This window comes from Tiliqua scincoides, chromosome 3 (genome assembly GCF_035046505.1).
Source record: "Tiliqua scincoides isolate rTilSci1 chromosome 3, rTilSci1.hap2, whole genome shotgun sequence".
NCBI lineage: Eukaryota > Metazoa > Chordata > Lepidosauria > Squamata > Scincidae > Tiliqua > Tiliqua scincoides.
The window spans coordinates 213,543,840-213,615,928 of NC_089823.1; the positions used below are offsets into that span (position 1 = coordinate 213,543,840).

Genomic DNA, 72,089 nt, shown 5'->3' on the forward strand with positions numbered 1-72,089 from the left:
CCTCCTGTATTCATTTAGCCAAACCACAATGTGTATGTGCATAGACTCAACTCAGTCAGGAACCTGCATTGCACATATACAGCCTAGGTGCATCCAAGCTGTATATGTATAAGACATGGTTCAATTCCATTCAAACACACAGGCAGATCCTACTACAGTCAATTCTCTTTATACACAAATTCGCCACCTACAAATTCTCTTATCCACAAAGGGCAGAATTGCCACCTACATCTCATTATCTGTGACTCTGTTCTCCTTATCGGCAAATACTGTGCCAGTGCACTTAGAACGGGGAGGCAGTGCAGCTATGACCAAGCAGGCAGAGGCAAGAGAGGTTGTGGGAGAAGGAAGAGAGACAGTGGCCTCCCCAAGAGCAGAAGGGAGCACCAATGATGTGCACTAGTTGGAAACCTTCAGTCTCGAAAGACTATGGTATAAGCCTACAGCACCCAGTATTCCCAGGTGGTCACCCATTCAAGTACTAACCAGGCCTGACCCTGCTTAGCTTCCAAGAGCAGATGAGATCGGGCATCTGCAGGGTAACAGTTGCTACAGGGGGAGAGGAAAAGATGCCTATATACAGCTGATGGGGGAGGGGATTGAGGTATACTATACTTATTTTTTTTAAAGTTACCTGGATTTGGTTCATCAAATGAGCATTGGTATTGGTCCGTGGAGAACCTTGGACACATTTGTGTTGCTTCCACAGTTGCCCCATCATCATCAAGCTGAGCCGACTTATTCCACCTGCTCTTTGGTGTGAGCGAAGAAGCGTCTTGGCTGCCCTCCATGTGAGAGATGAAGGAGCTGCTTGTCAGCTTGTGTGGGAGGAAACAGGAGGCCAGAATGTGATACCACATCAGAAAGATCCATCTGAAATGTATTGGTTCTTGAAAGATAGAACCTTTCTTCAACTGTAAAAATCCCTACGGGGATTTAGAACAGCCTGCCTTTGTAAACCAGCTTGAATAAAGTCTGAGGATAAATCTGATGACCAAGAAAGGTGGTATATAAATACCTGTATTATTATTATCTTGGGCACCATCTTGGGGACTCCAGTTGAACCTTCACAACCCTAGTGATGATGAGAGGCCGATGATGAGAGGACTCTGGAAGGCTACCTGAGGACTACTCTAGGAAGCCCAAAGAAGGAACCAAGAGACAAGTAGAGGAGGGGGACAACTGAAGCAATCCCCACCCCACTGCTGAACTCTGAGGTGTTGTTGGGCCAGCAACCTTCAACAATATCCCGTGCGGAGGAGGAAGCATTGGATGTTGGAGATGTTGATGAGCCCTCGCTATTACCCATCCCCATATGCTTCAAATTAATTTTCAGGTTCATAAAATTCATGAAGTATATGGTGAAGAGGGTCACCTGGAATTTAACCCTATTTTTCCCATAGGCTCAGTGATTTGCTATCTACTAGGTTTTCCAGGAACCAAAGCCTAGCAGATAACTAGAATTGAACAGTATTTCGCAACTGTTAGCACCACTGAGAAACCAGCAAGTAACCATTCTACACTATTTAGCAAAACAATAGTTAACCAAAAGCCACATCACACCACTTCTCATGCTTGAATATGGACGTTCATTTTAGCTTTTGGATATAATAGCTGTTGACGGATCCATCCTTCAGGAAAGGATATAGTAGGTATTATACTACTATATAATATCTACTATAAAGAGCAGGAGGTCTAGTCTAGAGGGTAGAGCCTCCATTAGCCCGAAGATAACATCTGAAGATCGCCAGTTTGAGGCCATCAGCAGCTCTGCGAATGGTGAGACCTTGAAGCAGCTGACAAGCTGAGCTGAGTTATTCCACCTGCTCTTTAGTGTGAGTGACGAAGCATCTTGGCTGCCCTTCAAGTGAGAGATGAAGGAGCTGCTTGTCAGTCAGTGTGGGAGGCAACAAGGGGCCAGAAGTGATACTAGACTGTGAAAGATCCATCTAAAATGTTGTGCGGTTCTTGAAAAATAGAACCTTTCTGTTATTATCAGGGCAGGAGGTCTGGTCTAGAGGGTAGAGCCTCCATTTGCCTGAAGATAACATCCACAGGTCGCCAGTTCGAGGCCACCGGCACTGTGCAACCTTGAAGCAGCTGACAAGCTGAACCGAGTTATTCCATCTGCTCTGAGCATGGGAGGATGGAGGCCAGAATGTGAAACCAGATCAGAGTGAAACTTCTGGACTGTTGTGGTTCTTGAAAGATAGAACCTTCTTTCAATTGTAAAAATCCCTACGGGGATTTAATCAGCCTGCCTATGTAAACCGCCTTGAATAAAGTCTGAGGAGAAATCTGACGACCAAGAAAGGCGGTATATAAATACCTGTATTTATTATTATTATTATTATTATTATTATTATTATTATTATTATTATTATTGTAAAAATCCCCTTGGGGGTTTAGAGATAGCCTGCCTATGTGAACAGCCTTGAATAAAGTCAGAGGAGTAATCCAATGACCAGAAAGGCGGTATATAAATACCAGTATTATTATTATTATTATTATTATTATTATTATTATTATACACTTATTTTTCATCATTTATTTTTCCTTCAAATTCCATATATACCTGTACACAAGTTGTAATGCAGCCATGGCAATAAGGAACTACAGTATCTACCACACTCTGCAAAATGAAATAACTCAGCAAATGAGACTGTATATATACTTTGCTGTTATTGTTATATGCTGATCCTGGCAATTCTGGTCCCTATTATTCTACTTGGTACTAAAAGCCAAATGCAATATACTGCACAATTTACGCTCGTCAATATTTCAGACTAAAAACAAAGTGCAAAGATAGCATCCATTCAAGAAAACATGGAAGCATCTTTAATAGGCACATAAAGGATAATACGCTCTCATAGCCCATCTTCAGCCCCACTGTTTTCCCATTTATATAAATAAATGGCTCCAAATTATCATTTCATTTTCAGAAACAAGTCTACTAATGAGTAGCATAATAGAAACATTAGAAGCAGATATTTACCAAGTGTAAATTGGTACATCTCCATTAACATCAATGGAACTGGGCAGGCAAACTCCTTCAGCAAGGCAGCTACGCTTCAATCCTTCATTCAGCTGTGTGTGAATGCTGAGATCAACAGTCTTAAGTATATGCAATTAGCTAGGATTGCTGCCCTAATGTATAAGAATACTACAGAAAAAAATTGCAATGCTATTCATCTTGAAAGTAGCAAATTTCCCTTTCTCAGCTTGCAATCATTAGGCTTAATGTAAAGGATAAGTGGAAGATAATTTCTTCAGCAGATCTAGAGTAAGGAAAATATTGGCAGATCAATTCATTCATAATGCTTGCCCCAATGTCAGTTTATTTACCCTGGTAGTGCTTAAAGACAGAGTTGTAAACAAATGTGTACACTTCATACAGAGGGAATTCCTTTGATAGTGCTCTCTTGTTAGGGTAATGAATCAGATCCACAGAATGGCCCTTTGCTGACAGGTCAATTGAACTGCAAAAATAAGTAGGGCAGAATGCAGTAGAGCATGTCAAAATAGTGTATGAGTATCAGAGAGGACATGTAACTAATGATTAGCAGTCCATTCCTATCTAACCCCTCCCCCCAGATGCAGCCATGCCATTAGAGCTCATATTGTATCCTGTAGGGAGGTAAACCCAGACGACTTCCCCAGGTAAGGGAATTTTTGTCCTTCCATAGTGAAACCGCACCCCCAGCTCAAGGGTAGAGCACATACTTTCATCTAAATGTTCCTAGAATTAGTAGTCCCTTTAATTTCTAGGTTGGGCTGGAAGAGGCCCACATCTAAGATCATGGGGAACTGCTGTACTGACAGTCACTGCAGCTAACACAGAGGGTCCAATATGAACAGCCCCTCCTGACTAAGGAATTAACAGCCCAATCCTAAATTATAATGCCATTGTACAAATCAATTGAAAGGTCACAGCTGGAGTATCGCATACAGTTCTGGTCACCATATTTCAAAAAGGACATAGTGAAACTAGAAAAGGTGCAGAAGAGACCAACTAAAATGATTACTGGGCTGGGGCTCCTTCCTTATGAGGAAAGGCTACAGCGTTCGGGGCTCTTCAATCTAGAAAAGAGACATGTGAGGTAGGACATGACTAAGGACGCAATCCTAACCCCTTATGTCAGTGCTTTCCAGCACTGGCATAGTGGTGCCAATGGGACATGTGCTTCATCCTGCAGTTGGCTGTCACCCACAGAGTCCTCCTCAAAGTAAGGGAATGTTTGTTCCCTTACCTTAAAGCTGCATTGCCCTTATGTCAGTGCTGGAAAGCACTGACATAAGGGGTTAGGATTGCACCCTAAAATGTACAAAATTATGCAGGGATTGGATAGAGGGACGCTCTTTTCCTTCTCACGCAACACCAGAACTAGGGGACATCCACCAAACTGAGTGTCAGGAAAGTTAGAACAGACAAAAGAAAATATTTCTTTACCCAGTATTTTATTAGTCTGTGGAACTCCTTGCCACAAGATGTTGTGATGGTATCTGGCCTAGATGCCTTTAAAAGGGGATTGGACAGATTTTTAGGAAAAAAAAACTCCATCACAGGTTACAAATCATGATGTGTATGTACAGTCTGAGATTAGCTGGTTGCTCATCATGAGGGCTGTCATCCGAATTGGCCGTGGATGGCAGTTTTTTGCCTACCCCAGACTAGTGAAGGAAGGACGGTGTGTTCAGTAGGCTTCATGTTTTAAAAATCGGTAATTTGTGATTAATAAAGTGGCCCAAGTTAAACCCAAGCTGTAGTCTGGTGTGAGGATAAACAGAATGCCAGATGCTGGGGAGTGGCAGCAAGATGCAAGTGTCTTGTGTGCTTCCTGAAGCACCTGGGGTGCCACTGTGAGATACAGGAAGCTGGACTAGGTTGGGCCTTTGGCCTGATCCAGCAGGGCTCTTCTTATTATGTATTTTGTTCTTTTCTGCCACACAGTTTTCCCCTAATGAAAATCACAGCCCTGAAGAGGTTGTTTAACCCTTCAAGTGCCATTTTAGCAAATGGCACTTGAAAATATAAATTGGGGGGGCATGATTTTGGGCAGAAAAATGGCATGGACTTAAAGGGTGAAATATCCTCTCTCTCTCTCTCTCTCTCTCTCTCTCTCTCTCTCTCTCTCTCTCTGTAGTGTAGGTCTAACCCAAAAGTTGGCCTCAGGTGGCTGTTCCATGCAAGTAAAGGTAAGTTTTAAAGCACGTTGTCAAGTGGTAAATATAATGTGTAGGTTGGTCTGAACCTCTTCCCAGTTTCTCCTTCACTGAAAACTCCTCCACTTTCTGATCATTCAAGCAGTGCTCTTTTAGCTGCCCAAATGGCCTTCCTGAATATAAGCCATACTGGCATTAAGTGCTTAATACAGTACAGACTGGCATCTCTGCTCTCTTAACAGGTCTAATACAGTCATTAACATTTCATGAAACAATTTTAACATTATCCCTAAGTGTTTGCTGCCTGGCTTTTCAAAATACAGATTTTTCAGCATGGGGGAGCGGGAGAAGCAGCAAAGTCCAGGATTTCCCAAGAAGGCTGCCTGACTTCAAGATATATTATCGTATTGACTTTGCTTGAGTACCTTATTAGTAAACCTGGTTCAAGGTCTTTACAAACACCATCAGTTCAGGGCATCTGCACACTTAGAAAGATTAAGTGTGCTCAAGACTGGGGACCATTATTTTTAATGGGGCTGAAGCTGGTACAAGACAAACACTGCTGTTGCAGAGTACATTCCCATTTGTTTTGGCCCATTAGGACTCTTGTTACATTAATCTCCCCCTGTTTGTGGAATGAGAGGAGAGTGGGTGGAACTGCCCTTTGGCCCCAGTTCTGATGCATTCTCCTGCATATGCACCCATAGTGACTGTGCATTCGGCTTTCATGAGAAAGGGGCCCTGCCAGTAGACTCCATACAACTGGGAAACTAGGGTGAGTGGGGTCTCACATCTGGAAGAAAATGCAGAGCTGTCAAATCCCAGTGTACATGTCAATGTCAGGCAGGGCCAGGGGGGTTATTTATTTTAATAAATATTAATAATAACGTTCTAATAAAAAAAATTTATTTAAAGTACTTCTATTCCACCTTTCCTTCCAAATAAATTGAGCACTCAAGGTGTATGCAAACGAAATATAATTAGAACAAAATATAAAGTACGATAATCGTAAAAGGCTCATAGGGGACTGTGCAAAAAAAACATGGAAACAAAATACAAAGTGCAGAAAAGCAACTAACTAGGAAAGGAAAGCCAGGTGGAAAAGGAAAGTTTTCAGCCTTTGCGAGAAGGCTGACAGGGCAGGGGCAGTTCTTAATCCCACTGGGAGAAAGTTCCATAATAAAGACACAGCCACATAGAAGGACCTGCTCCTTGTTGATATCAACCTGGCCTCTTCCAGAGAGGGCCCACACAGCAGGTCTCTCTCTACTGGCTTTACAGGATGAGTCAGTTCACATGGAAGAAGGCAGTTTCTCCAACATCCTGGTGTCAAGTTGTATAGAGCAGTGGTTCTCAAACTTTTGAGCCTTGGGACCCACTTTTTAGAATGACAATCTGTTGGGACCCACCAGAAGTGATGACATTAACCTGGAAGTGATGTTATGAGCAGAAGTGACATCATCAAGCAGGAAAAATTTTTAATACCCCTCATATGGCAAAATCAAATCTAATTAAAGGCACAATCCTAAAAAAAACCTTCCAGCGTTGACATAGCTGTGCCAATGTGGCGTGCACTGCATCCTGCAATGAGGAGACAGTCAAAGGAGCCTCCTCAAGGTAAGGGCATGTTTGTTACCTTCCCTTGGGACTGCACTGTGGCTAGGTCAGTGCAGGAAAGTTGATTAGGATTGCACCCTAGGTAAATTAAAACTTAACAATAAGTTTAAAAATTTATTTAAAATAAAGAGCAACCCTCTTAACCCAAGCAGTTGCTGATCTGTTTTGAAAAACTAGCCCCAAACAACCCAAAGGCTGCAATCCTATCCATACTTACCCAGGAGTAAGCCCCATTGACTATCATTGTTAAAAGCATATACATAGCAGCCTGTTCAAAGTACAGATCTATAACATTTCCTCAAATGCTGTCATATACCATGGTAGCAACAAGTCTAATGCAATTAAAAATAAAATACACATTTAAGTGAATGAGGACCCACCTAAAATTGGCTTGCAACCCACCTAGTGGGTTGCAACCCACAGTTTGAGAAACACACTGTATCTATACTATAGACCTTTAAAGGTCAAAACCAGCACCTTGAATTGGTCCTGGAAACAGATCAGCAGGCAGTGTAGCTTACAGGACCAGCAGGCTAGGTTTAGTCCCACTCCCCTTTCCTCCCCATGCTCATAAATGTGCAGGGAGACCACCACAAGAAAACAATTACTGCCATCACTGGTCAAACAGGTTTCTTGGGTTTCTGAAGCATTATGTAAATCTATAGGGAAGCCCCACCCAGTGAATATGAGTTCAGGAGTAGAGCACATACTTTACATCTAGAAGTTTCCAGGTTCACTCCCTTTAATCTCTAGGTGGGGCTGGGAAAGACCCACATCTGAAATCCTGGAGAACTGGTGCCAGTCACTGTAGACAGTATAGAGCTGGGTTGACTAATGGTCTGACTTGATATAAGAAAGCTTCATACACTCAATCTGCAAAACTTTTGAACAGAGATGACAGGAGATGAGTGCACATGCCACATTCAGTGCCTCTATCAAACCACCTTCAGCTCTCTGGAAGGAATGGGATCTGATTCCACTAAGATGTAGATCCTATTTTACCCAATGTAAACAGAGCAGAAGAACAAGCAGTATGATTGTTGGCAAAAGATCTACATTGTATTTACATGACATGCAGGAATGATCCAATAAGTTGCTCCATGTTGCAAAATTGCACAAGATTTGATACAGGCTTTCAGGGGATTATGCAGGGGATGGACAGAGTGGATAGGGAGATGCTCTTTACACTCTCACATAATACCAGAACCAGGGGACATCCACTAAAAAATGAGTGTTGGGCGGGTTAGGACAGACAAAAGAAAATATTTCTTTACTCAGCGTGTGGTTGGTCTGTGGAACTCCTTGCCACAGGATGTGGTGCTGGCATCTAGCCTAGATGCCTTTAAAAGGGGATTGGACAAGTTTCTGGAGGAAAAATCCATTATGGGGTACAAGCCATGATGTGTATGCGCAACCTCCTGATTTTAGAAATGGGTTATGTCAGAATGCCAGATGCAAGGGAGGGCACCAGGATGAGGTCCCTTCTTATCTTGTGTGCTCCCTGGGGCATTTGGTGGGCCGCTGTGAGATACAGGAAGCTGGACTAGATGGGCCTATGGCCTGATCCAGTGGGGCTGTTCTTATGTTCTTATGTTCAGGCTCCTATTTCTGACATTGCTATGCAAAGTTTTCCTTCATTAAAAATAGGCCCTAGAATGATGTCCAGGCAGGTTCAAACAAAGCTTGGTCCACCATCTCCAAAATGGAACTAATTCGTCCATAGGCGATTGACACATGTAGCTTCCTTACTCATCTCTGTGTAATATATGCACATTTATTTGGAATTATGCTCCATTGAAAACAGCGGGACTTATATAGGGTCACACTGCAGGTTACACTACATACTATAGTGTGTATAGTATAGTATAGACAGTATAGAGGCTGTGAAGGGCAAGGAAGCTTCCTTCCGTAAATGGAAGTCTTGCCCTAATGAAGAGAATAAAAAGGAACATAAACTGTGGCAAAAGAAATGTAAGAAGGTGATAGGGGAGGCCAAGCGAGACTATGAGGAACGCATGGCCAGCAACATTAAGGGGAATAATAAAAGCTTCTTCAAATATGTTAGAAGCAGGAAACCCGCCAGAGAAGCGGTTGGCCCTCTGGATGGTGAGGGAGGGAAAGGGGAGATAAAAGGAGACTTAGAGATGGCAGAGAAATTAAATGAGTTCTTTGCATCTGTCTTCACGGCAGAAGACCTCGGGCAGATACCGCTGCCCAAACGGCCCCTCCTAACCGAGGAGTTAAGTCAGATAGAGGTTAAAAGAGAAGATGTTTCAGACCTCATTGATAAATTAAAGATCAATAAGTCACCGGGCCCTGATGGCATACACCCAAGGGTTATTAAGGAATTGAAGAATGAAGTTGCAGATCTCTTGACTAAGGTATGCAACTTGTCCCTCAAAACAGCCACGGTACCAGAAGATTGGAGGAGAGCAAATGTCACGCCTATTTTTAAAAAGGGAAAGAGGGGGGACCCGGGAAACTATAGGCCGGTCAGCCTAACATCCATACCGGGTAAGATGGTGGAATGCCTCATCAAAGATAGGATCTCAAAACACATAGACAAACAGGCCTTGCTGAGGGAGAGTCAGCATGGCTTCTGTAAGGGTAAGTCTTGCCTCACGAACCTTATAGAATTCTTTGAAAAGGTCAACAGGCATGTGGATGCGGGAGAACCCGTGGACATTATATATCTGGACTTTCAGAAGGCGTTTGACACGGTCCCTCACCAAAGGCTACTGAAAAAACTCCACAGTCAGGGAATTAGAGGACAGGTCCTCTCCTGGATTGAGAACTGGTTGGAGGCCAGGAAGCAGAGAGTGGGTGTCAATGGGCAATTTTCACAATGGAGAGAGGTGAAAAGCGGTGTGCCCCAAGGATCTGTCCTGGGACCGGTGCTTTTCAACCTCTTCATAAATGACCTGGAGACAGGGTTGAGCAGTGAAGTGGCTAAGTTTGCAGACGACACCAAACTTTTCCGAGTGGTAAAGACCAGAAGTGATTGTGAGGAGCTCCAGAAGGATCTCTCCAGACTGGCAGAATGGGCAGCAAAATGGCAGATGCGCTTCAATGTCAGTAAGTGTAAAGTCATGCACATTGGGGCAAAAAATCAAAACTTTAGATATAGGCTGATGGGTTCTGAGCTGTCTGTGACAGATCAGGAGAGAGATCTTGGGGTGGTGGTGGACAGGTCGATGAAAGTGTCGACCCAATGTGCGGCGGCAGTGAAGAAGGCCAATTCTATGCTTGGGATCATTAGGAAGGGTATTGAGAACAAAACGGCTAATATTATAATGCCGTTGTACAAATCGATGGTAAGGCCACACCTGGAGTATTGTGTCCAGTTCTGGTCGCCGCATCTCAAAAAAGACATAGTGGAAATGGAAAAGGTGCAAAAGAGAGCGACTAAGCTGATTACGGGGCTGGGGCACCTTCCTTATGAGGAAAGGCTACGGCGTTTGGGCCTCTTCAGCCTAGAAAAGAGACGCTTGAGGGGGGACATGATTGAGACATACAAAATTATGCAGGGGATGGACAGAGTGGATAGGGAGATGCTCTTTACACTCTCACATAATACCAGAACCAGGGGACATCCACTAAAATTGAGTGTTGGGCGGGTTAGGACAGACAAAAGAAAATATTTCTTTACTCAGCGCGTGGTCGGTCTGTGGAACTCCTTGCCACAGGATGTGGTGCTGGCGTCTAGCCTAGACGCCTTTAAAAGGGGATTGGACGAGTTTCTGGAGGAAAAATCCATTATGGGGTACAAGCCATGATGTGTATGTGCAACCTCCTGATTTTAGGAATGGGTTAAGTCAGAATGCCAGATGTAGGGGAGAGCACCAGGACGAGGTCTCTTGTTATCTGGTGTGGTCCCTGGGGCATTTGGTGGGCCGCTGTGAGATACAGGAAGCTGGACTAGATGGGCCTATGGCCTGATCCAGTGGGGCTGTTCTTATGTTCTTATGTTCTTATATTGTTGCAGATCTACTTAGGGCCAAAACCTATCCAGTTTTCCAGCACTGGGGCAGCCACACCAAGCACTGCAGAGGCAAACGATGCATCCTGCAGTAGGGGAGGCCCAAGTAAGGGAACATGGCTGCATTGTGGCTGCGCTAGCTTAATCACATCTACCTCTGAGATAAGAAGTGGACATGTTTAAGTTCTATGTAGTGTTGATTTAATACACATTTTACCTGTATTAAACTCACCGGGCACAAATGCCAATCAGCAAAGCTGCTAAGCTGAAAATTGTCCTGGACTGAAGGAAAATAACTTTGCTGTGATTGGCTGGTAACTTTTGCAAAAGGAAGGGATGATTAGGCAACACAGTTGATAGCAGAAATAGCAGAGACGCAAGTGATAATCCTGAGTAGTCAGAAGAGTGGGGGAGAAACATGAAACAGATGCAGCATCAATGCATGATGACATGGAATTCCCCCCTTTACTTTGGGGGGGTGTACATACTGTGAAAGAAGTTCCAGTTGGGTATCTGGCTGTAGAGTCTGCCTGGGGCAAAATATCTGCAATCAGAATTCTTGCCATACACACACTGGTGTTGCTAGGGGGGTGTGCGGGGTTTGGGCGGGTGGGGGGTGACGCGCCCTGGGGGGAGGACACGCTAACTTGGCAGCTTTCAGAGCCACCCCATCGTGTCATACACCGTTGGATGAGGAATGTCCAGCGGAATGCAACGCAAAACACCAGAGTGAAATCGCTCCTTTCTTTCAAAAGTTATGGCCAAAAAACCGGAAAGAAAAAATGCCTGGAGCCCTATGGAAAGTGAAAGTGAGCTGTATGGCGCATTTACTCGCGAGTAGGCGAACTTGCCATAGCATAGTCCATCGGAAAGGGCAGGCTGAGAAGAATCCAACTACACCAGAATGGTCCCAATCCAATTAATGCAGTCCCCCCAAACACGAGAAGGAGGTCCCTGCCTTTCTCCCAGCTGCCTCGATTGAACCCGAAACGAAACCACGTGGCTGCGTTTACTCGCGAGTAGGCGAACTTGCCTTAGTCCAGGCAAGGACTGAGAGGACTCAGGGCAGGCTGAGAGGACTCCAAGGTCGTCAGAATGGTCCTGATGCAATGAATGCAGCCCCCAAAAACACAAAAGGGAGAAGGAGGTGTCTCCCGGCCCTACGGAAAGCGAAGCAGCCTCATGGTCACGTTTACTCGTGAGTAGATAGACGAGCCTTGGCTGGTGGTCAGGCCAGGCAAAAGGGAATGTGAGGACACCAGAATGGTTCCGATCCGATGGAACTGAAGCTCAAAATATGTTCCAGAAGGCAGCTTCTCTCCCCCACTAAAAAGGACAAAAAAGTGGCTTGAACTGGTAAGGGGAAAGTTTTCTATTTTGCACTTGCAAAGCCAGGAGGGTCTTTATCTGGATTTGCCTGAAATAGAAGAACTTTAAACTGGGCACTGGGGAGGACTGGAAATCTCACTGATTCTTTTGGGGGGGTTATTACTGCAGGCAGACCACAGAGTAAGCTCCATTGACCACTATGGGACTTACTTCAGAGTAGACATGCATAGCATTGGGCTCACAGGCTGCAATCCTACCCACACTTTCCTGAGAGTAAGCCCCCATAATAGGACTTACTTCAGAGTAGATTCACTTGGTGGAACATGACTGGCTCCCCCTTATTTAATTATTTTATTTTATAATTAATTTTATTAATTAATTTTATTAATTATTTTAATGTAATTATTTATAATTATTTATTTTAATTTGCTTGATGTTGTCACTTCTGGCCATGACATCACTTCCAATGGGTCCTGGACAGACTGTCATTCTAAAAAGTGGGTCCCAGTGCTAGAAGTTTGAGAACTGCTGCAATAAGGTGTTAGTAAGTTGACACGGGGTGTGTGTGTGTGTCTGAGACTCTACAAGTTTTCAAAATCACTAAAATCAGAATTTGGAGGAATAATCCCATCATGTTATGTATCAATCAATGCGTAATTTCATGCAGAATGCAATGAAACAAACCACATTGAAATATCTGTGCTCTAACAAAAGGTACAGCCAAAAAACCACTGGGGGTGGGGCGATGGCACATCACCATGCCCACCACCTGGGGCATTGCTCCGCCCACTGCATGGGGTGACACGCACCCTCCCGCACCAGGTGATGCGAATCCTAGTTATGCCACTGCATACACACAGTGAGAAACAAGAGGTTGTTTGTGCAAAGTGCTCCATTTGTGCACCAAGTGCCCTTTCACTATGGTTCCTATCACCAAAATTCCCCTTTGAGAGACCAGAGGGGTATCATCCCCCCCCCCCGTCACTTTTTATCTGAGCTCATTTGAGCTCCCTGGCAGGGGCTTTTGTATGGGGTTGGTGTGCTGTGATTGGCTGCCATACGTAGTCTGTTTCCTACACTCCACTGTAGGAAAGTGGGTAACAGGAAGTTCAGTTCTGCAGCTTTTCCCTTCTCTGTTGTTCTTTATGAAGCTCCTCCTACCTACACCAGTTTTGTCATTGGCATAGTACTTTTCCAGTATGGAGGTCATGTCCACTGTCTGAAGGGAGATTTAAAATATTGTGTACTTGACTTCTTCTTGTCCCTCCCACATCCCTCCCCAATCTCCTCCCTGATTTGGCCTCACACCAACAGAGTTGTGCCAAAGACCAAGTGACATCCAAATTATGCCAGTGGTGCATTTTTCCAACATTGCACCAGTGCCCATGGCACATCCACCAGTGGCCAACAGTGCCCATGGCACATCCATCAGTGGCCAAATGTCAGTACTAGCGGCATACATAGCAATGTGCCATAATAACTCAAGGATAAAATTGGGCCTTTAGTCTTCAATCATATCAAGAAATAAAACATTGGTGTTTATACTTCCATATTCAACACTCACATGAACACAAACTCACTTGCACCATTGATGGGTTTTTTTTTTTGTCCTGTGTTTACTTTTAGATCATAAACTCAAAACACTGGGAAGGCTTCTGTCATCCAGGGTATAAAAGCTGGTTGTATAAACAGGCTCAAATTCACATTGCTCTGCCAGGGCTATGGTGGTGACAACAAGGATTCCTCTTCTTTCCAGTCATCAGCTATGATTAACAGCTTCTGTTCCATGTAGTCACACAGACCTACTCTGTCTCACTTCTGGAAAAGCTAACTGAAAACACACAGAAGATATAGAAGCTGAGAAGAAGTCAATGGTGCAGGGATCTGCCCACACTTTGAAAGGAATTGGCATGGGTTATGCACAGTCTGCTGAGCTACAGTTACTGTGGGGGCCCATAGCCAAGGTGCCCATCTTGTCCAGAACTACCGTAATTCATATACTCTTGGTACTGTGCATCGGTCTTCTGGATGAACCCAAAGAAGTCACAGTAATGTTCCCTTCCCTCCACTTTTGATAGCTTTTCCATTAAAGCAGTATACAAAAGCATGCTACAGATGGGATGCTTTCCCACATGAGCTCTTCCAGCACATTTTTAAGAAGAGAGCACATTCCATTAGGCTCATCTATAAATGAGTACAACCCTGGTCAAGTACACATTCTTAAATTCCAGTTCTGGGTGTGTCACTGTCCGGCTCTCTACATTGAACGGGATCAATGCTGCATTAGTCTAAGGCTGGAGTAATGCCCTTGGAGTAAAGTAACACTGGCCAGGATCCAAAGGCCCATGTAATTAGTTCTCAGCGCCCAAGCAAGTCTGGAAGCTGTGCTACTTGAGCGGTAGTCACCTTTCCTACCTTTCCTAAACATCTGTGATAAGGGTACTGGGGGTCTGTTCTTAAATTAAAAAAAAAAAAAATCTTACTGGGTATGCCTAACCCACAATAATGAGCATTTAGTAAATTTTATTTTTATTTTGCATTTTTATACCTCCCTTCCTCCTAGGAGCTCAGGGTGGTGTACATGGTTCCTTCCCTCCTTCTGTCCTCATAACAACCTTGTGGTGTAGGTTAATCTGAGAGATAGTGACAGGCCCAAGGTCACCCAGGAAGCTTCATGGCTGAGTGGAGATTTGAACCTTCCAGGTTCTTCCAGGTCTAAGTCCAACACCAGAACCATTTACGAGTGGCAGATGCTAAAGAGGGTTCTGTTAAATGGTTTTCGCCCCTTTTCACCTGCCTGCCTTCTCCTTATAAACACAGAAGATGAAACAGTTGGTATTTTTGAATTAGTAACAGAGATAAGAAAGGTGTCATAGAGGAGAAAAATTGTCTATACAAAGTCTATAAAGAAATCACATTATAAACAATTGAATGCAGCCCATAACAGCCCTGCAAGGTAGGTCACACTAACAGGTCATGATCGGCCAAAGGTTCACAGCTAAGCAGGGGTTTGAACCTAGGTATTCCGAGTCCTCGTCTGGCACTCTACCATGCTGTCTATAGAATGAGTATGCTAGTGTTACACATACTGTAAAACGGCTACAAAAATGCTGAATTGTAAGATGCTGTAGAGAAGGGAAGAATTTTTTACCCATTTTCCAGATTGCTGGCTGTGTTAGCCTGTTCAGCATAAAGACCAAAAGTCTCATAGCACCCTAAAAAAATTACTGATTTATTTCAGCATAGTTTTGGGGGTCTACAGTCCACTTCATCAGATGCAGGAAGAGGAATCAGACATCTACCTCATTTTGTGCATCTAATTAAGTCCATTGTGATCAATGAAAGCTTATGCTGAAATAAACTGGTTAGTCTTTAAGGTGCTGCAAGATTCTTCAATATTTATGGAATTTGGTGGCACAATCATGCATTGTGAAAGAATGCTGACACTGCAAGTAACACAGGAATCAAATGTGACACACCTTTACGTACACCTAGGGCTCTTTCCAGATCATCAGTTTTCATGATGCTGAATGAACCATTATTACTCATTTGTAATGAGCAGACCTCACATGTTTCCCCTCAAACTGGCAAATTTTGAGATTTTTGTTGCAGTTTGTGGTGATTGTCCCCCAGCCCCAGCCCGAGAAATTTCCTTGATAGCTGGGGTCTAGCCTAGACTCACCCCATCCTCCAGGCCAAGGTTTTCCCTGGGAGTAGGGCCCAAGTTCTCATGGGATCTAGGGCTGGTCACATGACTGGAAGGGATGGGGTTGGCTGGGCCAGCTGCTGGGCTCATAAGAGGCCCAGCAGCCACAGGGGAAGGTGGCTTCAGCATGAGGAGGGGAATAATATGAGACACAAGCCTCAGCCTTTCCTTGCCTGTAAGAGGCCCTGGACATTGGGAACTACCCTCAGGAGCAACCCAGGGTTGGACCCTCTTGGGTTTTGAGCAGGCCAAGACAAGCCTGCCAGGAGCCCCCTCCACCTGGTGAGCCCTGCCACTTCAGAGCCTAAGGGGACTGACGACTGGGCAGCAAGATCCCCCTGGGGAAGCACCTACAAATGGCGTGGCTATCCTGAGCTGAGGATGAGGGGCTTCAAGGTGGTACCTGGACTGGACCACCAGCAACCTGCCAGACCTTGGGCTGGGGTGCCATTTGCAGACTTGGGGGGGGGGGGTTTGTTGGGGCAAGGGATCCTCTAGTGAGGAGGAGCAGGAGGCATTCCTGCTAGGGGTACCCTGTGATGTAATGGGGTTCCCCCATGAATGTAAAAGCTTTAGTACAAGTAAACTGTCTCTGCAGAACCATCAACTCTCTGTCTTTGGCGATCCAGGCCCTCTGACACGTGGGTAAGAGCCCTCTACCCCTGGGGAGAGTGCAGCCTTGTGCCATGACTGATATCACAAGGGTCTGATCTCAATACACTCAGGAGAAAACAGGGTTGCTGCATTTTTCAGGCCAACCATGTTTCACCACAATTTTATTTTAAGGCAACTCCCTGGATTTTGTGGTTCCTTGTTAACCTAGGAGAAAGGAAGTCTTCTTCTGTCTGGACTCTCTAACTTTGGGTGGTGGCAACAAGAACTGCCTTTTCCCAGTACATTTGCAGTATACCCTCAAAAAAATGTGAAGTGGGGAGCAGGGAAGTAGGTGCTGGTCACTAACTGTTAACCTTAAGGAGCTAGCAGCGGAAGAGGGACCGACAATTCCTTACTACAGTTGCCCAATAAACAGAACTGCAGAATCCAGAGAGTCTCCCAGAAGCTGGAAGTGACAACACAAGAGGCAAAGGCCACAGAGATCAGCTTGCCGTGTTGGTCTAGATAATGTATGGGGATAATCTGCAGCACAATCTCTGACGTGTTCAGAGCATGTAAATAATGGCACAAAGTAGTACAGCTGTGGTGAGCTGGAGAGCCCAAACTGAAGGAAGCTGCATGGAGGAAATCTCCCATCCAAGCTTAACAGGGAGCCCCCAAATCTGGGGAGTCCCTTGAAAATCAAATACTGATGGAATATGGGTGGTCTCAGACACAGTTCCTTTCTGAGTGAACTGAAACTAGGCAGGTAAAATAGTGTGTTGGCAACCTTCAGTCTCAAAAGACTATGGTATCGCGCTCTGAATGGTAGTTCTGGAACAGCGTCCAGTATGGCTATAAAGGCCGATTCGGGAGTGACAATCCCTTCCACACTGGGAGCAAGTGTAGTCTGTCCCTGGTCTGTCTCCCTGGCTATAGGCCTTCCTTCTTTGCCTCTTAGCCTCAGACTGTTGGCACAACTGCTTGCAATACTTTCCCTATCCGACTTACTCACACTGTTCTATGTATTTGGTCCTTTAAGTCACTCTTTAATTGGATGGGCAGCAAGACCCCATGAAGCATCAGATGCTCAGAACTGGTTGCCTCTCCCAATGTACTGCCTGACACAAGTTATCAGCTTAAGTCAGGAGTGGGTCACTCCTGTGGGGGGACATACTGGTTGGTGTGTTCAGGACGTCTCAACTGCCCATCCCTACCTTTTTGCACTGTTTCTTTTGGGAGAAAATTAGCCTCTTGCATTCCAAAGAGCATAGATGTAGCCGCCCTGGGTCCCTTTGGGGAGAAGGGTGGGATAAAAATAAAGTTTATTATTATTATTATTATTATGGGCCCCATTAACCTCATTCACATTATTTCTAATTCAGTGGTTCCCAAACCTTTTAGCACCAGGACCCACTTTTTAAAATAACACTCTCTCAGGACCCACTTAAATTTACCAGATTTTTTTAAAAAAGAGATTGAGAAAGATTCTATTTCTAAAATGGAAATATCTTATTTATTTATTTATTTGTTTGTTTGTTTGTAATAATAACCAGCAAAAAAGACCTTCAAATATTTATCACCTATATTTACACCTGCTTGCAAACTGCAGGAGCTGAGCTTTTTGCAGGATAATCAGCAGCAACAGTATCTAATTTTTGAACAGGCTCAGGGCTTGAGGCAATCAGTTATCTAACCTTTCCATCAACTTTGAAGATCCACCAATAACACAGACCGACAAAACTGAAAAGTTTTTCGGAAACTTTATGGTGGTTTGAGAGAACAATGGTACCTACTCCAGTGAAACGTGATGTGTTTCATCATGTGATCACATGCTTTGTATGCCCACCTCATTAATATAAAGATGGAACTTGCACTAATCACCATGACCATCTAGACAGGTCAACTTTACACCTGCATGCCAGGCAGGGAGGGGTGTCAGTGCCTCTGCATGGACCCTGTTCATTACACAGGGCCCTAATCCTATCCAACTTTCCAGTGTGGGGGTGCAGTCACAGAGGCCTCCTTAAGTCGAGGGAAGGTTTGTTTCCTTACCTTGGGGCTGCATTGTAGCTACATCAGTGCTGGAAATTTGGAGAGGCCCACAGCTATCAATCAATCAATCAGTGATGCTGCCTTTACATTTCCACACACCTTACAACTAGTTTGTCACTATTGCTGGCCTCAGTCTGCCTGCCTGGAGCAAGTTCATTCTTGGGGGGTGGGTGGAACATCACTGTCTCTGCTTGTTAAGAACATAAGAACTGCCCCGCTGGATCAGGCCATAGGCCCCTCTAGTCCAGCTTCCTGTATCTCACAGAGGCCTACCAAACGCCCCAGACAGCACCAGGCATTCTGTGGTAACCCACCTCTAAAATCAGGAGGTTGCACATACATATCATGGCTTGTAACCTGTGATGGCCTTTTCCTCCAGCAAATTGTCCAATCCACTTTCAGTCCTATCCGATTTTCCAGTGCTGGTGCAGTTGTGTCAATGGGGGTGTGCACTGCCTCCTGTGGTGGAGGGGCAGTAACTGTGGTCTTCTTAAGGTATGAGAGCATACATTGCCTTACCACAGGCCTGCATTGTGGAAAGTTGGATAGGATTGGGCCCACAGGCACCTAGGCCAAATGCCATCACCATATCCTGTGGCAAGGAGTTCCACAGGCGAACTGCACGCTGCGCAAAGAAAGAGATTGCTGGCGATGCTAAACGCAGCACTTGCACGGGAGCACCATGTGCCCCCCCCTCCGCCACAGAACTCCCCCTGGCACTGAAGGAGGCAGGCTGCGTGGGGCGCTGCGGAGACCCTCCTCTCCGGCCAGCCCCCGCACTGGTCATCCCTCTAGCGCCGCCCCTGCGCGCGGGCCCCGCCTCTCCCTATATAAGGGGCCAGCGAGCGAGCCTAGTTGTCACAGCAGCATCGGTGCTGGAGCTCTGTTGGCAGCGCACCATGGCAGGTAAGCGCGAATGGCGCTGCTCTCCACGCGCTCCGCCCGCGGGCCCCAGGCTTCCCTCTCCAGCGGCGGGCTGGCTGGCCGGCTGGCTTTCCTCGGGCCGCCGGACGTTGCTTTGCAGCGGGGGTGGCCGCCTGAGCGTCGCAGCAGCCTCTTCCGCGTTGTGGGCGCTGCAGCTGCTCCAGTTTTCCGGGTGCCCAAAGCGCAAGCGGCGCTGGGCGGCCCAGCCAGGGCGCGCGCTCCGTCTGTCTGGGGAGACCCCAGCTGCTCCCTGGCTCATGGCGGCACCTATTTTTAGCCTGGTTCGCCGGCGGAGGAGCTGCTTGGGGAGGGGGGCTGCGCGCTGCCTGCCTCCTGGCGCGCCCCTCGCCCCTCTTCTCCCCCAGGGGGCTCTGAGTGGGGGAAGGTCACCGTGCGGAAAACGATACCCTAAGAACTCAACCCTGTGCCTGTCTACTCAGAAGCAAGTCCCATGAGAGTCAGTGGAGCTTACTGCCAGGAAAGTGTGGGTTGGAGTGAGGCTTAGAGCCCATCCTATGCCTACCTACTCAGAAGTAAGTCCCATTGTGGTCAACGGAGCTTATTCCCAGGAAAGTGTGGATAGGATTGTAACCTTAGAACCCACTCCTAGGCCTGTCTACTCAGAAGTAAGTCCCATTGTAATCAATGGAGCTCACTCCTGGGAAAGTGTGGCTTGCAGCCTTACAGCCCACTCCTATGCACTTCTACTCAGAAATAAGTCCAATTGGACTCAATGGGGCTTACTCCCAGGAAAGTGTGGCTGGGATTGGGCTGTTTCTCTCTCTCCCCCCCCTCCCCATTAGCAGTTGGTACTGGCTTACCTTGTCCCCTTTCTTGCTCATTCCAAAAGGAAGAAATGGGGGGGGGTCTCCTTGCTTGTGTAACCCCTCACCCCCTTGTGTAACCCTCTTAGGAACTGGACTTTGGCAGTCTGGATGGCATGATGTTTGCCATCCATACCTGGTAGCATCAGTTGGCTTGCCCTGCATTGCCAAATGTTATTGATTAGAAATGTGGTACCCATCTAGATCTGGTAGCCATTTCTGCCCAATGTTGCATATATGTGACAAGGACCAAACGCCTACACCTGTGTGGGATTCACTTGGTGGGTCACAAGCCAATAACAGGTGGGTCCCCATTCATTTCAGTATTTTATTTTTAATATATTAGACCTGATGCTACACTGGTATGCGACTGTGTTTGGGGAAATGTTACAGATCTGTACTTTTAACAAGCTATTATGTATATGCTTTTAACAATAATAGTCAATGGGATTTACTCCTGGGTAATTGTGGATAGGATTGCAGTTTTGGGATGTTTGGGGAATTTTTTTTAAAACACAGCAGCAACTGCTTGGGAGGGTTAAGACTATAAATTTTTAAACATACTTATCGTAAACTTTTGATTTATTTATTTACGTACTTGATTTGATTATTATCATACGTCTCTCTGTATAACTGGTAGCATAGGGAGGAAGATGTAGTCTTTCTCGTGTATTGATCACTGAGATTTACAGCATTTAAGATTACTAGCTTAACATGGGGGGGAAAAAGAGTACATTATATATCTTGTACAGTACACAATTTAATGCACAGGAAAGCTAATGGTGCACCTGAGATTTTAAATATGTGAGATTGGAGGGGAAAGTCACCAGTAGCTGTTGACAAGGATTGCCAGGTGCTTACTGCAAGCATGGTTGCTTACTGCAAGAAGCTTTCAATGAGAACATGAGAGAGCAAGTGAGCTGTAATTTCTTATGTATCAAAATTATGGGCTGAGCTGCATCACTTGTTAGAAAGGCCACAAATTTTGGAGCTTATCAGTGTAGAAAATGCCTGAGGAGGAACATGATTCAGACATATGGAATTATGCATGAGGTGGATAGAGGGAAGTTCTTTACCTTGAACATTACCAGAACATCCACTACAATTGACTGAGTTGGAACAAACGAAAGGAAGTATTTCTTCACCCAGTGTGTAACTTAAACTGCAGAACTCCTTACCATAGGATGTGGTGACAGCATCTGGCTTAGATGCCTTAAAAGGGAAATGGGATGAATATATGGAGGAAAAGTCCTTCACAGGTAAGAAGTCAAGAGACCTTATGCAACCTCTGGGTTTTAGAGGTAGCCTATCTCTGAATGCCAAATGCAAGGGTGTGGCAACAGGATACAGATCTCTTGTCATGTGCTCCCTGTGGCATCTGGTAGGCCACTGGGAGATACAGGAAGCTGGACGAGATGAGCCCCCTAGCCAGATCCAGCAGGGTAGCTTTTATGCTCTTGCTGTTTCCATGAATAGTGAGGTGTCCTTGCATTTTGAAATAGTTTCCTTTATTTACACTATTTCTATATGGGCACAATCCTAACCCCTTATGTCAGTGCTTTCCAGCAGTGACATAAGGGCAGTGCAGCTCTGAGGTAAGGGAACAAACATTCCCTTACTTTGAGGAGGCCTCCATGAGTGACACGCAACTGCAGGATGCAGCCTATGTCCCTTTGGCACTGCTATGCCAGTGCTTTAAAGCACTGACACAAGGGGTTAGGATTGCACCCTATGTTGATGTGTGTTGAACCATATAGGCCTAAGTCAGTGATTTTTCAACCTTTCTTATCTCATGGCACACTAACAAGGTGCTAAATTTATCAAGGCACAACATCAGTTTTTTGGACAAGGCACACGTGGGGGGCTTGCGTCCTCCGTTGACCTTACTAATGATCCTCTTTCAAACTCCCATGGCACACCAATTTGTGGCCCACCAATGTTCTACATCATACTGGTTGAAAATCACTGGCCTAGGTGGTAGCATTTTACCACTTGGTAAGATTTGGGACTCAGTTATTAGCAATATACTGCTTTTAGAAAAATAATTCAAAAGTGGTTTCCTAGCTGAATGAATGAATGCATCCTTGCCCCCCAAAAAGTTCACAACCTTAAAGATACAAAAGAAACATTGATAGACACTGCTCGAAAAGATGCTACTCAGGTGAATATGGACACTATCTTTCCCCCTGCTAAATGTTGGAGGACCACCCCTTGAAAAGTTGCCTGTTGCCCAGTTCTCAAATGACTCTGGACAGTAAGTCCGCACCTTCACTTTTAACTGCTCCATATTGTGAAGAAGTGCTTTTGGACATGGTGAGAATGGCCCAGAGATACTGTCTTTTGAGGCTGTGGGATGGATAGGATAAAGCTTAACTTGCGGCATTCTTATGTGATAGCAACAATGCAAAGATACCCTTCAAATGTGTTGCTAATTTTACTTTTGCACCTGCTTTTGGTCTCCTCAAAAAATCTGTACTGTCATAAGTTAAACTGGATTTACTTTTCAAGTTTACTGCTCTGGTAAGACTTCTAGTAGGACTATATGAATACTGAAATCTTAATGTCCTGTAACTCTAAAGGCAATTTGACATTATTGAAACTGTGTCATTACAAAGAAAAACCTGTATCATAGGTAGACTTTTTCTTTAATAAATATCCAGAGAAAAAGACATACTTTCATCAGGAATGAACCATGGAAAATGTTTGTTCAGCTATAGAAACTCCTACGGGATTTGTAGCCATTCAGAAAAGGCTGGCAGAACTGTAATGCAGCCTCATTCAGTAGCTGCAATATTGGACCACTTTGCTCCATAACCAAGCACTAGATTAGATAATAGGTTTAAATTGTCTAATGATCTGTAGTACTTCATCACAGACTGTTCCATCTGTTAAAAGGCATTGGGAAGTAATGTGAGTCTCGTTTTTGTTCTGCTATTACTTGGATGGTGAACGTTCAATCAGTTTGCAAAGTCAGGTCTTGAAATTGAGCTCTACCAGATTGCTACCAGGTGAGCACTTCCATGTAGAAACTTATTTCTACACCATACAATTGTTATCTGGGTTTGTTGGATAGTAGTTCACTATTTCCTGTAACAAAGAACTGAGAACCAGAATCAAATAAGAGGATTAAAGAAAATGAAGCTAGCAAAATAAAGTCTTGACTTGCTAATGCAATATTAAGACTACAGATACCTTGGAGGGAAGGAAAAAATCTTGGAGGCCCCCTAATAGCATTCAGGTTGTCTGGGGTGTGTTGTGGTCCTCAGTGCCCAATTAATAAGCTTACAGGCAAGCAACAACTTTTCAGTTGCTTCCTTTGTCACTCTTAACTCCTGCGGAAACATACCTACAGCTGGTGGGTTTTCTGCTTTTTTGCTTGCTTGGTTACTTCTAATAATGTCTCTGGTAGAATAGTTGAGATGACTGATCATGGGTTATTGCCAACAAATCACTCTCAATTTGAGATGATTTTTTTTTCAGTTGATTTATTGATTTTTTTAAATCACATTTTTCTTCTGTAACTAATCATATGCTAGGTGAAGTAGGAAGTGCAGTTCCAGAATGTATAGTGAAAAGGGGTTGTGTGTTTGTCATAATCTACTCAGAGGCTCTATGTATACACAAACTTGCTTCACTACAGGAGAAATGTAAACTGCCCAGTGGCTACAGTGGTTTAGCACACAAAGTGTCAAGTATGTATCTGGCAAATTGCAAATGGGGCAAGATACAAGAAGAGCATAAGTTTGACATAATAAAACTGCCAAAGTAGCATCTCTTGCCTTGAGAAATATTTTTCTTAAATGTCAACCAAATGGTTCATGGTTATTTCTTGGGAAAGACATATTCAAGACTGAGAGCCCAATTCTATGCGTGCTTACTCAGAAGCAAGTCCCCTTAGAGCAGGGGTCGGCAAACTTAAACACTCAAAGAGCCATTTGGACCCATTTTCCAGAGAAAAGAAAACCTCAGGAGCCACAAAACCCTTTTGACATCTAAAATTAAGATAACACTGCATATATGGTTGGTTTTTTTACCTTTATGCTATGTATAAAAAAACTTTTTAAGAAAGTTTTAAAATTTTAATGAAAAAATATTAAATACCTGACAAACTGTTATTGAAGATATTTCCATAATGCTGTTTGATTGGCATCCTCATTTGCACTTGCATGTCCAGTAGGCCCCCATCAATTATCCAGACACCCATGGCTGCTTAGGGGAGGGGGTCAGGGTTGCATGGGAGAGGGGGTCAGGGCTACTTGGGGGTCAGGGCTGCTTGTGGGAAGGGGGGGTCAGGGCTGCTTGGGGGAAGGGGGTCAGGGCTGCTTGTGGGAAGGGGGTCAGGGCTGCTTGGGGGTCAGGGCTGCTTGGGGGAAGGGGGGTCAGGGCTGCTTGGGGGTCAGGGCTGCTTGTGGGAAGGGGTCAGGGCTGCTTGTGGGAAGGGGGGTCAGGGCTGCTTGGGGGTCAGGGCTGCTTGTGGGAAGGGGGGTCAGGGCTGCTTGGGGATCAGGGCTGCTTGTGGGAAGGGGGGTCAGGGTGTAAAACCTTGCCACACGGGCAGGCGGCTGGCGCTGCGGCTCGGGCGGGAGGGGACACGTAGCGGCGAGGGGGCTCGCCCTCAGGGGCGGCGGGGGCTCTTTGGGCGGGAGCTGCTCCAGCGCCCTCCTCTTTATCCTGCCCGCGCTGTCTCCCTCTGTAGACAGGCAGAGGGAGGGACACATTGGAAGGGGAAAGGCGGGGAGGGGCGCATGTGAGACGTCTGAAGGCAGAGGGGAGACTGAGCCCCGCCCCAAAGCAAACGGCGGGGGGAGGCTCCTTAAGGAGCTGTCAAGCGTGGCGCTGCCAGCACGCAGCAGCCAACGCTGCAGCTCCCGTCCAAGGCGCACTGGGGAGAGCCGTGGGGGGGAGAGAGGGAGGTCAGCCGGGGTGGGTGGGAAGGCGACCATGGCAGTTCACGCAGTGCCACCTTCCCTCACGCTGCCTCGTCGGGAGGCATCCCCCTCTCGCCAGTGCGGTGTGGAGGGGGCTTCAAAGGCTTTACTGTGCAGCACACGCCACGGGCGGGACACAACTCTGAGGGGGAAAGAGGTTGAGCAACGTGTCCCATCCCTCTTGGCCGGGGAGGGGAGGCGCGGGGCGGGCAGGAGGTGTCCGAGCTGCACCCACGCGTGCTCGGGCTGGTGAGCGGCAGCCGCGTCGCGGGTGCGGGCCAACCCGTCCCGAGGGGGAAAGGGGGTCGCTCCCCGCGGGTGCTGAGGCTGCCAGGGCGGGTTGGCCCCGCACAAAGCTGCAGCAGATGACTGAAAGAGCTGCTTGCGGCTCCAGAGCCGCGGGTTGCCGACCCCCGCCTTAGAGTCAGTGGGGCTTATCCTAGGAAAATGTGAATAGGATTGGGCTGTGTGTCTGTATGGCCTGTAAGTTGAACTCCTAGATGACATTAGAATCACCATCACGGGTTGCTCAAGTCCATCTTTTTCATTTGGAATGTCAGGTAGCTGTAGTTACCACATCCAGTAGAGAGTGTGCATCTTATTTTTTTAATACTTACTTGTTAAATATAACTTGATTTGAAAATTATGAAGAACAGTCACATGCTTATGTTGGTGATAGATTTGCCTTGTTATAGTCACTTAAAGCTGTGTGATTCCAATGCTGTACAAACTGTGTCCTGTTTTATCCCTTGTTCTTCCTTTCTACAAACATGTATAAATGTAAACTTGTTCAACATAATAATCCAAAGTTGTTTGCTTCCAGTATATTATTGTTTAGACCTGTGCTGTCCTCAGCATCTTAGCTCATAAGATTTGTGCTGCCTTTAACATATAGCTTAGAATTTTCTCTTCCCAGTTGGATCTAATGAAACATCACACCCAGTAATAATCCTTATAACTGAGAAAATTCGTGTCCCGTACAACCACACAGAGGTACAGCTCCATTGCAAGTTCCTCTGCTAGTTCTTTATCCTCAACAAAGATCTGAGCTCTTGCAGAATACTCTTTAGCAGGGGTGTCAAACATAAGGTCCACGGACTGATTGAGTAGAAGCAATTTATTTCTCTTCTGTCATTTGCAGTTAATGAGTTTCTGTGTGAGGGGGGAAAAGTGCTTGTTTCTGACCATCAACTGCTTAATGATGTCACTTCTGGCCCTCAGCAGACGCCATGCTGTCTGAAATGAGTTTGACACCCCTGCTCTATACAGTGTGGTGTGGATAATCCTTCACAGATGGTCTATACCCCTGCTAATTGGGTAAGAGGCACTTTTTCAAGTGGGTGCTCCTTTTTTTAGCAGGGGGAGAGTAACTGGCCCACCTCACCCCAGCACTGTCTGTTCTAGTGGCTGTCTGCTGGTATTCATTTGCATCTTTTTAGATTGTGAGCCCTTTTGGGACAGGGAGCCATTTAGTTATTTGATTTTTCTCTGTAAACCGCTTTGTGAACTTTTAGTTGAAAAGCGGTATATAAATACTGTTAATAATAATAATAATAATATTGTCACATTTGAATTACTCTTCCTGGTTTTTTTTACAGATTTATCTTTTTTTAGTATTCCTCACAACTATTTGTAACTTAAGTGGGTTCAAGTCTCATTGAATTCAGTGGGACTTCTGGATAGACATGTACAGGATTGTGCTTCTAAAGCATTTCTTTCTGTTCTTTATCAGCACCTGGGCTAGAATAAAGTTTTCAAAATCTGGCAAAGATTAGTTGATAGAAAGCAAGATTGATGCTAGTTGTGCATTGCATTGTGATTGCATATTTTTGAATAGTACTAGTCTCCTTTCACAAAGTCCATTAAAATCAGTTTATTTGTGCCCAAAATGCAAGCTGCCTGAGGGGGGATAGGCTTCTTGAACCTTCCTAGTATCTTCCCTTCACCAGAAGATGAAAAAGCATACCATCATGTATGCTGGTACTGTTCAATAAGTTTTGTTACCTACAAGATTTGTCCAGCTTGCCAGTCTTCTAGGTAGTTCACCTGTGGAAGTCTTGCTTTTATTTTCTTGTCCTCAGGCAAGTCGAGCAGTAGGGCTGTTTTCCTTCCGAAGCATTCCTAAAAGTGAACATTTCAGAACATGGGTTAAACATACCGTGTACCTTGAGCCAGTACCACTTATTTGAAAACATCTCCTTGTGGAGAAATCATATTGCAAGGAAAGCAATTGAGGATAGTTTTGACACTGAAAACTGAAATAATACAGTGCATGAAATAAAACATGAAATAATACATGTAAGGACTATACCATTAGCTCAGGTATGTACCACTGTCCTCTGCCTTAGCAGCCTGAACTTTTAATAGTCTTGTGAATCTCTGTTCTTCATAAGAGATGGCATTCAGTGCAATTTCATCATAACTTATTATCCTCATGTTTTCTAGTAAGTGCAATTAACTTAAGGGACAAATGCAGCACAGCCTTATTTTTTCCCCTGTGAAGCTGCACCTCCCTTACCCTTCCAGCTGCTGCCTGGCCACTGCTGCAGTTTGTGAAAGGTGCCACAGCTGCATTCTTAAATTCCAGTCACTGTAATGTACTTAAGAGCATTCAAGACTGCAAGGTTTGTACCTCCTCTGTCCAGTCTGTCAACAGGACACATGGGCTTGCTCAGAGGGTCTTTTTGCACGAAAAGAGTGGAGTAAGACTGGAACACCATTGTTGGAAGGTTCCAGGATTGTGATAAGTGAACAGTTGGGAATAAGTGGTATTGATCAATGTTTCTCAAGCTGTGGGTCAGGACCCACTAGGGTGGGTCACAAGCCAATTTCAGGGGTCCCCCCGTTCATTTCAGTATGTATTTTATCTTTAATAGACTTGATGCTACCATGATATGTGACTGCATTTGGGGAAATGTTACAGATCTGTACCTTTAACAGGCTACTATATCTATATTTTTAACAATGCTAGTCAATGGGATGTACTCCTAGATAAGTGTGGATTGGACTGCAGCCTTTGGGATGTTTGGGGAATTTTTTTTAAACAGATCAGCAACCTCTTGGGAGGGTTAGCAGAGTTCTTGTTTGTTCTGAATATATTTTTAATTTTATTGTAAATTTTTAATTTACTCACTTACTTCCTTGATTTTGATTTTGTTGTATGGGGGTGTTAAATTTTCCGGCTTGATTATGTCACTTCCAGCCATGATATCGCCTCCAGGTTAATGACATCACTTACAAAAGATTGTCATTCTAAAAAGTGGGTCTTAGTGCTAAAACATTTCTGTTCTAGATGTTTCTGTAGCTGTCATCAATATCTCATGAACAGCTGTAGCAAAAGCTTTAGAAATCTCTAATAAGATCATCACGGTACAATTGCCCTTACTAACCTCTGGGAAGAAATCAGTAACTAATCCCACAGAAGTAGTTTGTGCTGTGCCTGGGCTGAAATTTGGACTGGCAATAGTTCAGGAAACATTATCCAGGTGTGCTTGAAGCTGCTGGCAGCCACAGCATAATCTTCCTCTGAAAGGGGAAGGTTGGAGACAGGGCAGTAGTTTGTTAGGGATCAGCATTCTGGTTATAACTTTTTGAGCAAAGACCAAATGGACATTTTGTGAGGACATCTGATATTCTGCCTTCCTGAATAAACAGTCAGATTAAACCAGAGCTGGTACAGCTGCAATCCTAGACACACTTTCTGAGAGTAAAGCCCATCAAACTGAATGAAACTTTTCTCTAAGTCATGGGCATCTAAATTCTGACCTGCAGACTGAATCTCTAGTGTGGCGGCGGCGAAAGCTTTCCATTCTGTGCTGCAACCTCCATGTTTCACAGCTGATCTCACGAAACTTGTGCCAGGCAGCTGCTACCTCTAGGAAACTGGGATGCAGAGACTGCTGGGTTGATGGACAGTGGAAGTAGCTGAGTTTCTGAGAAGATCAGCTGTGAATTATGGATGATATGGCAGAACAGAATGCTTCACTACTGCCATGCCACGGCTGGATAGTAAGCAGGGGACTCGGAAAGCTGCAGTTTGGGGACCTCTGCTCTAGTCACACTTGGGATTGTGCTGCCAGATTGAGTTCATGACATCTCTGGTATGAACCTTTCTTATGCTGTCAGGCTGCTAGATGTTCTTAGGCAAGCCTCTTTCAGCCTTCACTCCACAGCTGCAATACAGACAGACATGCTTGCCCTACATTTGCAACAGGGACTCCATAAGGATAATACTATACAAATGCAAGTATTAACATGTCTCAAAAGCTAATATGAAAAGCCAGCCTTGCATAACTGTACTCTACTAAATGGAGTAGATGGTAGAAGAGAAGTGTTTAAGATGTGTCATGTGTTAATGGAACCAGATCTTCAAGGAAGTGCATGAAAGTGCAGCTCAAAGTTCAGCTTCTGGTAACTGTTCTGGTGAAACTTTCCTAATCTGAATTGCAATACGTGGTTTCCAAATTTCATCAAGAGTTCCCCTTTTCAGGTGGTATTAAGCTAGACTATCTCAAGCCACATTAGTTCAGTGGCTTATGGCAGTTGAAGTGTGTGAGGAAGAAGAGCAGGAGTGTGCACACTTGGTCTGTTCAAGGTTCTGTAGATATGATGAGGTTGGTTCTAAGCCTATATAGGCCAGGCTTAATCTGTATTGATCCTATTATCCCAGAACTTTTAGCAATAATTTAAAGTGTGATCCCTCTCAGTAGGTAACATGTTCCAACTTCTTGATGTCTTTGATTATAGAACCAAAAGCTGGCTGAGTAACTGTAAACACCTACTAAAACTTGGGCATAACACAATATGAATTTGAACAGCACATTTAACACTCTGTGGGAGTCATAGGAGGGTCAATCTGATATTATTCACTGATCTGATGCTGGGATGAAGCAACCATATCCTAGTAAAGAATGCAAGTTTTAAAATGCTGCTTTAAATTTTCTAGCTTATACGACTGATGTCTGCTCTGTTAAGCAATACCTAGTTTCTGACTTGTGATGTACTCAAGCCCTGGAAAATATCAGATTCCAGTTATGAAAGAGTGCATTGCAGACTAGAAGCTATAGCTGAGTTTACTTGCTGGAGGTCTTGGAGGATCTACAGATTGCTCAATAAAAAGGTGGTATGCAAAAAATATCAGACCAACTCTAGAAACCAGAGTTATTTTGTTCATTCACACTATGTAGATTGCGTCCTGTGCACTTAGAATCCTAATGTGCAAGCTGAATATCCAGTATAAACAAATGGAATGAAAGAGTCTTGCATTAAACAACTTACTAGTACATAATGCAAGAGCCTTGCTGGATAGGAGAAGACTCCATCTAGTCTAGCACCCAGTTCCAGTAGACTGGACTAAAACCAGACCTTTCTGGAATCCCTTAAGCAGGGCATGAAAGGAAGCACCTTAACTATTGTCTCCAGTTCCTCTAGTATTGGAGGTGTACTGCCTCCAAGTGTACCTTTTGTGCTAAATAGAAAATTTAACTCAAAAGCTTGATCTCACCACATTGAAACAGCTGTCTTGGCATGAAACAAAGAGGTGACAGGGCTCCAGAACATACTCCAACAACTATTCCTGACATCCAGGTTTTTTATACTAATGTGACTTGTTTTGTTTTTTTTGTTTTCAAGACCAGTCTTTTGTGACATTAGCCACAAACGATTCCTATGTGAAAGGAGCACTTGTGTTGGGGTCATCGTTGAGAAACTGCAGAACAACAAAAAAGTTGACGGTACTTGTCACTCCCCATGTTTCAGATCCTATGAGGTAAGCCATGATATGCATAGTCCTTTGCCTGTTAAAACCACCTTTTGGGGTGGGGGAGGGGTGAGCAAAGCTGCATGTGTGCTGGCTCTGTCTGAGCCTAGTGAAAGGGAATGGAACTAGATGACCTCTCCTTGTTCAAAGTTGGTGCTTCTCTATATTGTGAGTGCTGTCTGGCACATTCTGTTTAGTTAGACAAATAGAAATGCCTGGCATATCACTGGCCTACAAGGAAAGTCTGCCCTTTATTGTCTGTCGATGAGTTAGAAACCACCAGTAAAGGCTCACTGTCCCTGGGAATGCCTCCTCTCCTGCTTCAGCATTCTAGGACAGAAGCAAGAGCAGCGCTGTGCAGGAAAGCCTGCACAGAAACTACTTGTTCTGGGATAGCTTATTGTTTTGGTGCTGGCATTGCTGTCTTCTCACATTTGCAATGCAGAGAGATGAAGGTCTGGCATATCTTTGGCATATTAGCAGTACAGAACTGACCACATGCTCCAAAATTCACAGGATTTATCTGCAGGCTTAAAGTTGAAAAATATCTAGAAGTAAGATCATCTCATGTTAAAATGACTGCGATACAGAGTGCTAAGCACCTATGCCTCCAAGGAGAAGATGGGGCAAAAGGGGGAACAACAAACAAAATGTCTTTATGAATGAAACATTCAGCATCATTGTATGGACCACTAAAATGCTGTTAAAAGAAGTAACTGGTTCTATTCATCAAGCATTGTTCCCTGTAAATTACAGTCTTATTAAATGAGTACCATGAAACGTGCTGCCTAGCAATCCACATGTCTAGGCAGATTGGATTGTATCACCTGAATGTGTAGCACTTGCATGGCAGGGATCTGTGGCCTAGGGCGCAAGCCCAACCCCTTATGTCAGTGCTTTCCAGCGCTGAAATAAGGGCAATGCAGCTCTGAGGTAAGGGAACAAACATTCCCTTACTTTGAGGAGGCTTCCATGAGTGACACCCAACTGTAGGATGTCGCGCATGTCCCATGAGTACTGGAAAGTACTGACATAAGGGGTTAGGATTGCACCCTAGGCAGGTACCCCTAAACTCAGAAGCAGTATGCTCCTGAATACCAGTTGCAAGGAAGCAATGACAGGAGGGAGATATTCTTTCAGCTCTTGCTTGTGAATTTCTCTTAGTGGGCCCCTGTGGGAAACAGGATGCTGGGCCAGATGGCACTTTGCCCTGATCTGGCAGAACTTTTCTTATGCTGTTATATCAGCGTAATGAAAAAGAAAATTGTGTGCATCACAACTACAAGTCTTCCATCAAAGTGAGATACCAAGAATGCCATGTAAGAGTTTTTGTGCCAAATGTTTAAAATTGGGTCCTGCGTTCATTTTATTATACTTTTAGTGCAACATTTGTACAACTTCGCTATCCCAATCCCAAAAGCCTGTTTTGTTAGCAGTGTATTCCAAGGGAAGCCAAGAAGCAAAAATGCTTGTGCTACAGTTTTGAGAAATGTTCGGTTCCAAAGCAACAAACTGTCCACTGAGATGATTCTAGGGGTCTCTTATGTTCACTCTGCAGCATAATTTGTTTCAGCAGAAACAACATAAACCCCTAGCTATGATTACACCCACATTCTGCACTACAGCCCCTCCTAAAATCTGGGACATTTGTGGCTTGAAAATATGGTAAGTTCCCCTCTTTGTCTTGAACCTTCTGACCCTACTTGTGTCCTGTGAAAAGGAGTAATGCTGTAGTGGCTTCTGTGTCACGAAGACAGCAGAGTCCTTGACATGCTGCTCCAATGTAGCTATTTAAAACAACACTGGCTCTTATGGGGTATTTGAACAATGAAAACTGGTGTTGTGGTAGGATTTAAAATACTATACTATTCAGTCCTCTCTCTCTAAAGCAGCGGTTTTCAACTGCTGTGCTGTCTGGTGTGCCGCAGGGCCAGAGGAGTCAGGCAGCAGCCTTGAAGCGGCTGCTTTGACCCTCAAGCGGCAGCCAGTGAAAAAGGAGCAACCGTGGCTGCTTTGCATCTCCTGCTGCTGAGTGAGAGGAAGGCTGCAACCCGATCCTTGTTTACCTGGGAGTAAGCCCCATTGACTATAATGGGGCTTGCTTCTGAGTAGACAAGCCTAGGATTGGGTATAAAGTCTGCCCGGCATGCTGATTGGGCAGTTAGAGAAGCCCGCATGGAGTGAGTGAAAAGGAGGGAGGCAGGAGCAGGCAAGCAGGTCGGAAGGGAGCGAGTCTGCAGAGGCCACCAGCCCAAGAACTGGGTGGCCTGGTGAAGGGTCCACGAAAGTCTCTTTCCCTGCCACAGTTGCTGCAACTGCCCAAGGCAACCCTCCCTGCCTTGCCTGTTGCCTTTCAGAGGAAGGGCTTTGGGCCACAATCCTCTCCACACTTACCTGGGAGTAAGCCCCATTGACTACAGTGGGGCTTACTTCTGAGTAGACATATTACCTAGGTTTGGGCTTTTGGTCACACTCTTTTCATAAATACAGGAGCAGGCAATTGGCACTCCTCCCCACCCCACCCCCTCCCACAGGCACATCCCCCCAATCTCATAATTGCAGTTAGCACCTCTCTTACTGTCCTGTCCCTCCCTTCACTCCTCTGCACCTTTCAAAGGTCCAGAATCACTTTCCTCACATTTTCCCCCCTCCAGCTGAATCCTGCACTTCTTTCAATCATGTGTCTTCATTGCCCCTCCCCCCACTATGTGCTCAGTCTGACCTCTCTTTGCCAGCACTTTCTGGCATTACACTTTAATAACAATGTTTTCCAGATCCTTTTCAGAATCACATATTCTCCAAACTTCTTGTGAGTCTTTGGCTGCAATCCTAACCACACTTTCCTGAGAGTAAGCCCCATTGAACAAAATAGTACTTACTTCTGAGTAGACCTGGTTAGGATTGTGCCCTTTGTCATGTAATGATTTAATTGTATTAATTTAAAAATTAATTGTAATGTAGTAATTTAATGTAAGTAAAAAACTGGGAGTGTGCCTTGACAATTTTAGTGCCTTGACAGTGTGCCATGAGCTGAAAAAGGTTGAAAATGGCTGCTCTAAAGTATAGATGTCCATGCCCAAAATGGTGTACAATCTCAAAACCAAATGAAGAATATATGCACATTCAAAGTATTCTTTATGTCTGGTGAAGTCAAAGGCTGTATTTCTTGCAGCAATACCTACCAGAATACAATAGCAGAGAAACAAAATGCTGCATGAGCTTCATGAACCTAATTAGCGTTTCTACATAGGCATAAGTGTAATTTGTAACCAACTGGCTGTCCTAGGAAAATCTCAGCTGTTCTCCAGAAGTCCTTGCACAGCCTCTAAGAGCTTCCTCTTCCTTAGCTGTAGATTAAAATAGCCAACTGACTTATCAAGATTGTTCTTGGGTCTTTCCAACCCATGTGTCTGTGTGGGTGTATGCAATTCCTAAAGATTGCTATGAGAGGCCTTTGGTGCTACTAATCCATCACCTTTCAAGATGTGGGTAATGCCGTTGAAAGCAAGTCAGATGTTAATGTAAGTGGGTTTCTTTCATTAGGAAAGTATTGGAAAAAGTCTTTGATGAAGTAAAATCGGTGGATGTCTTGGACAGCGGAGATTCAGCTCATCTTGCACTATTGAAAAGGCCTGAGCTTGGTGTTACACTGACCAAACTCCACTGCTGGGAACTAACACAGTATTCAAAGTGTGTGTTCATGGATGCAGACACAATGGTATGTCTTTGCTATTCCACACATGTCTTAGCTGATCTGTCAAGTTTGCAACTAATTAACCTAATTACATATAGTAATTGATGGACATAATTGACATATAGTGATCAGATTTGCAACCAAGCCTAATTACATATACATTGATTGCATATTCCTACTCACCTCCCTTATATCATGCCTGTCTCTTCCTTGCGTCTGTTTTTGATTGTGAGACCTTTGGAACAGTAATGTATTTTGCCTTCTATTGCAAAGTACTATGCACATTGATGCACAGGTATGTAAATCAGGTTACTGATGTGCCTGGCAAGCATTGTTGGGTAATGTATACACAGAATAATAAACTTGTACCCTGAAAGTATTTTCCCTTCATAACCAGGTTCTAACAAATATTGATGAGCTATTTGAAAGAGAAGAGCTTTCTGCAGCACCAGACCCAGGCTGGCCAGATTGCTTCAATTCCGGTGTCTTTGTCTATCGGCCCTCCATTGAAACATTCAATCAGCTACTACAACTTGCCACAGAAAAAGGCAGCTTTGACGGTTTGTGTCTACCTGGGATATGCATCTGAATAATGGTGGGAAGGGCTCTTGTGAAAATGCTGTGGGACGTTGCACTTTGATAAATCAAAACCAGTGTGCAGGCAGTGCTTAATGCTTATAGAAATCCATGCTTGTAGAAGCTTTCTATAGACTGAAGTTTTATTTTAGTAAACATAGATATATGAAACATTAATAAGAACCAATTTATTCCATTTCAGCCAACTTCTTAAAATCTGCCAATAAATCAGCTGCCTCTACTTGATCAAAACTTTAAAAAAACTAGAAGAGAAAATTATGCAAAAATAATGCTTTACTGTGTTCTCTCCCTCTCATTATCTCTAGTGCTTTTATATAGCTGATAGAAAATGCTATACAGATATTCTTCCTATTGAGTGTGCAAAACACTAAATATGTTTTATCTTGATATTGTCCTTGTAACAGTCCTGTAAAGCAAGTATTATCCCAGATTTGTAGCTGAGACTTTGAGGGAATACCTTGCCTAAGGCCAGGTAGTATCATTCATGGCAGATGCAAGATTGAAACCAGGGAAGTAGCAATTTGCAGCTTGATGTATTGGTCACTGTAGTGGTGCTATAATGATAGTGGTTCCTGTAGCTAAACAGATACTACTTTATGTTGAAGCACTTGCCATATTAGCTTTATTCATTGTGCATGTTGGTCCACCTCATTCCAATAAAGAATTTTCAAAAGGTCAAGAAAATACAGGGATCACTAAGCTATTGTGTTACAGTCCAGTCACTGAATGGCTATTCCCAAGAAGTCCTTTAGTTCTTTCAGGCCTTCAATGAAAGAAGGTCTGAAGGAACTAAAGGACTTCTTGTGAACAATTATAGCTTAGTGATCATTGGGAATATCACTGGTTGCTCCTCCTTGGAAATGCCTTTACACAGTATCTGACAAGATGGCATAGTCAGGGGACCACTGGGTATTCTTGAATTATTATGAGGCATCACAAGGAGACCACTCCAGTATGTAGGGACCGAGCAAGTCCAAGATCTATAGATCGAAACCAGCACTGTGTATTGTGTCTGGGATATAGGAAAACATTGGTAGTTTGGCTTGGAGAACTTTCTATGAAAGGAAAAAGGACCCCGCATCATGTTCAAGTGCTTTCTAGTCACTAAGTGCACCTGCACACAGAGTACACTTTGTAGTTCTGAGGTCATGGAGGCGTAAATGACCTCCATCCACTTATGATAAGAAGGTAACCTGTCTACCAGGTGGAGCTATAAGCACTTCTGTATGTTGTGGTCTTGTGGATCTGAGCGCATTGCCAACGTTGAGCTTAGCAGGAACCTGCTAATATTTAACAAACTATCTTTTTTTTAGACGTACTGTATTAGCTTCTTGTAGAATGCCCAGCTGTAAAATTGAAAAGTTCCATTAGCACTTCCTGTATAGGAGTAGACATTTTCTGCTATAAACAAAGTACCTGAACACCTGTAGACTTAGTTGCTATGGTTACCTGCTTATAGGTGAGGAAAACATCTGCTTTTATCAGAGTTAAATTCAACTTCCTGATGTTGGTACAGCAGCATAAAACTACATTGTTAAAGACAACTACAGGTGAAACGGAAAGCTAAAAGTGAAGTAATGGCTCAGCCATGAGTCTTTGCCGTGTCAGAAAAGAAATACTTAAAGTACACTCTATATACTGTTGCACAGCACATTATCACAAAAGAGGCATTGGTATTGGCAAATATGCATGCCGGTGGCATGCTAGACAGGGTGCAATGCACTAAATTTTTCAGAGAACCTCACCACAGTGTGCAAGTGGCCCTCTCCCCCTGGAGCCATTCCAGGCGGGGGAGCGGCAGCTTGCATGCTGTGTTGAGGCTCCCTGCAAAACGTAGTGCTTTGCACCCCCTCTAGCTACACCACTGGTGCAAGCACAAATGGTGAGTATAGGTATGAAGGTGAAGATTCTGCTATAGATGCACATAATCAAACTGGGCATTCAAAACTAAGTAGGAGATGGCTCATATGTACCTTAACAAGTGGGTTTCAATCACCATTTAATACTCTTTGGGCAAGATAACATGCTGTAATATTAATCCCTTCCCATAGTATTGCATTTATTAGGTAAATTCCAAGCATCAATGCAATCGCTTGCACAAGATTTAGACTACAAAATGTGTTCAAAGAATTAAAAGAAATCAAAAGGTCTTGTAGGCGACCCCCCCCCCCCCAATCAGTCTAGTCAAGTGGCCATATTATTGCACAGGAAAAGCAATATATATGCAGGCTTGGCTGGAACATACAAGCACTCCCTAAAGCTGGAAGTAGCTTTAGCAGCATCTCCAGTCTTGGAAGCTAGGAGAGACTTGTACAGCACAGTTTTTGTTTTTCTGAACATGGTGGTTTTCTAGTAGATCCGTTCCTCATTTTGCATTCCAAAACAAAGCACCAGTGTCAAATCAGAAGAGTTATTTAAGACTCAGATTGAACTATTTGACTGCTGTAACTCAAGCATTGGCACCATTTAAACTGGCAGAGATTCTGGAAGGCTTGTAGTGAGCTAAAGAATAGTGATTTCATGGTGTTTTGTCTCAAACAATAAACAAGTTGAAGTTTGGCATTCCCTTACGGGTTACATCTCACTTAAAGTGAACTTAATTGACTTTGGTCTAATAAAGTAGCATTGAATATATTCAAAAAGCCAGTGTACTGAAATTCAGTGTACTGAATTTCAGTTCAATTTCAGTTGAGGTAGAAGCTAAGCAGCGTCAGGCCTGGTTAGTACTTGGATGGGAGACCGCCTGGGAATACTGGGTGCTGTAGGCTTATACCATAGTCTTTCGAGACTGAAGGTTGCCAACCAGAAACGCTACAAATATGGATATTCTAACTGTAACCATGGGACATCTGAGACCAACATGTCTCTTTGTGATGTGGGAACTTGAATCTGAAAATCTAACTTTTATTTTTTCAGAGGGGTATGTGTGAGCGAGTAAAGGACAGTAATTGTCAATTACTTCCCTGGCTTCATGCGATCCTACTCTAGCCATGGTTCTGAATCTAGAGCACTAAAGTCATGCAAAAAGAGTGGCCAGAAATTCCCAGGAGAGCTTGATGAAATTTTAGAAGGGTGTCCAAAATAGTAATGGAGTACACACAAAGCAATTGTTCTGTGTGTTAACCCATTTTTGCCTGGCCCATCGGTGTACACATTTGGTCCCTGTTGTGTATATGCAACATTGGACAAAAATAGCTCAAGTGCCTGTTAACATTTCTGTGAAAAGTCTGGAATGCCAGTGAGTATTAATGACTTCTTTTTGCACTTCCATAATATCCCTCCCATAGACTAATTTCCTGGCTATGAATGAGAACAAGTCTTAAGGATCAAATATTGAATCAACGAAGCTGCTAGAGAAGTTCTGCCCTGCAGGCCTGCAATTAAAGTGGTGTAGAAGAGCAGGATTCAGATTAACTGGCTAACAGTTTTAGATTCCTGGAAGTAAAAATTGGGTAACTTAAATTGAGATGAATCAGTCATGATTGTAGTGTTGTCCTGTTGACATTCCCCTTGTATGCTTTAAAAAAAAATTCACTAGGAAATTTGCTTGTAGAATTTCTGTTATTTTTCTTCATGACTAGACCCAAGTCATGCTATATTCTAGCATACACAGATCTCAGTAAACACTTTCATTACTGTAACATTCTTAATTTTATTTGTCATCCAGTAATGCTGTTCTACCAAGTAACAACTTTGAAAAAGAAGTTGCTTTAAGGTTCTACCAGTCTTCATCCATGACTTACCCGGGTCTGCCCTAGCTCTGCCACTGAACCAGTCCCAATCTGTTTGGGTCTGCCAGGCTGTGCTGTGGCTTTCTCCAGTTCTGCCTGCACATCCTTGGGTCACTAGAGTACCTGAACTAAGTGGCTGCCTTAACAAAATTGAAACTTAACTCCAAGAACTGTTAGTTTAGGAACTTTTAATTTGCACTGATGCTTAGCATATCTATCTTGCTGTGTTCGATTCCTGGCTAGGCTGAGTTGAGCAACAGAAATGGCCATGTGAACAGAGTGGTCACAGTGCATCTTGACATCTCCAAATGCAAAATAGCCTGAAGGTTTATTGTACCAGAATAACCTCTCTTGGGTCACTGGAGCAGCTGCACCAGGTAAAATGCCAGGACATGAGAGGCAAAAAATACTACCAACTCATGAGTCATTGATGCTTACCTGCAGGGGTGCGGCCCTTGAGGTGCCACTGATGTGCCTGGCAACCATTGTCAGGAATAAAAATATTATGTTCAGATGCTGACTCTGCAGAGGATTTAATGACTGATGACCTGAGTGTTCTCTATCTTGACTAATAGAAAGGACACTTGACATTTAGCTGTCACGAGAGCATTTAAAACCTGCATTTCATAACTCTGACTATTTTTATGTTCCTCTAGGTGGGGACCAGGGCTTATTAAACACCTTTTTCAGCAGTTGGGCAACTACAGACATTAGCAAGCACTTGCCATTTATTTATAACCTAAGCAGTATTTCGATCTACTCCTACCTCCCAGCGTTTAAAGCGTGAGTAAAGCTTTGAATGTGACTTGTATGTTTATAGTATGTCAAGGCTGCTTCCAAAATGGGAGCAAGTCAAAGGTGCATTGTGTTATTTGTTCTTGCATGGTTTCAGTATAGGCAAGTGTTTGTGAGAATTTAATAAACTCTCCCCAGGGGCTTGTTGATAAGCCATATGATGGGAAGAACTTGGGTAGCCTAACATTATTGATAGGCAGCAACCTGCTCTGAGTGCTGGATTTTTTTTTTGAGGCATGTGAATTAGATCTTTGCATGAAAGAAAGCACTGTTCTCTCCTTTTTCCAAAGGCGACTCCTAATGCTGCAGTTCTGTACATTTACCTGAGAGTAAATCACATTGAGCTCAATAGAAGTAAAGGTGCATAGGACTGAGCTGTAAGCCAATGGTATTCAAAACAAAATGCGACTAAAGATGAGAAACTTCCTAAACTTAAGGATTTGTTCCGATGTTAACAGTGGGGGAAGGTGCGCTGTTGCTCTTCTGTTTTCATTGCATTGAACTTTAGAACCCCAAGACTATATGTACACTATATGTACAAAGACTATCTTTATACACTGGTATTGCTGTTTTGCAGACTGGCTCCCATGTAGTTCAAGCATTTTGACACTACCTTCACGGTGTGGACAGCAGCTATACTAAAGCGGCTTGCTTTTGACAAGGATAATGTTGGAATGGCCTCTTCTGTTGTTGCCTGGTTGTCACAGGATAAACTATTAAAACATTGGAAAGATGCTTAGTACCTACTAAATACCAGTATGACTTAAGAAATGTGGACACTCAAAGATAAATTGATTATCAAAACATGATGCTCTGCCTGTTCAGAGTTGGCAACTAAGCAGTTGACTGGAGGAGGCAGCGTATGTTTGTCATGCCCATAGAGGAGTCCTGCCTGGAGAATGGGAAACAACTTTTTATTGTTGTTGTTTTAGGAGTGCTACCAGTTGTTGAGAAAAAAGGTACACGTGCATAATTTTGGAAGTTGCATCCCCGTGTCATACTGTGCTTTATAACATTTGTAACTCACCTGCCTCCTTACAGGAAAGGAACCAGGTGGCTTACAACCAAACACAAGTTGGTAAACACAGTCAGTATAAAATTTAAAAAAACATTAGCAGTGATAACAAAAGCAGCAAGCGTAGTGATTTTTTCAGGGAGCAAACGCAACATGGAATGAAAATGTCTTCAGCCCTCTCTGGCTAATAGCTTCTTTCTTAATTTGACATAGAGGGAGTTCATTAGTTGTGGTACCTCTACAGAGAAGGCCTTTCCTTGCTGCCACCACATCTGAAATGCAGAGCAGAATATGATTGCAGCTTTGTATCTGTCTTGCACAACTAAGACTTAAAAAACCAATGAAAGCTTCTACAGAATAGGCAAGGTCCACTGCCTAATGGTTTCTCTTTCCTAATGTAGTCCAGCTGGATAGTAATCTTACTTTCTGGGAAACACCAAATGATTCCTACATAAACTTGTCTCTAATGGCTCACCTTAATTGACCTTAAGTTCTCCCTGGGGATTAAAGTAAAAGTAACTCACTTAAGCGATGCCACTCAAACATCCAAAAGTAATGAGCAATTGTATGAACTGAAGTCTCTAGGCAACGTCAAATAACTACAGTTTAATGGAGCAGCTAACGTAAGCACTGCCTTCAGTGGCTCAGGTTCAAGCTATGTCTTGTGATCTGAACATCATATGAAGTACTGTCAAGTTAAAATTAGAACACTTATTTTTGGAAGTTCACAAAAACTGGAATGCAAACCTACTATACAGTCTCTAGAAGCAAATATCTGGCTCAGTTAATGGTATTGTGAGATACATTTTTTTTTAAATTATATGATATGGAACTCTGTCATTGACCATGTTGCTGTTTGTGGTATCTTATGCATAAGGCTGGAAGCCTGAGTCAGTTGGAAGCTGGTTGCTTTTGAAATACTACAAATGCCTTTGTAGTATCATCTGCTAGGGCAGGTCCTTATAAGATGTGCCAAACAGCTACAACTAATGGAATGAACTAAATCTTAAACCCATGTTTGCATCTAATCTGCTGGCTTTTTAGAGTGGAAAGGGGATTTGCAAAAACAGGTGTGAAGCTCTGCTTCCAAGAAGGGGAAAAAACCCTCTTTACAGTGATGTCAAGGTCCAAAAGAAGTTCCCATAGTTAACTGAGCTTTCACTCTGGGAAGGTGGCAGACCTTGCTGAACAAATTGGATCGTAGTAGTGTATAACAAGTTTTATATTTAGCAAACGTACTCCTAGTTCATTGTGACCGGGTAACTTCTTTTAAATCAACAGCTCATGTGAGCTATCCTGATGAAGCTTATCCAAATGGCTTCATTTCTAGTTCAGTCTTGACTCCTCTATGGCTCTTGGCTTGATGCCATATAGTTTGTCAACATGCACTCAGGGTGATTCCAGAGCTTCGCAGTTCCCTGTTCTATGGCTTGATACCACATCAGGCTTATCCAAATCATTCTAATTCGGTCTCTCTCTTGTAAATTGCCATGGAGTTCTCCTGGTCGGTGTGCAGCTCACCCCCAGCTATTATTATTAATGCTTACATGTACTGCTTTCAACAAAAAAGTTCATAAAGCGGTTTACAGAGCAATTGGATTCCACTAGGATTTTACAGTGATACTAGAGCTGAGTGATCAGCCTTCTCAGAGAAAACTAGACGCTGTTCCAGAACCACCATTCAGAGTGCAATACCAGAGTCTTCCGAGACTGAAGGCTGCCAACGATAGAGCTGAGTAAAAGGCTCCCTGTTTGTTGTTCAGAACACTTTTCCCCCTCCCCCAAATTCTTTTTATTGACTGCTCAACTTTTCAGAAACGGAGTGACTCAGAGTTGATATGAGAGGCCTGCCACTCACCCTGCAGCAGATACAGTTCTTAAACTAAATGAACTTCTTGTTGACAACCTTCAGTCTCAAAAGACTATGGTATGGCGCTCTGAAAGGTGGTTCTGGAACAGTGTCTAGTGTGGCTGAAAAGGCCGATTCAGGAGTGACAATCCCTTCCACACTGGGAGCAAATGCAGTCTGTTCCTGGTCTGTCTCCCTGGCTAAGGGCCTTCCTTCTTTGCCTCTTGGCCTCAGACTGTTGGCCAAGTGTCTCTTCAAACTGGGAAAGGCCATGCTGCACAGCCTGCCTCCAAGCGGGCCGCTCAGAGGCCAGGGTTTCCCACTTGTTGAGGTCCACTCCTAAGGCCTTCAGATCCCTCTTGCAGATGTCCTTGTATCGCAGCTGTGGTCTACCTGTAGGGCGCTTTCCTTGCACGAGTTCTCCATAGAGGAGATCCTTTGGGATCCGGCCATCATCCATTCTCACATGACCGAGCCAACACAGGCTTTGAACTTCTATACAAGTACTTCTACATGAACTTCTATACAAGTACTATCAACTATGACCAACTAAGCAGACTTCTCTGGAACTTTTTTGGAAGGAGGGCCACATCTCTCTGACACTGTGTTGGAGGCCTGGAAAAAAAGTGTTAATTTACATTGAATGCATGAAGGTCTTGCAATAGTTCAAGGCCTATAAAAGGCCTTGCACAAAGTAAGGCTGGCCTTTCCATCTCTGCCACTGCAACATCAGAGATGTGAAACAGCAAGCAGTGGAGGGAGCCCTCAGCTCATGCAGGAGGTTGAACAGTCGCCCTCATGCTGAGAGCAGTTGTGTAGGGCCAGCACGGACTCCAGCAAGCCTTCGGAGGGCAAGAGGTTCATTGGAGACTGGGGTCTCTCTGCGGGCTGGATTGGGAGTCCCCGAGGGCCGCAAGTGGCCCCAGGGTCGGGGTTTGGGCACCCCTGATCTATTGCATAACATTCAGCCCAATTTAGTGCCTTTGTGTAAACAGACACCCCTGCTAGGCACTCATTGGCTGCACAGACTACTGGAGACCAATTGCCTCTTTGCGTTAAGAGCCTCTTTGTTGTGTAAACACACTATTCAGGGTATGGTAGACCTGATTGCCTCATTAAGAGCCTCTTTGTTGTGCTTTGACCACCATCGTATATATGGTCTGTTGTTAAGCTGAGCATTGTTAAGCAACGCAAGCCTGTACACAAAATCCCACATAGCAACTCTTGTCCCCAGCAGAACCAAAATGAAGCTATGATTTTGTATTACTGTGGGGTTTTTTAAGCCACTCAAAGCAGCTTGCAGAAAAGGGACAAAGCTTTTATGAATAAGGGATGCTTGTTCTGCATTAACAGGCCATGGCTAAATGCTAGATTCCTTACCTTCCCATTGAGCAGAACTCTTCTTGTCTGCCAGGTTTGGAACAGACGCTAAAGTGGTACACTTCTTGGGGAGAATGAAACCGTGGAACTACACATATGACTCCAAAGCAAAAAGTGTCAAAGAGAGTGCTGAAGATCCTACAATGGTTCATCCAGAGTTTCTCAATATGTGGTGGGACACCTTTGTCACAAACATCTTGCCATTATTGCAGCAGCACGGCGCCGTGAAAGATGCAGCTACTGGTGTAAAGGCGGTATGTCTTGTCCTACATGAATTGAACCTCTACTTTGACTGGGGCGGGGGGGGAGGCATTGAGAAGAAGAAAATCATGACCTTGCTTGCAGAAAGCCGTTAGTTGGCTGTCAATGGACTGAATTTGGCTGGTCTGAAACTAGCACTATTCTACAAAAACAGCTTGCAATCTTGCACTGGCAAGGCTACTAAATCAGCTGACTAGTGATGTGACTGCAACCAAAATGCAAAGCAGTTGACTGGCTCAGATCTGCAACAGTCTCAATTACTAAATATTGGTTGTTCATCAACAGCACTAAGGGGCAAGCTACACATTTATAGCAGCAGGCTTATGAATTGAGCCGTGAACAGACTCTGGAGGTGTGTTGGAGACATATTAAAGTACAGCATGGTTGGTGGGGGAAGACTGCTAAATCCTCATCCTGATTCCTCCCTTGCTATACCCTAGTTATGTTTCTCTTGGTAGATTCTGAGATCAAAAGCTTCCCCTTAAGTGGGCAGGAGAATTGGCAAAATGTTCAGGCAGGGGAAGGTATGCTGCATTTTAAATGTCTATCCCTTATTTTGGGGGGAAGGTCATGCTGTCATAATGTCTAGTCTGATCCTTGTAATCAATGCCAGTTGCAACTTCCACTAATGTGAAGTGCTCTCTAGCTGTCATGGTTTGCCGAAGAAAAAAGATGTGTGTACCTGAAGTGGAATTGGTCATTATTACCAAGCTTTTGAATTTTCCTGAGCCAATTGTATCGTACTGTACGACCCTTTTTGGATTGTACTATTTCAGAATGAAGTGGTGAAGGAGGATGGTTGCAGCTCCATGTTCAGGGAGCTTGACATGGATTCACCATCCAACCTTATAACCCCCATCTTTCTGCAGAGCTGCAGTCCCAAGAGGTCCGAGACATCTGTACATGATGATTGCATCACTTACATCACTAAGGGCCAAATCTGCACTAGCCTGGCACTTGATCTTGCAAATGTCTGTGTTGCTGACTCACAGTAACTGCCCTGCTAATCATCCTTGTGCTGTACAGTACTAGTTAGTAAGGGGCTCTCTAACTGCTGTTAGCATTTGATACCCACAGTGGGTGCAGTCCTGAGTAGTTGTATTCAAGCAGTTGCCATTTAGATATTTCTATATACCAAGGGAATACAAGTCGAGGCTTAGAGCCCAATCCTATGCATGTCTACTCAGAAGCAAGTTCCATTATACTCAGTGGGGCTTACTCCCAGGTAAGTGTGGATAGGATTGCAGCCTCTGTCACCTATTTACCTCGTTTTTAGAAATAGGCAGAAAGCATCAGAAATAAGGCTGAAATAGACTGTAACCATTTAGTGTATCACTAGTAAACACGACTGCAACATCCAAAACTAGACTTGCTTGTGATGCGTAGATAATTCCGAAAGTCTCATTTTGTCCTGTGCGGTGCTTGGCACCACACGTGCAAACGTGTTTGGAAAACTGTGTTTTCCCCCAGAACATGCAGAAGACAAACCACTGAAAGAAGCCTGTACATATATATTTGGAGGTTCTCTGTGCAAGTCTAAACAGCAATCTCATCAGGACAGGCTGACAGTGCTATGCTTGTTACTTAAATTTTGGATGGTAGCAAATCTGGAAAAGTGCCTCCAGATTATCAGTACTAAAACTTTAAACTATAGTGACCCTCTTGCTCCCTTCATCTTTCCATACATGAAACGTCTAGCTAATTAGAACCACTTGGTTTAGTCTTATATGCACGCAGTCAGTGTACACAGTGTGACTTGATAATGCATGTATGCTTGGTATACAGAAAACACAACAGTTAAGTTCTTAGACCTTTCAGAGACAAAGATACTTATCTGTTCTTGAGCTGTGCTTTCTGTCTATCCCTGTTTCACCTTTCTAATGAACTATTTACAGCTATCGGGCTTGGTCTATACACTGGCTTTCTCTTGTGGCTTCTGTAGAGAGGTATGAAGAACTTAAACCTGTTGCTAACTACCTGTGCTGTCTCCATTGACCTAGATATGCTGTCTTAGTTTTCCAACAGCTCCTTTTTGTAAATGGTGCTTGCTGCTTTGCATGGGAGTCTCTCATTGGTTTACTTACATTTCTGCTCTGTTGCTTCATGCCTACCCCTTTTCTGCATTGGTGTAGTGATACTGTGCTAACTCACTTGTCTTTTCTTGCTAGGAGGATGTAGCCGAGGCAGTGTCTCACCTGTCACTTTCATCTGCAACACTGTCACCCTCGCCACCTTCCCCGCCAGCCATGTCCTCGGAAGAACGCAAAGAGAGATGGGAGCAGGGTCAGGCTGACTACATGGGAGCAGACAGCTTTGACAACATCCAGAAAAAACTTGATGCCTACCTCCAGTAAAAGCACCTGTATCTGCTCTGTGTGGAGACATCAGCAATACAAGGACTTGTTTCAGAGCTATAACTGGGAGGGTTGGATAGGGTCAGTTAAACTTGCTATCACTTACCCACTGCTCAGCTGAGGCTGTTGGCAGTATTGCAGGTAAGAACTGAGCAAAAGCTGTATTAAGTATGAATCCTTTTTCCAGTTGCGTGTCCAGCAGCCAGATATTTTCCTACTGCACAAACCTAATGACGAACCTGCCTTTAAGGAATTCACTGGGAACAGGGCACTTGACTGGCTTGAAACGTACTCCTTAGATCTATAGCTTTACCTCTTTCCCTTCACCCAAGACTATTTTTTGCTTGCTACATTAAAACAGCTAGAGACTAAGGCAGCTACAGTGAAGGGGCCTTATAGAAAGACCATAAAGATATGCAACATCTGAATTGTAATGACATTGCTCTTTACTCTGCCAATTTCAGCCATATGAAAGACTTTGGAAAGATTTCTATGCAGAGTACTACATACACCATGGCAAAATGCTTTTGTTCAGTTCTGTTTACAGGACTAGTTTAAAAAAAAAAAATACAAACCTTGAACTGTTACCTGTAATATGCACTCAACCTGCAAAATAAAAAAAATCATGATAAATTTATTGCACTCACCTTTTCTCCAAGTGGCAGTGAATAATCCATGTCCACCTTACAAATGCTTAGCATCAGTTCTGACTTTCAAGGTTCACTCATTGTGAGAGCATCATTGTCCACAGTGCCATTCAGGAATTACTTTAAACACAGCCATTTTCATCCACTGTGCCACAGCACATCAGTGTGCCACAGGAGGTTGTGGGAGGGTCATTTATTAGTAGGGCCAATGGAGGATGTGAGTACCCTGCCAGCAATATGGTGTGCCTTGACAATTTTAGCAGTAGTGCTGCAAGATGAAAAGTTGAAAATGCTGCTTTAGTAGAAGGCAAATGTACTGTTTTCTCCTTAAACATAGTTAACACTGTAGATGCAACTGGAAGGAAGCCTATGTGGGAGCTGGTTGGTGTTTCTTCTGTGGCTTGCATAGTGGTAAAATTTCATTAACTTTCCATGTGACAAAGGTGATATTAGTTCTAATCTTGCATTGCAGCATGGCTTTGAAAGCGTTCCTAGCTATAGCTTCTTAAATCTTTTAATTAATGTCTAAACTATTTAGTTGAGAAATCACCTTTGTGGCTGAAGAAAAACCATCTCTTATGGGGAAAAAAATCACAAGCAAAAGACCATCCCTCTTACATTCTATGGTTTGTTTGTATTAGCATAACTGCATGAACAGTTTATGTGAAGGCTCTCGTACTTTGAGTTGCAACGGACTTCTGAAGTTAAGCAAGCAAAACCAAACCCCTAGCTTAAATACTTGAAATGACTAGGCTGGCAGAGGTAGCAATAAATGTAATATTTGACAAGCACTACCTAGAATCAACTGTTGCATAATTTTGGTACACTGCAAAATGTGCGTAGAAAGGTTCCTGTATCAATTTTAACTTGGGTGCCAAAACAATACTAGTTTATTGGTGGATAATACTGCCAACATGTAGCAGATTTATAAGTTTATGGATATTTTCTTGAGGTAGGTACCCTCAATGTTAAAGCACAGCTAATACTTGCTAATAGGTGTATGATTGCTGCATTTTCAAGCTAAGGTCATCAGCATATCAGCTGGCTTCAGGACTATTTTGTTTTTAATTGCCTAATATCTAGGGACACTTGCTACTGTGCCAAAACAGCTCCTGAAAGGTACTACTATTGCTATTTCCTGTTGGCTGGCTTTCAGTCACGAAATGATGGGAACTAGTGTCCCTATATTCAATACTGCAGGCCTTAGAACCAAGTGTCTGCCCTCACTTCCTGCTAAACCAGGAAGAGAATGGCATATTAGCTAAAACTGCCTTCCTAGATCTACATGCAATAAATACTTGCTGTGAGTTAAGCCAGAGGGCAGTGCCAGAAACATTTTTATTCTTTGTCTTTTTGCCCTTTGGAAAAATTGTTAAAGGTATTGCTTGGCAATAATTCTAATGAACAAAAATAGATTTGATATTCCTACTGTTGCTGATCAAATAACTTCTCAGAATTTCTTAGTGTGACTCTTCCTGTTTTGTTTTTGCAAGGTTGAAATTGATTTTTGAGATGTGTTTGGAGAGTGTAGGTATGTGCACACAAGTAGGGTTGTCAACAGCATTAAGAACTTGTCATCAAACGTAAATAAACATGTGTTTTACTAGACCCTTAAATGCCGCCTTTAAAAGCTAGAAGACAGAATGGGAACTTGGTTACTCCTAGTCCTATTTCCATACCACACTAAAATCAAAATAGTCCCAACTCATTCCCACCATCACTTGAAGCTGTAAATTACTGATACAGATTATTAGTATCAGACTGATCACTGATATTGCACTGTTGTCCTATGCTTTGCTAACCTGAGGCTGTAGATTGAGCTCTGCATGTTCCATATTTCTACTTGGTCGTAGCTGCATGTGTGCCATAGCCATAGGTCTGACTCTCAGAACTGCTCTAGGGTTTGTTTTTAAACCATGAGCAGACTACCCAAATATCACTAGAACAGAGTTTTGAGTAGATAAGCTAAATGTTACTACTGAAGTATCTCTACAGCCCATCTAAAAGCAGGTTAGTTTGATAGTTGTCAGAAGCTGGAAGTATGTGCTCAGCATGAGCACATAAACTATGAAGCTTTAGGAAAAGGGAATCCTAGCAAAAATTACAAGGACTCTACAGCTGTCAGTTCAAATGGATTAACATTCTTTCTCCCTTCTTCCTCCCACAAATGTTCTTGGCTGCAGTGGTGGTGTGTGAACAAACTAGTATCTTGTGTAGCAACCTTTTCCTAGTATTGCTGTCATTTGTGAGCACTGGTGCAAGAGACCTGTTTACAATCTTTGCATAGCATTTTCTTGGAGACTCTTTCCACACAACATGGACTGCTAAGTAAGCAGGTGCACAAGGATGCATGTGAGCCCAAAGTATGATAGCGATATTTAAATAATGGACTTCAAGTACATGTTTCCTGTATAGATCTTGCCATAACATACCTCCTTTTATCAAAATCAGTTGCCCTACATCTCCATGATAGGGACAAACCATTGGGCAATAGCAGAGGACATTTATATCCTACTAAAGTTTTGTGTTAGAGGTTCTTTCAGTCTTTAGCTAATACAACACTAATCAGGTTACCTTTTTAAAAAGCAAATGGACAAGCAGCTAAATAAACCTGTAGAGTAGTCTCAGGGCTAGCAATAACACTCAGCTGAAAAGATCATAGTTGCATTGAATTTGAATCCATGGTTAAAGTCCAATGTTTCATTCTGTTTTTTCAGAACTTCATCAGGGAAACATCTAGATGAGACACGTTGCTAAAGAGCAAGCCAAAACAACAGTTAAACCAATACCCTTCAAGTGCTTAAAGTTCCATTTTACTGTTGTATTCTTCAAACTCAGCCTAATCACAGTATCCTATCTCTGCTAGAAACTTCTTTCCTATAAAGCTGTTTTTTTTAGAACTAGTCCTTTTTTAACTGCCATTTTAGCACCTGGCCTCCAAACCACTCTTTGCTAGAAGTTTAGCTACCTGCTTCCTATATTTATATCTCACCAGCACAGCCAAGAATATTTTCTCCATATTTGTGGAAATGAACTTAGAAAAAAATGCTGACTGAAGACCACTGGTAGCAGCTACCACCCATCACTAACTAGTATTCAGATGGCATATACTGCTTACAAGGCAAGCACCATACAAGCTTGCTAATTCTTAACAGTAAGAGCAGGATAGTGCTCCTATTCAACTAGAAGGAAGAAGGGCAAAGGTTTGCGAAGTGTTCATGAATAAATTTAAACTCCTTCCCACAAAGCCTGGCATTGGAAGTTGAGGGTTAGTGTTAGTAATGTGTCCGTTCTTTAAAAAGCTGGCTCCTGTTGATGAGAGGCAAAGCTAAGCTAGCAGTTAGAATCTAGTTCTTAACAGTGGCACATGAAGGTATAGATTTCCAGATCCTTTCAGCTAGACATTAACTAAAAGATACCAGAACCAACTTTTGCTGCATCAACACTCTGAATACTCCTACTGTAAATTTTTCTGCTACACTTCAGATACCCAGGTTAAACAAGGTAGGCAGAAATCTGGATAAATCAGAAGTTCATTTTCCTAGGATTAACACTGGCACTGAACTGGAGTTTTACTATTCTGAGCAATGCTCTTCACTGAATGACCACTGACAGCATGAGAACAGAGGATCAAGAAATGTTTATTTTTCAATAAACATGGTTGTTAAATTATAAAGATTCTAGCTATACAGTAGGATGCAAACTTTAGTAGTGTACATTAAACTCCAATATACAGCTCACTTCAGAAGTCCTAGCATCACAAAAATTGCATCTCAGAGTGAACTAAAATGTAAAAACAAAATATTGCAGTTTAAGTTTAAAATTGTCTAGATTACATTCTTGAAGTTTTTGCTAGGCTATTTTGGTCCAACACTGTATGCATCCCTCCATAACAGTTTTGCTATCAAAAAAGTACTTGCAGAAACAAATAGATGTTAGTTTATCATTGGTATTCCTTTCAGAGGACAAACATTAGGTTATGTTTATTATATATGCTGACAATCTAAGCTGGAACACAAATGTGATGCTGTTAGGAAGGAATTTCCTCTGTCTTCAAAGCTTAGTATTCCTTGTTTTGAAGACTACCGAAGTGGTTTCAATACACTGAAAACAATTTGAAAAGGTATCAGGCATTTAAAGAACACATGCATAGACAGTTTTAGTCAACTTTGGAAGACCGCCATCATATCTGGTCCCCAAAAACCTGGGAGTCAAAAAAATTAGCTGCAAATATTTGCCCATCTTCCTGCATGGTACAGCATGTACATGACGATTTAATAAAGTAATTCCAAACCCTACTATATACATACTGACTATCAATATCAAATATGAGTTTGAGATATTCCTAAGACATCAAACTATAAATTCATCAAGATCTTAATATCATTAATTTTCATTTCACTTGAATGTGGTTTGGTTCCAAATGCTCCAGCTGCAAGTTCTCTCTTCTTGTTCTGGATTTTCAACATGTTCTCTTCCACCGAGTTCTTCACAATGAACTAAAGACAATTGTTTTTTTAATAAGGTTGAAACACAGAAAAGTATCAAGCCACATCTCTCCAAAAGCCACTGAAAAAGATTAGCAAATTCACTGAGCTGGATTCAAAGAAACACTCGTGGAAGGTGCCTCCACTCCTGCTCACAGAAGATGCTTTGCCCAAATTCCAGCGGATTTTCATGTGCACCACTGCTATTCCTGCAGGTCTCCTGACCTCCAAATGTGGCTTTCCAGGATGCACAGTTTGCTGCTGTGGGGAAGAGACTGAGTCCCCTTCCACAAGCTTCTGGCCATATTGCTTAGGATCCAAATGTTTATCCCTAAAGTGTAGCAGTGTAACTTTGTTGCATATAAATAGGAATAAAAGGAACTGGCATAGCTGGGGATTGGGGAGCAAATGCCCCTAGGAGCACCACGACCCTTTCCCCCCAACCACCATTTTTCCCCCTCTTTGAAGGCCCATTTTTGAGGCCTTAGAATGCTTTTTAAGAACCAGGGAAGCTTCCCACGGCCCCTAGGGGTCCCAGAAGGCCTTCTGAGGCCTTCAAAATGCCAGAAAATGGCATGGTGAAAACCAGAAGTGATGTTTCTCAGACAGGGAGCAGAATTTTGTGGTCCTGGTCCCAGGCAGCACCATGGACAAGTTCACAACTGATAGAAGGGCAAGACAAATTCTAGAAGCTTACTGGGTAAGTGGGTATATGCACACACGCACACTAGCTACCTTAATTGTGGTAAGAAGGTATTTCTCCTTGCAGCCACCAACATATCTTTCCCTTAAAAGAGTGCTCCAATCCAGCAAGGACCTTAGGTACATGGTCACCGGTTCCTGCATGGATATTCTTAGCTGAATGGGAAACTGCAGCTACACTTTAACATGTCAACAGCCAAGACTGCTTGTACTGAGCCCTTTTTAAAAATCCTACCAATCAGCTGTTCAGGAGGGAAAGCAGGGAGCAGTTTTTTTGTCTCAGCTGATTTGTGAAGTTTCACTGATATTCACACCTCTGGCTGTTCCGTGTACACTCTTTTGTATCTTAACCCAGAACTTTGCAAATAGATAAAGGCGAACAGAGCAGCAACTGGTGTACGTCCCATTCCCAATCCTGTAAATACAACTCCCTGAAGTGCATCTGCAGACCCTTGATCAGAGGTGTATATATACATAAGTATGCTAGATTTTAAAGCAGAATTTAAAGAAGTTCCCCTTGTCTTATAGACTCAAGTGCTTGATGTAAGAGTCAGCTCACCTTGGTGATGACAACATCTCGTTTCTGCCCAAGTCTGTGACATCTGTCAAAGCACTGATCCTCTGCAGCAGGATTCCAAGCCTATTGGGGATATTTGATAAGCTATTGTGAGGTCTTGTCACAAGTTACACATTCAAATTAGAGGCTGCTAAATTATAACCCATAAAGTCATCTGGAAGAAGACTTGAGTAAACATTTGGTAAAATTGTGTTGAGAAGTTTAACAGTTCTTTTGTGTTCATAGTTTAGATTTACAATTCATTTTGTTGTTACAGGTTCATGGCAAAGTGATTCATCAGTGAATAGTTCTTGGTGATTACTATCTCTGCCATCAAGTCTGAAATACTAGGAATAAGCATTGATTGCTGCCAAGAGGAGCATTCCTGATCAGAGTTGAGTTAGGGTATAAAGGTCTTCCAAAGGATTTCACTTCCTGCCTTTAGACAGAAAGGCCAATTCAGAAAGAGACAAAAGGATTACACACCTTTCACACACCGATGTGTTACAACAATAAATGATGCATATTTGTAGTCTTCAATTTTATTACAAACTTCCTCTCATATGTAACCTGGTGAGAGAGGTGTTTTTATCCTGCTGCTATGACCAGTCCCACCTCGACTTGCTAGCTTGCTGATACCCAGCCTCTTAAGAAACTTTCCTGATCCTTCCTACACGTCGCGGATACATTTCATAGCATTAGTGCTGCATGATGAAACACATAAGTTTATACTTACTGGATCCATTAAGAATACTCTGGAAGCTGCTGTTAAATTCAAGCCAACACCTCCAGCTTTTAGAGATAACAGCATTATAGTTGGGGACCCCGCTTCATTACTTTGGAACTGCTTAATCGCTTCCACTCTTTTTTTCTGTGTCATGGAACCATCTAAACGAGTGAAAGCAAACCCAGATTCCCTGAAGCAGGAAAAAAGTCATATGTTGTACAAGAGTCAGTGTATTTAGAGTCCTAGGGAGTGAATTTGATTTAAAATAGAAAAAGTGATTATTCAAGAAAAAAAGAAATTTATAACTATAAAAGATAGCAGATAAGATGGTCAATATTTAAGTTACACAATTTTCCTCTGCCACCAAACTTATTTTTAATAATATTTCAAACAAGCACATATTTTCTTAAAGCATATATTTCTACTTACTTCAGTGGAATCTCTATTAGAGACAGGAACTTTGTGAACTGAGAAACAATTAAACTTTTAACAGCTGGATTTTGCTTCCTTAGCTCTATCAAAGCATGCATCAGAGCATTGATCTGAAACACAAATAATTACTTTCAGTTATACAAATCACAAGACCTCATTGACTTCTTTTAAAGTTAGTTTTATTGACATAAAAGGAGCCCTTACACATTTTCATCATCTTCTGTGCCAAACTAATCATTCTTTTCTCCAGTCTTCTACAATCACATGCCAAAACTGCTAGCCCTCCAGCAGATGAAAGCAAATCAGCCAATCAGAAACTAATACCAAGTATGCAATATTTGAAAACAAAAGTGGTTTCCTGTATAGTTATTCCTTTGGAGAGTTCAAGTCTAAACTCCATGGGCACAAAGGCCATTAACTAATACAGTTTCTGTACAATATATACACTTTTTCAGAAAACAACAACAACTTCATGACACTAATAAGCAGAATAAAATCAAAGTGTAGGAAGATTTTAAATATTCACAAAAAGACAGAAGATATCCAACTTCATCCATCCAGCTTGTCCTCAGTTGGAGAGGATTAGAACTGGTACTTAGAGTCAGTAAAAGGCTTTAAGCTGAAGTTAAAACCAGACAACAGTTCTCTTGGTAAGAAGACTGAGGTAACAAATGGGCGTCAACCTGTTCTTGACAGGGTTACACTGCCCCTGAAGGATCAGATTCATAGCTTGAGAATACTCCTGAGCGTGAGCTTGATTCTGTATATACAAGTGTATATTCTGTATATACAAGTGTTCTAAGATGCTTTTGCCCAGCTTTGGCCAACAGTTGCACCTGTCTCTCAGCTGCACCATGCAACAGTTGCTCACACCTTAGTTACTTCACATGCAAATTACTGCAACACAGGCTATGTGGGGCTGCTCATGAAAACTCTCCAGAAACTTTAAATAGTGCAAAATGTAGCTGCTCAGACATCCATTTATATAACCAAGTGATACTGTTATTGATATAGATGAATTGGCTACCAGTGTGTTTCTGGGTACAATTCAAGATACTGGTTATTACCTTTAAAGCCCAATATGGCTTAGAGCCAAAGTTTCTCAAGGACCACCTCCACCTACGTACATTCATCCATCATGCAACATCTTTAAGACCATCTTGTGAATTCCCACCTGCTTCTGAGGTTTGGCTGACAGAAATTCATGAGAGGAAGTTCTCTATGAAGGACCTATCCTAAGAAATTCACTGCCCTCTGATATGCCACAGATCCTCTTGCTGTTAATCTTTTAGCAGTTGGCTTTTGTTGACCTGCTATAACACAATAGTGAGAGAGTTACGATGTTGGCTCTCTCACTATTTGGGTTATTGAGGGGGCTGCCACTGATTATTACTGAACACTTATGCTTTTAAAATGTTTTTATTGTAAGTTGTCCTGAATGAGTGTGGCAAGTCAGGGCTTGGTAAGGCAGATAGAATGAAAACTACATACAAAATGCAGGGAAAATAAAGCTATGTCTTTCACTACTCCAGCAAGGTTGTGGTCATCAGAATAAGCAGGGAAGGTGAACCAAAAGCTAAAGACTTGAGCCCTAGCGAAAAGGAACAAGGAAGCAAAATCTATATGGGAGCTATGTGAACGGATAAAATCCCCATTAAGGGAGCAAGGAAGAAAGAGGAAGGCAAAACACCACCAGAAAGGGAGAAGGAAGAAGCGGGTGGTAGACAATAACTATATGAAAAGAGATGAGTTAGCCAATTCCCTCTAATCCATATTCTACCTTTAAAGGTTCAGTTTGCAGCCCAAACAAGCAGAGGCAACAGAGTCAGAACAAATGTTTCACATACTGTAAGGTAACAACACAGGATTGTCCAGGCAAACTGAATGGCTGCAAGTACCCCTTATGCCACCTTGAATACAGGTTTACTTGTAATATGTAATTATACAAATTTGGAATTTTTATTTCCATTAATGTTTGCAGAATGTTTACTTAGTAGGTTTCCTTACTAGTTAGAATTTGTTCCAGTACAGAAACCAACAACTTTTACCAGCATGCCCGCTGTAGCTTGAGGTCTCAAATTTTAGGAAACATGATTAAGAATCTGCTACTTCTAATCAAATGACTACAATCTAGCAATGTGTTTTATTTGCAATGAAACATTTTAATGCATTTTTTCAAAACTCATTGGACAGCATTTTTAATATGAGGCATTAAGAAAAACAGAGTGCTCAAATCTGACTCTTACCTTTGAACTAGATACCCATTCTTGGTCGGCCTTTTTTTCACCATCACATTCTTCTAAAGGACATTTTACTAGGTGTTTTAATCCAACCTCTTTTCTGCAAAGAGGACATTTGGCATTGGGCTGAAAAATATAAAAATGTTAAACATTATGTCTTCTGAACACACACCGGTCCTTTGCATGTCATGTTTAAAATTCACATTTCAATCAGTAGCTTTGATTTCTCCACCGCAAACATTATAATATGAGGGAAGGAAAAGAGGTGCACCTTTTCATGATCTACTATGCTAACAAAGGTTGGGCATCCCTTACCCAAAGTGCTGGGGACCAGAAGCGTTTCAGATAATGAATTTTTCCATATTTTGGAATACTTGCATATACCCAGTGAAATATCTTGGGGATAGCGCCCAAGCCTAAACACAAAATTCATTTACTTTCATACACACCTTATACATGTAGCCTGAAGGTAATTTTATACAATATTTTAGTTTGCACATTTTGTGCAACCCATCACAAGAGGTCAGGCGTGGAATATTTCACTTGTGGGGTCATGTTGGTGTTCAAAAAAAGTTAGTTTTCAGAATACTTTGGATTTCAAAATTCCAAAAAAGGGATGTCCAACCCCTACTGCAAATTGGGTTGCCCTAAAGGTAACAGTTCTACTATGCAAGTTCACATTTTAAAAGTTCCAACGTTACTGCCATGCAGTCATAAGTCAAGATTTGCACATTAGTACAGCTGAATTTACACAATGTTACTCTGCTCAACTACCTTGCAAAGACCAACTGACGTACACTTTCTACTGCTTTTTCCTTCTAGCCAAAAGAGGACCTTGATGAACTGTAATTCCCTGTCCAGGCACAAAGCAACGTTTGCACATTTTCACACTGTAGCTCATGCTGTAATAGTTACAGTGGTACCCTAACATTCCTTAACAATGGCTCAAGTGGATGAGTGTTTTTGCCCACTCTTAACATGTGGCAGTTTGCTACAGCCTTGTAATATGGTGCCCGCATACAACCTCCTCAAGATCAGACCTTTTGTGTTTGTTTCTACTAGTCAAGTTCCTTTCTGCAGTGCACAGGCTGCAGCATGCTATACTTAGAAACGTGGTTATGAGTGGCTGGATAACAACTGGGGTGAAAAAAGTGAGCAGCCCAAAAATTGCAGTCTTCACCAATTCTAAACCCAACAAAGCAGAACAGCAGTCCCATTCAGCAAAACTAACAGTCTGCTGTTATTGTCAAGTGTTTCAGCTCTTCACTGACTTGTCATCAGCAGGGCTCTTTATTCCTGAATGAAGTACACTTATAACATGAGAACACAAACTGATTAGCACCAATCTAAGGAAAGAAATGTGTGCGCATCCTCTCTGAGAAAGCATATTCCCAGGGAATTATGGGAAGTTTTCCATGCAGAGGACTGGTGTTTCTTTTTTCTGTGTATTTCTTTTTTCTAGACATTTTGGCTCACTGGCGACATTTTAACTGTACTGTTCTGGGCTGGATACATATGAAAGAAGCAGTAATTACGCCACAAGTTAAAACTTTCTTCCAACTTTCAATTTAACTGATGGGCTTAACAAAAGCACATGCGGTTATGTAACAGCAAAACAGAAGCTTTTTCTTTTTATTGAATAAGGAATCTTCACTGTTTAAACTCAAAATCAACTGTCAGGTTTTTTTTAAAGGTAAATGGAACTATAAATTTAGTAGATACCACCACCTAAATTCACATTAACCCATTTTTGCCCTGCCCACAGGTGTACGTTTTTTTTTAACTCTGTTGCATATATGTAACATTAGGAGGAAATGGCTTAAGGATACTGCAGAACATCAACAAAAATAAATTTAAACTAATATAAGGGCACAATGTTCAACAAAATCTCACTGTGGCACTGTATATGCCACACAATACAAAGAAATATCAGTAACTAAAGTATTACATATAATTTCATGTGAAAATGAAAAAGCACTAGATGAAATTCAAGTTCGCAACACCTAAAATCCAAAGGTGCTATTAAAGTGCCATTAAATATTAATCTGGTTTATCGGAACAACAGCCTATTACTTTTCAGTCATCCAGGTCTAATGCACACACTTTCAAATAATTCATCACAGTCAGCTGAAGGTAATAACTAACCTTCTCCCTTTGGATGACTTCACAGATACACGGCCTGCAGAACACATGAGCACAGTGTGTAATCACCGGAAAGTTCAGTGAATCTAGGCAAATAGCACATTCTTCATCTGTTCCTGAACTTAGAACTAACTTCATCTTCTCAATTAACTTCTTACGCAGTTCTTCAGGAGTACCTTTTTCTGCATGTACACATTCACAAAAATATTCAAGAGAAATGTTACAGGGCTAGGCCATTAGCTGAGTATAACATCCAAGGTCCACAATGCACAATAAGTGACGTGCCTTTGTTAAGAAAAACAATTAATCTGCCATTTATAAATATCCACCTTACTTATCAGACACCATCATTTAAGATACAACTGAATGCAGTGATACTTTACAAAACATAAATCATCTGGGGATTTTCTTTACCTTAGACAGCAAAACTATCACTAAACACCGTTTTCTAAAAGAGCTGTTCTGAAACACTGTATTTAAACATTTCATATGCTGAAGTTGTCTTAAACTGAACCAAAATTGAATGTTTAATTGCAAAACATTATTAATATTAGAGACTAATATTAATGAATATTAATATTAATTAATTACATCAGGCCAAAGCTAAAATTATCAAAAAAAATAATTTACTATAGAAGCACAAACGCCTTCTAGTGACCAGGCACTGCATGGCCCCACCGATCACAGAGGATACCTGTAGCTTAAATCCAGTTGTAGTTGGATCTTTTTTGTACTTTAGACCAAGCAACTTTTGCCTTTGCGTGACTGATATGAAGAACCTCTCTGCTCTTTCCAGCAACTCAAGACAGAATAGGAAAAATGATGCACAGAACCCAGGTTCCAAGGGAAGACCTATGCGCGGTAACCATTTTTCACCTATACAGTTAAACTACCCTGTGATACGCCTGCAATTGAGCATGCAAGAGATCTCTTGGAAAATCCATAATTTGTAGCTGCAAAACTATAGGTTTCATTTTATTTTTTTAAAAACCTTTTATCCAATTTTTCTATAAAAAACCAAAAGCAGCTTACAAAACTGGAGTCATCAAAATAACATTTTTCATGCCAAACTACAGTACTGTAGTACCTAAGTGAGCCTTGTGCATGTGTGCTCTATTCTCCTCATAAGTACTCCAATTATATTAGTTACTTCTTGTTTACTGCCACATAGCATTGTCTAGCATTACATCTCAACTGGTGCACTACCGTTTGTGCTTTCCCATCAAACCAGGACTGCAAACCAACACCTGAGATGAATGGCATGCAACACTTTTAACATGGCACGAGATATTAACCTTCAACACAGCTGGAGGAGGATGCAACAGTGCAGAGACCTGGATGACAACACAACTGTCTCAATCTCAGCAAGGCACCAAGAACATCTGCATAATGGGTCATGACAGTTCCCTCATTAAAATACCTAAGGAACAATATAGACATTAGAAGAATGAATGTGAATTGCATGCATGTGTCCATTTCCTCCACCATTTCATTTCATTCTCTGTAGTAAATTAAAACTTTAAAAACATTACTGCTGAAGCTGCAAACAGCTGCAAGTACATGAACGCATACACACAAAGTTCAACTACCAGTTGCATTCTGCTTTAACAGACACTGGGAAAACATAAGTAAATCATGGTACAATAAATTCACTAACTTTTTTTACTTGTACACACAGTAAGAGGCAGTGACAGCAAACTCCACATACACCAAATACAAATTTAAGACTGAAATGGAGTTGTAGCCAATTTTACTTTGAGAGGTTCATTCTTGCTTGGTGGAAGTCAATTTGAATTTTGCAGTACACTCTCAGACACCACATGATCACAGGACCAGGAGCATGAAGAGCAATCTGTATCCGATTACTACTAGAACAAAATGCTCTAAATTTAGTTTATAATGCAAATTACTATCATGTTAGCTACATCCATACAAATAATTACATTACCAGAAATCACCTGCCTAAAACATTATAGACATTTCAAGAATACTGCCTAAAAGGGCAGCTTTCTTTGTATACAATTACAACTGACAAAGTAGTAATTGCTTTCCTCGTTGTCTTACCTTCCTCGTTAACATGAACAGTCTTATTTTCTCACTCTTAGAAAATAAATACCATCAGTGTTTCAATTTATCATTTCAGCTAGACACTGCTAACATGTCAGCTATCAAAGTTAAAAATTGTTCAATTTTTATAGTTCCTCATATTAAAAATATTATAGCTTTATACCTTAAATTCTGCATTCCACTGAGCTTTTTGTAACAGAGTATGATCAGCTAAAGATGTTTTCATAAGTCAGGCCATAACAACTGAATGCAACCTAATGGAATTTTTTTTTAACAGTTGGCACTATTTACCTGCTAATAGTAGCTACGCTCTCATTTTTCACAGAATTGTAGATTTGGCTCTCTTCACTGGTAAGCGTAATATGCTGAATAAATACTTTGCGTTCTGGGAGCTTCAAAACCGGCTTTCCTTTAACTTTGCTTGTTTTTGTTCTTCGAAGTGTAATGCTCTTAATCAGAGTCTGTAGACGCCTAGCAAGACAAAGGAAGCACCCATGAGACAGACAATGTTAATACTCAATAGGTTTTGCTTCTGAGTGCATTGCTACGTACTGTACATAAACAGATTTTCTGCTTTTACTTTACATTAAGAGCCCACCACTAAGAAGATTTTAAAGTCTGAATTCTTCTCAGACAATACAGATTATATATAAACCTACTCACCGGTTTGAATAGATCACAATTATCTAGACCAATGGTTCTCACACATTTAGCCCCGGGACCCAATTTTTATCTGTCAGAATCTGTCAGGACCCACCGGAAGTGATGTCATGACCAGAAGTAACATCATCAAGCAGGAAAATTTTAACAATCCTAGGGTGTAATCCTTCTCACACTTACCCAGGAGTAAGTCCCATTTACTATCATTGTTAAAATATATATAGTAGCTTATTAAAAGTACAAGTCTGTAACATTTCCCCAAATGGTAGCATCAAGTCTAACATATTAGAAATAAAATATTGAAAAGAATGGGGACCTACCTGAAATTGGCTTGCGACCTACCTAGCGGGTCCCAACCCACAGTTTGAGAAACACTGATCTAGACTGTATTAGAAACATTTTATACCTAAGCCCTCCTTGATCTCCCATAGTGACAGGGCGCTGAATTGTTCTGTGCCACCACTCTCTATCCGTAAACGGCTTCAGTTTCAAAAAGGAAAGAAGAGACCACAGATCCTTTAAGGAATTCTGAATAGGCGTGCCTGGAGGAAGGGACACAAAAAAGCATGCAACACATTACATCACGCACAATTCACTACAAAATAAACGTTTGAGATGAGACTTACTGCCTGTGAGAACGGGTCCTGGAGAAGGAGGGAGGCAGATAACATAAGACAACCAACAGTCAGGAAGGTTTTGTTTATAACTGGTCACATCCAATATCATAACTCAGAAGTTAAGACACAAATTACAATGTTTTGCCTATGACATAATTACCTGTCAAAATCCATCTTCTCTGTGCATTCAGGTCTAATACAGCTTTAGTTTGCTGAGCATTTGGATTTCGTATTGTATGCCCTTCATCCAACACTACTCTCAACCACTTTAATTTGTGCAAAGGACTGCTACCTTTAGCCTGGAAAAAAATAAGACAAACTGATCTGTTAGATTACCGTATATACTCATGTAAGTCGGAAAATGTAAGCCTAAATATCAGCCTAAAAATCAACCTTTAAAAGTTTGCACAAAATATTAACATGTTAAGATTTGTTTCCTACTATAGATGCATTTGTGCAACATTAAAAACGTTGCATTTTTGCAACATATTCAGGGAGCCTCCAAAACGCATAACTAGAGTTATGTTAGAATTTCAAACACTGAAATCATAAGGTACATTTTCATTCATTAACGTTATTAATTTTAGTCTTCATTTAACACACAGACACTATTACAAACTGACACTTAACACCCACAGTGGTGGTACTACGAGGGTTAAGTACTAATTTATAATAGTGTCTTGTGTGTCTTATGATTTCACTTTTTACTACTCTTCAGTAAATTCAACTGTAGAGTTCTTAGGTTACAATTATTGGTAAGTCATTTGATGTATGAGAATGACCACCAGCTTTTCCAGGATCCAGCTGCAGGGAAAAAGACTATGGGCACAATTCTAACCAGGTCTACTCAGAAATAAGTCCTATTCTGTTCAATAGGGCTTACTCTCAGGAAAGTGTGGTTAGGATTGCAGCCTAATTCAAAGAATTTCAGAAATCCTTATGTTTTACACTCGTCTTATCTATGGATCAAAGCAAATTCCATGATTTTGGGCTCAAAACTTGCCCTCAACTTAAAAGCGAGATCAACTTATACGCAAGTATATATAGTATATGTTCTGTTTCTGGTTTTTATTTTTTTTTTAAGTTAGCATATAAAGTCTCAGACCTCATGATGCGTTTGTGTGTTTGCTTTTAAGAAGCCATCACCAGCAGAAAGCATTTTGTTCTCTCTCCCAGAAAAATGTCTGTGAATGTTATAGAACAGAGCAATAGTTCCCACAGCATACATCACAACATCCTGGAACATTGCCAGGGTGTTGCGGGCAGCTCGCTACCTAGCAGGGAAACCATAGTGAGAGCCTCCAAACAGCAGCAGGTGGCTCAGCGCAGCAGGTAGAGCTGTAGTGCATGAAAACATGTGCAAGGAGAAGCCCACCCGCCTACCCTGACCCTGTTACTGCTATTTTGAGGCTTGCGACACCCTCTGAACCCAGAAGTGGAGTTGACATCACGTGTCATGTCATCAGCACTTCCTTCTGGGTTCTGGATAAGTTTGGGAACCACTGGAAAGAAGCTGGCTGCATCAAATGTGTTTGACAGTCTGGATGTCAGACCACTCAGGTTCCTTTCCCCCCCACTACTAGTTCCTACTGCGAAAATCCAGTTATCTGAACATACAGAGAACAATAAACGAACTAGATATACATACAATGGGCTACCAAAAGCTTTTCTGATGGCCTGAATACAACACTCTTCACTTTTAGCACACATGCAAAAGCAAGGGTATAGACATTTAGTAATTTTACAAGACAGTCTGTGGTCCATTAGTACAACTGTGCTGCACTTCAAATAAACAGAAATTGACTCTAGTTTGGCTGGGGAGAATGAAGTAAAATTGAAAGTCCTTATCTTTACAAATGCTTACATTTTAGGACTGGAACCCATGCTCATCACACCCTAAGCTGAAAACAGCAGTTGCTTTCTAAGACTGTTGCCAAAGACTACTAGAGAAAAACCGAGCATACTGACTTAGTTCCAGAGATGTGTTTGAACATGCCCAGTGGAATTTTTGACTTTTCCTTTGAGTAACAGCTCCTCTTGCTGTAACATTTGAGAAGAGTTTGAAAAGCAGTTTAGATACAGCACTGGGATCTGTCACTAGGGAAGTCAAAAATTTCACTGCGCATGCACATCTTTGGATCCAAGCCATCACAATAACCAATGCTATACACCTACTTATATGAAACCTTATACCAGCTGCCCAGCAGAATTCATTTTATAACTGCTAGCTGACCACAATCATCAAGATCAGCTCTTGTTCCAAACATCCCAAAAAAGTTCTTAAAAGCAGAGCACTTTCACAAAGAATGGGAAGTGATTATCAGCATTAGCACATTCAGCTACAAGAAACCAAATACTGCAGGTCAGCTGGAAATCCTTAAAAGCAAGCTTTGAGAGTTTCTAGGGTAAAGGATGTCATGTGTTTGACTATCCCTTCTGCAACAGCTGACTTGGAACAACATCTGAGTGATTTCCAAGCCCTCCATTACAGTCACTTAAATACTTAATGTCAAGAGTATCAAGACTCCAAAGCCACTACCATGACATAATATAGTATTGTCCATATAGTTATTAAAAAATATAGTGTAGACTGAACATCTAATGAACCACTGAACTATAAATATTAAAATTATATCAGCATAAAAGCATAGAAGCCATTAGCAGCTGAAACAAATGGGTTGGGCAATGCTGAGGACTGTTGCCATTTCATCACCCCAACCCCTTCTGGTGCTCGAAGTCATCAAATGAAGAGATCCCATGACACAATTAGATCTGCAGAGTGATGGGAAAACCCTATCCCTATAACAACTTGTTTCTAGTTCATCCCAGCAGTCAAACACCCATCTATAGTCATGTCCCAAGAGTAATACCCATCTGTTTTCTCCTGCCAGGTTTTTCTACGTAATCATTTCCATCAGGGAAGGAGAGGACATGTCTGAAAGAGTCTTCAAGTAACATTGAAGACTTGATTCATATTGATAGTTACTTGCTGTGAGCTGCCTGGAAGACTACTCAAGTGGAAAAATGGATTACAAACATTGTTAATAAATACATAGAAAAGGAGGGCAATGGAGCACTTGGCACCCACCTGAAGGAAAAAAGGTTAACACTAGATTTAATAAACATGTTTTCTTATAAAAGGAAAGATGCTGCAACTGCTCACTATACTTACTCCATAGTCACTAGCTAAAACAGTGTACGTTGTTAACACAACATCCTGTCTGGAAAGGATTGCTGGATCTTTGTTACGCTCAGAACCATAGTAAACATAAATGTTCAAATGAACACCTGGATTGACATGTTGCTCAAACTGATCCTGAAATTAAAGCAACACAAGAGAGTTACGATCAAGTGGAGTTGTTGGCAACTCAAATACTGTCAAGTGTAGATTTTATTTGAAGCCTTGGTATTCTACAATCCTGGGAAGAAGAACGTAAGATATAGCAAGAGTAGCTACTTGCCAACTCAGTTTTATTTTTGATTTCTGAGGAAAATGAGCAAGGCCAAAGGAGGCCACAAGTAAGACTTTGCTTGTAAACATTTGCTCATTGTTTCACAGAGTAAGTCTTTACCACAAGTGCCCTGGCGTAATGGAACAGTCATCACAATTAGCCCCAACCTTAAATGGTTCTTGGGGATTTTCAGAAAGAACACAAAGCCTGTATCTTATGGAAAATGTTTTTGCCGTCCTAGAATTAAAATGTGCCAGAAATAAATGGGCACACAGAATAGTTATGTTTTATGAACTCATTCGCAATGCTGCTTCCAGCATTCTGAAATCAACTCCTAACATTTAAAAACAGCAGCTAAGAAAGTTTGCACCTTCCAACAGTAGTGACTAGTTAGAAGGGCTTACTTAAATTCTAATATCATTTTATACTAATACAGGTTTCTTAGAATTTTTATTTAAATTCTGCCCTGAGTTATTCCAAGTTAATCTTGTCTTTATTTTGTTTAAATACAGGAATGCACTGGACAGACTGGCAGGCCAGGGTTAAAGGGGCATAAATTCTTTTCAGGTGCCAAATTCCTCTCTCCAGATTCCCACTGCTCAGATGAAAGGTGGTTGCAGCAAATATTTGGAAATGCCACTTCACTGGCCAAAACTACTCCTTCCCTTTTAGTAAATAGTAAAGCCATGCCTGGACTGTGCCTAAGTAGAACAGAATAATTACTCATTAGGACACCAGTCTCTATCACAAAAGTACCATCTTAATTTTTACTATCATTTCATTTTTTTGTCCTGCCTGAAAGTTGAAATTCATTCATTGTATTCATGTCAAATGCTAAAAAACCAGATTCCACATTTCAACAGCATTATACTGAAGTAGTAATGCAAGTGCACTGTTGAAAAACAAACAATAGAAAGGACAACTGTTTAAATCCAAACCCTACCATCCAGTTACTTAGGACAGAAAGTGGACAAATGACCAGCGTTGCTCTAAGGTGCTCTTCAGTTTCACTTTTCTTAGACAGTACAGTAGCACCACCTTGGCAGGAAAGACAAAATAATTAGTAATGTAAAAGCACTACACTACAACCATGCAATCCTTTTTAAAGGTAGTCAACAAGGAGCCACACTTCATAACACATTCTATGAACTCCTCCTAGCTATGTGCAAGTGGTTACACACTTTGCAGTGTTGTTCTTAATAATGGCTACAAAGAATTTAAATACGTCCACAAAGACTTCTTCATCCAAAAGTATCAGGTGTTTTCCTCTCATCTACTGGATGTAGAATTATACTGTTTAGCATCTCTCAGCGCTGCACTGTAAGAAGAAAAAAGTTGACAGTGGCTTTAATAGTTGGGTACCTTTTTTCTTTGCCTTTTTTGAAGAAACAGCTGGTTCCTCAAGAGCAGAGGCAAATGCTTTATCTTCCTGAATATCACTTGCAGCCCCTATCAAGAGAACACTTTTAGAACTATGTATTCCCATTTGTGGGATATTCTGCAGGTAACTAAAATGCAGTTTTTTAAAAAGACCTCGTAAGTTATGTGTATTGGTTACATCACATCTCTTCAATGTCCTTTAAGAATAACTGGTCACTACAATTCATTCTTAGTGTGTAGATATTATTCATCTTAATTTAGGAATATTGTTTCAGCCAGGCTTCATACACGTACGTAGGCAGCACCTCCACAGGTGTGACAGGGAAGCAAAAACGCTGATACCACACCTACAACCCACTGTCCAATATGAAAGTATGTGTGAGTAATTTCCAAGGATCTGTACACCCTGCTCGAAGATCACACAACACACACATACAGTATATGCGGTGACACTACATGCATCATTAAGTGTGATGGGAACAAAACAAGAAAACCCTAGCAGAGGAACCAATTATTGAATAAGCCATAACAAGGCTTTCTATACAGCTATGCAATGCATTTAACTATACTTGCTTAAACTGAGATTGTAATCCTATAATACTGTACTAATCCTACAATACTGTGGATACTTATTGCAAGGCTCACTCGAATACTATTATTCTCTATGATGGAGTAGGGGGAGGTCAAGAACTTTGCCCATAGCATCACCTAAGTATTCAAACATCATACCTTTTCTTCTCTTTCTTGAAGCGGGACATGCCTTTTGAGCTTTGGCTGGGAAAAGAAAAATGTTAAAAACAGTAAGCGAATTAATAAAGATGTTAAATTGTATCATCAAGAAATAAGTAGAGCAAATCTCACTTTTTATTTTTTGCACTGTTGGCTCTTCAGGCTCTGAGTCGCTGCTCACCGAATACTTTGGTTGCTTGCTTGCAGCTCTAAAGGATTTAGAAAGTAAAATTACAAAAAAAAAAATGCATACATAGTATTCCAATTCCTCATACTTCTGATAGGATCACCAGTTTAAATTTGTATAGCCATAAAATGCCCCTTCTCAGTAGTTCCTGGGTAATTCAGACTGCATGTGGGAAGCTTCTCCTCTTTGTAGCAGGCATGGTCACATGATCTGAAGACCACCAAGGGAGGGGCTCTCCTTTGAATGAGCATCTGGAGCCCTTCTCATAACAGGAAAAGGCAGGAAACTCAGAAGAACCTGCAAAACCTATATACAAACTAAGAAAATCCCTAAGACTCATACTGCATATTGCAAATAGCCAAGGCAGTGGAGCCCTCCTAATATCCAAGAGCCATGGGCATACATACTTCGATTCCACCAGGGTGGACAGGGTTAACCATCCTGGAACCACTGAGAAGGGGAATTCACAGGTAAGACCAAATGTTTCCATTCTCCAGTGATTCCAGGGTGATCAGTCTTTGCAAGTGCATGCAAATATCCACCCATATATCCAAGGGTAGGATATATTCCCACTAAGGGTGGGAATTGCTGGTGACTCCTGCATTACCTCCTGTGCATGACTCCTGCATTACCACCTGCCAAAGGCAACATCAGCTGATGCATAATTATCAAATCCATACAGCTTTATAAGAGTGTGCACTGAATTCCAGGTTGCTACTCCATAAATAGATTAGAGGGTAGAGTAGTCCCTGTAGGCCACAGCCATCCCCCTTCAGCAAGTCCCTGTAGGCCATAGCCTCTAATACCTGGCAGGACTACTTTCCCTCAGTCTTTATAAGCACAATAAATGATCCGACAAGAAATGATGAACAATGAAACCTTTATCCCCAACCAAGATTGCTTAAATGAGCGACCATCCTTTTGGATTTTCTAAACTCTTTGGAAATGAAGGTCAGGCAAGTCCTTGCTGTTACTCCATCCTAGTGGAAAATAAGTAATTCTTTAATTTAGAGAGTACTGATCTTTATCCACCATCCACAAGGCAATACCCACCAAGAACACCAACTTACCTATCAATATCCCTACTGGTTAAGTGTCATGGTTTGAAGGTAGGTCAGTGAGTGTCGTCAAGACCAGGAAGCAGTCACAAGTGGCTTGGTGAACAAGGATTCAGGAGGGCTGCTCCCCTGAAGATCCACATGATAATCAAAGCACAGATTCCTCCCTGAAAAGCACCCCAAGATGCCACCTGCCGTTTGAGCATACTGGTGCTCAAGCCCTCCTCCAGGCCCAACTGTCAGATGATCATAAGATGACGGGTGCTTGTCAGATGACAGCCGAAAGGGCATGCCCCCTCTCTTGGCACCATGCCAATGAACGACTTATACAATCAGTTAGTCAAAGGTTCTCTGACCAAGGGTAAATATGATACAACAGTCCTGGAACAATCAAAAGCAGAAAGAGTCCACTGTTCAATCTCCACACAAAGAACATCAGGAAGAGAATGGAGCATCAGCCTTTGTGTGAAGAAATCTCTCAGGTGGGGAAGACGCCATGGTGGTTAAGCAGCCATCTCAATCAAATCCACAAACCATGGACACCTGGGCCAGTGTGGCCAACCTTCTTCCCTCACATTCCAAAAAAAAAAAATCACGAGAATGAAGGGGAGAGGCAAACAGAGTCCATAGATTTGTGTGTGAGGCATTGATGCTGGACAATTGGAGCACCCTGCCCTTGAAGAAGAAACGTTTGAGTTGATTTTTAGGAGATGATGCAAACAGGTCTATCTCCATTGGACCAAAGTGTCCAAGATACCTTCAGAGCCTTTCACCTTGGGGTTCTTCAGAGCATGTGACCCTGCCTACTACCAAGAGGAGGAGCTTCCCATATATAAAACTTAGCAACTCCAAACTACTGAAGAAAAAAAATTATACAAACAAGTTTGCCTGTAACTAAAGAGGGCTAAATAACCTTTTCCACACCATACAAAAAAACACTAAACAAATAGCGCTATTCAAATAAAGATAAACAGCTCTTGATGCTTTAAGATCACAACCAGCCCCACCTTCTGAGCACACTATACAACATTAACGTACAACACAATCAACAGCTTACAAATAAGGAGAGAGTGTAGAATTCTTGAAAAGATGGTCTTCTAATTTCATTCTGACAATTGATCTGTAGTCTAGATTCTTAAAATAAACTGAAATATGGTGTCAGACCACCACCACTAAATTCTTACTGTCTCACTCTCCCCAAGAGGTAGAAATTCTTTTTGAAACAGGTTAAAATACACTTTTTCCCTGCCTTTCCTCCACTGCTGTGGGCACTCAGGGTGGCCATATAACATCAATTATAAAACCAATATAAAAACCATGCTCCAACAAAACAGCAAAAAGCTAGAGACAGCAGCACAAAATTTATAAGTTTTTCCTCATGATAACCCAAATGATTTACGTATAATTTAATATCAAATATATTGCTCAGATTCGTGTTATTCAAAGACCCACAGGCAAGTAAAACGAATTTCAGATTCCTACCTCTTTGGACGGGAACAGGAAGACTGAGACAGAGAAGAATCGCTTTCTTCCTTTGAGCCAGAAGAACAAGGCTGTAAGCTACATTTTTCTTTAAAAAAATATACAGCAACAAAAAATGTTCTTGTATTAGAAATCAAACTATTTGAAAGTAACTAAGATATTTAATATAAGAATTTCTAACATTAAAAGACAAAAAGTTATATAGAAACTACATTTGAAACAGATAACATTTCCAATTGAATTACCTTTTAAATCATTCTTCACAGGAGGAACAGGTTTCTAAAAGAACAGAAACAGAAAAAAACACTAGAAATGTATCCAAATTAAATAAAATCTTGCAAGATTACGTTCTGAATGTAAGAATTCTCATAAACAGTAGTCGAGAAATAAATTTAACATTACCACAAGCCTTTAAGATACAGATAATCAACATTAAGTCTTCTTGTATTTTCAGAAACTTTACATTGAGGTGGCCAATCTGTGGCATGCTCAAAGGTGCCTTTATAAAAAAATATAAACAACAACAACAAAAGCACCACAGCTTATGGTTTGTCTGATTGCTACTCCTTTCACAGCATACCCCCAAGTTTCTAATGATGCAAGGGGCACACTCAGGGTGGCCACAGCTACTCTGCTTGATTTGTTCTGGCTGGAAAACAGGGGAAAAGATGGAAAAGAATGATGGGAGAGAAAGACAATAGGGCAGGTGCTAGTGAGCTGCATTCCACTAACTGCATTCACCTACCCAAGAACGCCTGATTGGCGGAGCACTAATGAGGTGAGGGGTGGGCTGTGACAGGGGCTGAGTGATCTAGTTGGCCCAGCCAGGCTTAGATACCATCTCCAGCTAAGATCATCTTTGAAGATGAGAAAGTGGGCAGGCACTGGGGGGTTGTGCAGTGCAGATGGCCAATGAATGCACCTTATAAGGACTTCAGAACAAGTTTTGCTGAGTAGGACAAAAGGTTCATGCAGGCCACTTTTCTGGCTTCATAAGCAGTCAGTCAGGTGTGTTTAGAAAGCTCCAAATAGGCAACTGTACTCCTGTGTCTCTTGCTCTGTAGCTTCTGGCACTCAGAGATAGAGCCTCTGGGTTCAAGGACAGTCTATTTAACTATTGTGGCAAAAGCTAAAAGGGGCATTAAGGTGGAACGGCACATTCAAGATTCTCTACATAAAACATGGCAGATGATGTGCTGCGAGTTGGCCATCCCTGCTTTACATTATTCTGACAATATACTATGCTAGGCTAAATTGGCAGATTTCTCTTTGTAAGATATACCAAATTATAGCTTTCCCCAATACTAGATGTTTTAGATATTTCCTACAAAAATAGCACCATTATCTGTGTTCTTAGGGCTCTAATCAAGCTACCATTCTTGCCCCATCTCTTCTCAAAGTTCCAGGAAGCCTGTACAATACAGGCCATTTTCCTACATTTTAAGCAGCTTCCCCAAGTCTAGCGGAATCTATCATTCTCGCTGTCTGTTCCCTCTACTACCAACTTCCTGTTAGAGTTCTCACTGTTGTCTCAGTCTTCCTCTAGGAGTTAAAAATCTGGCGCATCTAGACTTCCTTTTCCAAAAGGCTTCCATTTGCAAAGCTTTTGCTAATGAAGCGAGAGGAGCCATGAGCACGAGGGGGGTCTGAAAAGGGTTCGTTACTACCTGCGGTTTCAGGAATCCACTGTAGCAGCAGAAACCTGTCCCCCGCAAATATAGGGGATGCCGGCGATTTCTGTACTTTCAGATTCCAGTAAGACCCATATTTTCAGTAATCTGGGTCACCTAAGCAAATAGATACTTTTGCATCCATTTGCTATAAAGTCGTATTCTGCAAGTACATTTTTCACTAAAATGTACTCACTGCTACAGACAAGGGATTGTATCCTAAGAAACATTAAGGATTGCTAAAATACCACTGAAATTTATGGAGCTGAATGTAATCACATTTAGCTTGTCTTATTTATTT

The 72,089-nt window shown here is 42.2% G+C and overlaps 2 protein-coding genes and 1 pseudogene across 4 annotated transcripts in view; 1 reads left to right on the forward strand and 2 right to left on the reverse strand.

The window, feature by feature from the left end:
- Positions 1–437: 437 nt before the first annotated feature.
- Positions 438–557, reverse strand: LOC136646243 (5S ribosomal RNA; annotated as a pseudogene).
- An 18,712-nt stretch (positions 558–19,269) lies between these two features.
- GYG1 (glycogenin 1) lies at positions 19,270–46,637 on the forward strand. Its single transcript, XM_066620755.1, has 7 exons — positions 19,270–19,349; positions 30,751–30,886; positions 34,421–34,595; positions 34,969–35,131; positions 39,556–39,682; positions 43,973–44,192; positions 46,368–46,637. The coding sequence occupies exons 1-7, from the start codon at positions 19,343–19,345 to the stop codon at positions 46,551–46,553; spliced, it is 1,014 nt and encodes a 337-aa protein (XP_066476852.1). The 5' UTR covers positions 19,270–19,342; the 3' UTR covers positions 46,554–46,637.
- A 4,167-nt stretch (positions 46,638–50,804) lies between these two features.
- The window catches only part of HLTF (helicase like transcription factor), a 33,471-nt gene continuing 12,186 nt past the window's right edge, over positions 50,805–72,089 (reverse strand). For all 3 annotated transcript variants that reach the window (XM_066621166.1, XM_066621167.1, XM_066621168.1), the window contains 17 exons: positions 70,364–70,397; positions 70,119–70,206; positions 67,524–67,600; positions 67,392–67,436; positions 66,645–66,731; positions 66,226–66,320; positions 65,003–65,146; positions 61,991–62,129; positions 61,620–61,755; positions 60,845–61,024; positions 59,782–59,906; positions 58,490–58,668; positions 56,351–56,470; positions 54,102–54,214; positions 53,682–53,862; positions 52,949–53,029; positions 50,805–51,699 (listed from right to left, as the gene is read on the reverse strand). In XM_066621166.1, coding sequence (XP_066477263.1) covers positions 51,559–51,699; positions 52,949–53,029; positions 53,682–53,862; positions 54,102–54,214; positions 56,351–56,470; positions 58,490–58,668; positions 59,782–59,906; positions 60,845–61,024; positions 61,620–61,755; positions 61,991–62,129; positions 65,003–65,146; positions 66,226–66,320; positions 66,645–66,731; positions 67,392–67,436; positions 67,524–67,600; positions 70,119–70,206; positions 70,364–70,397 — 1,965 coding nt within the window. In that variant the 3' untranslated portion in view covers positions 50,805–51,558. The remainder of the gene's footprint in view (positions 51,700–52,948; positions 53,030–53,681; positions 53,863–54,101; positions 54,215–56,350; positions 56,471–58,489; positions 58,669–59,781; positions 59,907–60,844; positions 61,025–61,619; positions 61,756–61,990; positions 62,130–65,002; positions 65,147–66,225; positions 66,321–66,644; positions 66,732–67,391; positions 67,437–67,523; positions 67,601–70,118; positions 70,207–70,363; positions 70,398–72,089) is intronic.

Excerpts from the sequence above, each read along its gene's own strand:
- GYG1 (XM_066620755.1), top strand. Across the intron at positions 34,596-34,968 it reads TCATGGATGCAGACACAATG|GTTCTAACAAATATTGATGA; the intron begins GTATGTCTTTGC and ends CTTCATAACCAG. Across the intron at positions 39,683-43,972 it reads TACCTCCCAGCGTTTAAAGC|GTTTGGAACAGACGCTAAAG; the intron begins GTGAGTAAAGCT and ends CTTGTCTGCCAG.